The sequence below is a fragment of the Silene latifolia genome, chromosome 3, assembly GCF_048544455.1.
Source record: "Silene latifolia isolate original U9 population chromosome 3, ASM4854445v1, whole genome shotgun sequence".
NCBI lineage: Eukaryota > Viridiplantae > Streptophyta > Magnoliopsida > Caryophyllales > Caryophyllaceae > Silene > Silene latifolia.
Window position 1 is genome coordinate 11,984,333 of NC_133528.1, and position 71,350 is coordinate 12,055,682.

At 35.6% G+C, this 71,350-nt stretch overlaps 8 protein-coding genes across 8 annotated transcripts in view; 4 read left to right on the forward strand and 4 right to left on the reverse strand.

The window, feature by feature from the left end:
• LOC141648674 (uncharacterized) overlaps window positions 1-233 on the forward strand; it is a 744-nt gene extending 511 nt beyond the window's left edge. Inside the window, exon 1 of the mRNA XM_074457397.1 lies at window positions 1-233. This exon is cut by the window's left edge and continues 511 nt beyond it. Coding sequence (XP_074313498.1) covers window positions 1-233 — 233 coding nt within the window.
• A 4,567-nt stretch (window positions 234-4,800) lies between these two features.
• Window positions 4,801-6,247, forward strand: LOC141647218 (bidirectional sugar transporter SWEET4-like). The gene is made up of 5 exons (XM_074455330.1): window positions 4,801-5,034; window positions 5,130-5,166; window positions 5,263-5,641; window positions 5,741-5,860; window positions 5,943-6,247. Exons 1-5 carry the CDS (start codon window positions 4,992-4,994, stop codon window positions 6,054-6,056), a joined length of 693 nt encoding a protein of 230 aa, XP_074311431.1. The 5' UTR covers window positions 4,801-4,991; the 3' UTR covers window positions 6,057-6,247.
• A 789-nt stretch (window positions 6,248-7,036) lies between these two features.
• On the forward strand, window positions 7,037-13,571 carry LOC141647220 (peptide deformylase 1B, chloroplastic/mitochondrial). Its single transcript, XM_074455332.1, has 7 exons — window positions 7,037-7,346; window positions 7,693-7,831; window positions 8,767-8,959; window positions 11,145-11,255; window positions 11,815-11,877; window positions 12,569-12,710; window positions 13,246-13,571. The coding sequence occupies exons 1-6, from the start codon at window positions 7,115-7,117 to the stop codon at window positions 12,668-12,670; spliced, it is 840 nt and encodes a 279-aa protein (XP_074311433.1). The 5' UTR covers window positions 7,037-7,114; the 3' UTR covers window positions 12,671-12,710; window positions 13,246-13,571.
• A 43-nt stretch (window positions 13,572-13,614) lies between these two features.
• LOC141647219 (uncharacterized) lies at window positions 13,615-18,750 on the reverse strand. Its single transcript, XM_074455331.1, has 8 exons — window positions 18,327-18,750; window positions 16,024-16,135; window positions 15,788-15,902; window positions 15,499-15,625; window positions 14,512-14,623; window positions 14,253-14,370; window positions 14,085-14,142; window positions 13,615-13,855 (listed from the first exon to the last, which is right to left on the reverse strand). Exons 1-6 carry the CDS (start codon window positions 18,446-18,448, stop codon window positions 14,260-14,262), a joined length of 699 nt encoding a protein of 232 aa, XP_074311432.1. The 5' UTR covers window positions 18,449-18,750; the 3' UTR covers window positions 13,615-13,855; window positions 14,085-14,142; window positions 14,253-14,259.
• A 902-nt stretch (window positions 18,751-19,652) lies between these two features.
• LOC141645911 (GDSL esterase/lipase At1g29670-like) lies at window positions 19,653-22,536 on the reverse strand. Its single transcript, XM_074454062.1, has 5 exons — window positions 22,104-22,536; window positions 21,512-21,636; window positions 21,148-21,381; window positions 20,760-20,991; window positions 19,653-20,154 (listed from the first exon to the last, which is right to left on the reverse strand). Exons 1-5 carry the CDS (start codon window positions 22,348-22,350, stop codon window positions 19,937-19,939), a joined length of 1,056 nt encoding a protein of 351 aa, XP_074310163.1. The 5' UTR covers window positions 22,351-22,536; the 3' UTR covers window positions 19,653-19,936.
• An 8,979-nt stretch (window positions 22,537-31,515) lies between these two features.
• Window positions 31,516-32,343, reverse strand: LOC141648675 (uncharacterized). Its single transcript, XM_074457399.1, has one exon. The coding sequence runs from the start codon at window positions 32,341-32,343 to the stop codon at window positions 31,516-31,518; it is 828 nt and encodes a 275-aa protein (XP_074313500.1).
• On the reverse strand, window positions 31,767-42,274 carry LOC141645912 (protein FAR1-RELATED SEQUENCE 5-like). The gene is made up of 5 exons (XM_074454063.1): window positions 42,172-42,274; window positions 41,530-41,668; window positions 34,674-34,734; window positions 34,479-34,551; window positions 31,767-33,759 (listed from the first exon to the last, which is right to left on the reverse strand). Exons 4-5 carry the CDS (start codon window positions 34,537-34,539, stop codon window positions 32,576-32,578), a joined length of 1,245 nt encoding a protein of 414 aa, XP_074310164.1. The 5' UTR covers window positions 34,540-34,551; window positions 34,674-34,734; window positions 41,530-41,668; window positions 42,172-42,274; the 3' UTR covers window positions 31,767-32,575.
• Window positions 42,275-46,525: 4,251 nt separating this feature from the next.
• Window positions 46,526-51,368, forward strand: LOC141647216 (protein tesmin/TSO1-like CXC 3). The gene is made up of 9 exons (XM_074455328.1): window positions 46,526-46,660; window positions 48,603-48,788; window positions 49,095-49,480; window positions 49,572-49,649; window positions 49,944-50,121; window positions 50,299-50,394; window positions 50,485-50,551; window positions 50,644-50,743; window positions 50,822-51,368. The coding sequence occupies exons 3-9, from the start codon at window positions 49,143-49,145 to the stop codon at window positions 51,171-51,173; spliced, it is 1,209 nt and encodes a 402-aa protein (XP_074311429.1). The 5' UTR covers window positions 46,526-46,660; window positions 48,603-48,788; window positions 49,095-49,142; the 3' UTR covers window positions 51,174-51,368.
• Window positions 51,369-71,350: the final 19,982 nt, after the last annotated feature.

A 71,350-nucleotide genomic window follows, 5' to 3' on the forward strand; every position in this document is an offset into this window, starting at 1 on the left:
ACCCGATTCAAATCTCTGACCATGCACCCATTGAGTTGGATTTAAATCTTACAAAAAATACGTCAAAAAAACCTTACAAAGTGGATGCTTGGGCTTTGGAACATCTTGAGTGTATACAAGTGATTAAGGAAACTTGGCGATGTAAGGATATTGGATCCCCTGCTTTTTGTGTTATGCGAAAATTGAGCAGGGTTCGTCAAAGAGTTAAAAAGTGGTCGCTGGATAAGAAATAGGAATAGGAAGGGAAATGGGAGGATTTTGATAAACATCTTGAAGAAGGTATTGAACTGGCAACTACGACTGGGAATGATGAATTATACACTCGGGCGAATGAGGAAGTGCGGGAGTTTGCTATGGCTGCGGCTATATATTGGAAGCAACGAGCTAAACACAAATGGATGATTGATGGTGATACTTGTACCAAATTTTTCTTTAATTGGGTTAAAGGAAGGGCTGGTAGGAATTTCATTCTGGGAGTCAAGACTGATGAGGGTCAGTGGATTTACGACGTTGATCAGGTGAGTGGTGAATTTCAAAAGGTTTTTATGAATTTGTATAATCCACCTTCACCTGATGAAGAGGAAAGGACGCTGCACTTTGATGATCTATTACAACATATCCAACCTCGGGTATCGGAAGGGGATTTTTTAAGATTGGAGAAACTTTTTACGGCAAAAGAGGTGAGGTGGGCTGTTTTTCAAATGGGGGCTTACAAATCTCCAGGACCGGATGGTATCCCAGCTATTTTCTATCACAAATGTTGGCACTTTATGAAAAACGACTTCACAAAGGCGGTTCTTTCTATTCTGAATTCTGGTGTGCTGCTCCGGGAGGTAAATCGTACTTTTATTGCCTTAATCCCAAAGTGTGATAATCCGGAAAGAGTGCAAGATTACCGCCCTATTAGCTTGTGTAACGTGTTCATGAGAATTGTTAACAAGTGTATCGCGAATAGGTTACGGAAAATTATGGGATATCTTGTGGGACAATCTCAAAATGCTTTCATTCAGGGTCGGCATATTAGTGATAATATTTTGGTTGCTCATGAGGCTATATATAATATTAACTCGCATAAGAAGGGAAGATATGGAAGGTTTGCCTTTAAAGCTGACATGAGCAAAGCGTATGATAGGGTTAGATGGGATTTTTTACAGGCGGTCCTCAAAAAATTTGGCTTCCCTGACAAGACTATTAAGCTCATTATGGGGTGTGTAAATTATGTTACCTATGAAGTCCTGCTTAATGGATCCCCGCTTCAGCAGTTCAGGCCATCCCGTGGGCTTCGGCAAGGAGATCCATTGTCACCTTATCTATTTATCCTTTGTATGGAGGTGTTGTCATACAATGTGGAACATGCCCACCAAGTGGGTAGGATCAGAGGGATCAAGTTATGCCGAGGGGTGTCACCTCTGACACACCTTTTTTTCGCTGATGATTCAGTCTTCTTCCTTCAGGATATAAAGGTGACTCGGCACGACAGTTAAAGTTAATTCTGGATGATTATTGTTGTGCTTCAGGTCAGGTGCTAAATGAAGATAGATCGGGTATTCTCTTCAGTCCGAGCACAACCTTAGGAAAAGCAAGGCATTGTCTGAATACGCTTAAAATTACCAAGAACAATGGTATAGGCAAGTATCTTGGGTTACCTACTGAATTTCAAAACTCAAAACAAGATTTTTTTCGGGGGCTCATTGAGAATGTCACGCGACACATATCATCATGGAATGGGATTTTCTTATCTCCTGCGGGTAGGCTTACCCTAATTTCGTCTATCTTATCAAATCTCTCCAACTACTTTCTATCGGTATTCAAGCTACCGGTAAGTGTTGCCAGGAAGATTAACTCACTTCTGGCACATTTTTGGTGGGCGGGCTGTAAGGTGGGTAGAACTATCCATTGGTGTAGTAAGAATGTTCTCAGTCTTCCAAAGGGGGCGGGAGGTCTTGGAATAAGGAATATTGAATGTTTGAACCAAGCACTACTGGGAAAAAACGCATGGCGCCTAGTCACGAATGATGAATCCTATTTTGGTGGCCTATTCAGACAAAAAATATTTGGGTCGGAGTTGTTTAATGATTGCCAAACAGTGAAGAAACGTGGTAACCGATCATGGGGGGAGCGAAGTATCGTACATGGATTGACTCTTATAATGGAAAATGTAGGTTGGAAACCAGGGTGTGATTCGAATCTAAATGTTTGGACTACAAAATGGGTGGGAGGTGAGTATCCGGAACCGAAGGATTGTTTGTTAACCCGGGAGCTAGCATGTCTGAAGGATCTGCGCGTTAAGGAATTATGTTTCAATCAGGGAGGGTGGAATGAAGCAATGATAAGATTAATTTTTAAAGATGACTGGATAAATAAAATATTGGCTATGCCTTTTAGTACAACGCAGAAAGAGGATAGAATCTACTGGCTATTAACAAGTACTGGTGACTATACGGTAAAGAGTGGGTATGCTAGTGGTTTTGCAAGGTATATGAAGGACAAAGGGGCTGAGAGGGCGATCTCAAGAATGAGTGTGAGTAGTAAACTTTTTTGTAAACGGAATCTATGGCGGCTACCTGGTCCGAGTGCGTGGAAAGTTTTATTATGGAAGATTTTGGCGAAATCCCTGCCAGTGGGGGAGGAGTTTGCAAGAAGAAATTTGTCAGTGGTGGATACATGTTTCTTATGCTCTACAAAAGAGGTGGAATCCCTGGAACATCTCTTTAGAGATTGCTATGTCACAAAGAGGATTTGGGCTGGAACTACACTTGGAATTAATGCTGATCAAGGTTTGACTGTGGCACTTGATGGATGGATTATTAACTGGATCCTCTATCTTGGAAAGCTCGAGGAAGGGGATTCACGAATTTTACAATTCTTAGCAACTATCTGGAGCATTTGGACTCTGCGAAACAATATTATTTTTAGAGGTAATACCTTTACCCCAAATGTCTTCTTTAGGCTTTGGTCACAAACAGTGGCAACCGCCTTGAGCGTTGAGCTGAGCGCCAGAGTAAAGGGGGAGATTAACCAGGCTTCAGCTATGGAGGATGAGGAAGGTAAACAGTTGCTGCGGAAGGGTAAACCCTTTTATTTGGTTGGTGAACATGGGTCATGCCAAATGGTATGTGTTAAGGTGGATGCGAGTTGGTCTTCATCCTATGACGCTGCGGTGGGGTGGACGGTCAGTTCTACCAAGGGGATTATTTTTTATGAAGGACGGAAAAGATTTATGGCTGAATCCCCGCTCCAAGCGGAAAGCTTGGGGGTTAAAATGGTTATGGAGTGGGCTTTGGCAGAAGGCTTGCTTCACCTGGGCATCTTTACTGACTGTCTTCAACTGGTTTGTCAAATTGCAGGTTTCGAAAAAAGGCAACATCATATTACTGGAATTCTGGAGGATCTCTCTCGTTTTGCATCTACCTTTCATTGCCTAAATATTAGTTTTCTACCTAGGGGGCTTAATAAGAGGGCGCATAGTCTTGCAAAAAGCGCTATGGCCTATGGGTCACTCTAACTTGTAAACTTTTTTGATCGGCTGCCAAAAAAAAAAATAAATAAAAAAAAAAAAAATAATCATGCATGCTCCGTTAACCAGCGCCAAGCTTATAGTCCAATTGTGAATGAGTACCAAAATTCACGTTGGGACGACTTGTGTTAAATATAATTGGCATTTGATGTCCTCCAACTCTAATTCACAACGATTCAAATTCTTTTGATGAATACAAACATGTATGTATATTGAAGACCTTGTATATAGTTTATGTTTGTTTTTAGATCGAGTTTTATGCTAGTGTATGCAAGTGAGACATAAAAGATCAAGCCACACCTCAAAATTTGTTGGTCAAATTTAGTGAATTGAAACAAACAAAGGGAGTAATAAAGAATAAAGACGAGTTAAAATGTATATTAAAAATGAGTTTAACATAAAATTGTCACCAGGAATAACCATTTTTAACCCAATGTCTATTTTATCATTTTCATACTAAAATCAATATAAAAAGTGCTTATTCGAACTATTACAATCCATGGGTGAAGGGGATTTGAACCCGTAACCTATTATCACAAACTCACAATTACATAGAGATGGAAGTGGGCCGTGCCTTGTGCCGGTCCACCGTGCCTGGAAAAGAAAATGGCACGGCCCAAGCCCATGAAGATAGGCTTCATGTCGTGCCAGTCAAATGAAAATGGCAACCCAGGCATGCCCCACTGCTCACGGCCCGTGCGTACCGTGTCGTGTCCTGGTTTAACAATTCCTCCACTTTAACCCAATTCTTTGTATTTTGAGCGTGCCCAAGTGTCATGCTCAAGTGGGCCGTGCCTAGGCACAATCTTTTTTCTCAAATTTTGGCCCATGGCGTGCCATGTCATGCTGGGCCGTATCAATTCTATGTCGTGATAAAATAGGCCGTGGGCCATCCCGTGTGTCAATTTCCATCACGATTGCTCCACCTTAATCATTAGGCTACGATCTCTTCCGTCGAATTAAAAAAAAAAACGAAATTATATGAATTTCATATAATGACACTAGAAGAGCATGAGAAAAGAAGCAACACAAAATGTGTAACACAATTAGACTCCAACCAGTCCAATGGCAATGGAGTACTACCCAACCCTTCACTATCTCTTTCCACACTTTGCTAATGAACAACCTATAGAGTTTGTTAAAAGTTGTTAGACTTGGTTAAAAGTTTGTTACAAAATTGTTAGAGTTAGTTAGTTGTTGCATAACTACTTCTATATATATATATATTACTTGAATCAGTTAAATCTATTAATACAGTATACCACACTTCAACAATTGTGATCAATATATTCAGCTATTCTCTCTCGTTTCTCTCTCTAAATTCATTTCTTGGGTTCTTTTTTGGAAGTTGCTCAATTTTAATAACAAAAAACTTCGTTCTTCGATCCTCTTCCTATATACTCGTAATATACTTTGTTTCGGTCTCTCTGTGTATCCTCTTCGTATACTTCCGCCTTCCCTGAAAACTTAAGCCATGGTTTCACAGGATGCAATTCGTTTCGTAGCAGGAATTATTGGTAATAAGTAACCTTCTGTTTTCTGTTTCTTTAACATGTTCTATCATAACATGGCAGCGAAGGTGACGATAACTTTCTTTGTTTATGGTTTGCAGGAAATGTTACAGCTCTTTTCTTGTTTTTATCTCCTCTGTAAGTTGTATCATTTGTTAGAGTATAAAATCGATTTTGGGTGTTTCTTGACATCATTCAATTCTGTGAGTAACAAAATTGTGTTGATACATACAGGCCAACAATGATAGAGATATACAAGAAAAAAGGAGTGGAACAGTACTCAGCAATACCATACTTAGCAACATTTGTGAACTGCATGCTATGGGTCGTATACGGTCTGCCTTTCGTCCACCCTAACAGTGTCTTGGTAATCACTATTAATGGGACTGGCTTCTTCATAGAGATAATATACTTGACACTCTTTCTTATCTACTCCAACAAGAAAGACAGGCTCAAAGTTGCGTTAATTGTCATTGCTGAGGTTATTATTGTCGGAATTATGACCGCACTCGTCCTCACTCTTACTCACACCACCATACAAAGGTCTTCCATTGTTGGCATCATTGCAATTGTCTGCAACGTTCTCATGTATGCTTCCCCCTTATCTGTCATGGTAACTTTCTTTTCTCCTTTTTTTTTATTTTACGTATATAACATCTTACGTCTAGTTAAATGTCATCTATCGGGAAATAACTGTAGTAATTTTGAGCAGAAATTGGTGATCACAACAAAAAGTGTGGAATATATGCCATTTTTCCTGTCATTTGCTTCATTTGCGAATGGTATAGCATGGACGATCTACGCTTTGCATCCGTTTGATCTTTATATTGCAGTAAGCTTCCGCCTCCCAATCTCTCATTTCAAATCAATTTTCATAAATTTGAGATGTTTAAAATGGGATTTCCAATGTTCAGGCACCAAATGGTTTGGGCACCTTGTTCGCGTTGGCGCAACTGATTCTGTACGCAACATATTACAAGTCAACACAAGAGCAGATAGCAGCACGCAAACCAAGGCCGTCAGCTTAACTCAAGTTCAACCACCCAAATGGTAGCTCAATTGCCCGATATCCCAGCAAGCCCCAATATTTTCTAATAATTTTGATGATGTGAATTCATGTATTGGAAAGTTTATGAAATTTTGGTGTAGAATTAGTTGAATTAGAAAGCTGTAAGAAATCTCAGATTTGCAGAAATGAAATAAGATTCAATCATTCATATTTGTTTGAAGTGATTATAGAGACTGGGTTTTTGTTGTTGGCAGTTATTCAGTAGCAGAACAACGGCCAATTACCGGAAAATCTGAAAATTTTAGTTTTGGTTTACTTTGTTACAGTGGTGACTTGCGATTGTAATAAGGTAAACTACAAACAACTCGGAAATTTAACTAAAACCCCAAATTTCCATTGTTTTGGTCGGAAATTCTGTCTTCTTAATGCTATTTGTAAGCATTAATACAAGTACAGGATACTTTGGACAGAGCATTAGGCAGCAAAGTCTTTAATTCCAGATTCTTGTATCATTCAGCTTCAACACGGACCCGGTGTTGCTTACGGAGTGTATTATTTCATCAGTAAAGGTTTAAAAAAGGAGTAAAAATGTGAAAAGTTCAAATTATTACTTACGAAGTATATTATTTCATCCAGTTGCATGCAAAAGATATATAAATGTTGATTCTTTGTTAAATAACTTACAAATTTACGCGGAAGCTGGTCCGACAGGTCAAATTGATTGAAATGTAGTAGAAGTTAAACTAGGCATGGCTGGAGGAAAGGTGGTGGGCTAGATGGTCGGCGTCAATGCCATTGCCTGAAGAGATCTTAGTCTAATGATGAAGGTGGGAGTAATCGTGAGTTCGTGATAATAGGTCACGGGTTCAAATCTTCCTCCGCAACAGATTGTACTAATTCGAATAATCACTTTTTATATTGGTTTTTAGTATGAAAATGATAAAATCAACTTTGCGAAAATCAGTTTCAAAACCGCGTCTTATTGTTCTAGACGAAAATGACCCGTCGTAAGGGGCTATGTGAATTTCATATAATGACACACTGGAAGAGCATGAGAAAAGAAGCAAACAACACAAAATGAGTAGCACAATTAGACCCCAACCACTCCAATGGTGTACTCCGACTGCCCAACTCCTCCCTATCTCTTCCCACACTTTGCTCACCTCATTTCACCCTTCTTCTTCCTTCTCTCAAACCCATCTTTTCTCCTCTCAAACCCTCAAACTTCACTCCAAAATCTCCACCAAATTCCGTTCTATGGCTTCCAAAAAAGACCCCTTTAAATTCCAAGATGAAGACTTTGCTTCAAGTAAGATGCTTTTTCCTCTTTAATTCAATCCAATTCTCAATATATTCATGGGTTTCAATTTAATTTTGTTTTTGTTTTTGTTTTGGTAGCAATCAATGGGTCGAACCCGGGTTTGTAGTTAGGGGGCGAACTAGTAATGATATAGAGTAATCAAGAAAAAGGTTGAAACTTTAAACTAAAAGTTTCAGAATTTTTTCGGGAGTTAAGGGGGCGACTTCCCCCTGCTAGCCTTTGCCTGGTTTCGCCGCTGGCAGAAATTAATTATGGGTTGTTCAGTTAAATTTTTGTTATTGGGTTTTTATTGATTAGTTAAGTGATTAAATTGTGGGTTGTTTGTATTTTAAAGGTGATGATTTGCAATTTGAGGCACCCTTGAAGGTAGTGGAATATCCAGACCCGAGGCTTCGAGCTAAGAATAAGAAGATTAATAAGTTTGATGATAACTTGAAGAAGTTGGTTGCGGAAATGTTTGATGTTATGTACAGGTGATTGAGTTTTTTCATCTTTAAATTTTGCTTCGTATAAATATGGGTATTTAAGTTATAGTTTTCGATTCTTGGGGTATTACTTGATTGATGAGATATATTGCTGATTTTTCTGCCTTTTAATGTGGTGTTCAAATATTGGAGGCGTCTATTTTGATCGGTGGTAGACTCGGTGTATGTAGTCTTCTGATCATTTGCTGGTTAAAGGGAGTTGATTTGTGTTTCTTTTGGGATATGGTGTTAATGTCGAACGTGAGGGGAGCTGTTTCATCTGTCTGATGTTGGTTACAAGGGTTCTTCAGTGCTTTACGGTGTTTAAGTATGTTTCAATGCCTTAACGCGCTTAGCCAAAGTGGGTATGAGTAAATTAGGAGTCTATGGATTTGTCACCATTGGATTAACAAGTGGACCAAGCTGAAATTGAGGACTTGACAAACTACATAGGGTTACCTGCTTTCGGATACCTGGTAGATATACCATGAATGTATGCAATAGAATAAGCTGTTTATGGGTTTTTTTCCAACAAAAATACTAATGTAGTAAAAGCCATGACCTGTTTTGGTATTCAAGTAACCTTTAGGTGAGAATAATGATGGTCAGTTGCTAACATATTAGGAAGAATTTCTAGTGTCACCAATATCGGTGAATGGTGATGATGGGTGATAATGAAAGTAGATTGAGAATATTGGAAAGATGGCTGAGGTTAATGTTGACCTTCGTTATATTTGGTAAATGTTCCACAAAAATTAATCACTAAATTTGTTACCATTCTCCTATTGTTGTTTGACCCATGGAAAACAAGCCTTGAACGAAGCAAGGCGAATAATTGTTGGTGAACGCGGAGTTCTTTTGTTGTGAAGAGTTCTCGAACATATTTTATTTCTTTATTTACATACTGTGTTGTGAAGAGTTCTTGAAGACTTACTTTTCCACAGAACTGATGGGATTGGGCTTTCCGCTCCCCAAGTAGGCGTTAATGTCCAGCTTATGGTATTTAATCCTGTTGGTGAACGTGGAGAGGGTGAAGAAATTGTTCTGATAAATCCAAGAGTAACCAAGTACTCGCAAAAGCTTACACTTTTCAATGAAGGATGCTTATCATTTCCTGGATTATTTGGTGTTGTCAAGGTACTTGATCCTGTGACTCTGCCATATTGTTTAGGATTGGATGGCCATAAGTAGACTTCATATTGTTAAATGTGAATGGATCTAATTATGTGACTCTAATTATGCTATCTGGCACTAGTACTGGTTGTGTTTGTGTTGTTTCGTGGAAGGAGCTGCATGCTAATGATAGATAACCCTTTGAATTTGTATAGTGGCTTGAACTTAACTAAGTAATGGTAATGGTGGGCCAAGATACTAAAATCCAGTCAGTCAACAAAAATGATTTAGGATTCCATGTGAACGTCGAGTTATTTGATATCTTTTGGTAATTTATTAAGGAAAAGTTAAAATTAGAAAGAGAAATTGGGTTAGAAAGAGGCCAACAGGGGTTAGAGGAATAGAGGGCGTTAAGAAGAGGGAATCTACATGTGGAGGAGGACTAGAAAATTAAAATTGCTTCAAGAATTTCATCGAACTTGAGATTATTTTCAGCAGTTGTTCCTTCAGAAAATCTCCATAAGATAATAGGCACTTGATGATATGTATTTTAGATCATGCGTTAAGGTATTGGGATAAATTGTATCGCAATCTTGTTCCTTTAAGTGATATAAGTCGTTCGGTTGGATAGAAGCGGTACCTACTTTCTTCCTTAGTAACTAATCCTTAGATTATAACCTTTTTATTGGATCAAGCAAAATGGAGTACAGCAAAATGGAGCGCGAAGCTGAATATGCATTGTTTCTGTTATATCACAGTCGGTTTTGATGCACTTCTTGATGCAATTATCCTAGTGCCTCAACAACCCCCGCTTGTAGCTTAGTTTGAGAAGGTGCGGGGCGCACTGAGGCGATGGGGTCCCAAGGGTCAAGGCGAAGGTGCGCGCCTTTTGGACACGAGGCGCACTGATTTTTCAAACGAACATCCATATTTTACAATCAATTTTTGTGCGAGAATACTCCTTTTTTTTTTCCGGTTTTAAAGAGGGCTAACATGTATTTGAAAGTGAAAATTAAGGATAAGGGGGAGAAAAGAAGGGTAAAATAAAAGAATTTGGAAAAAAAAAAATATTTAATTGCATACTAATGCGCCTCGGTGCGCCTCACTAGTTGCACCTTGTGCCTTGGGTGTGCCGCATGCGCCTTAGGTGCGATCTGGCGAGGGGTGCACTTTTTTTTAACTAAGCCTTGTAGTGGTGTAAAGGATGTTGAATCTGTGCAACCTTAACTTTGTTACAGACCCAGAGAAATGGTTTCCTGGTTGTAGCTTGTAATCCAGCGTAGCCAAAATCAATAGTGTAGAAGTAGAAGTAGAAGTATTGAATCACATTCAGTTCCTCACAATGATGTTGAAGGTAAATGAAACGTCTGGCAAAAGAATGTAAGGATCAGTGGTACTTTATATATGTGGGAAGTTATGTATGCAAGTCTGATTGAGAAACCAGAGTGCTTAGTGTAATGATTATCAGGCTGTCTGTACTCTGTACTTGACTAATCTAAGCTAGAAATATGTTGGGACTGGTATGACTGGTGCATTTTAGAGCACTGGTAAAGGTTGTCATATCTTGGGATATATGCTGTTATGTTCGTGTGTACACTAACATTGGATTTTGACCTACAAACAGTTTGTAGTGTCAAATGAATACTCCCTCCGTCCCGGTCATTTGTTGTCCTTTCGTTTTGGCACAAAGACCAAAGAAAGGGGGAAGGGGTCAATTACTAGATGACAAGTGGAATAAATTAAATGTGAATGATCAAATTACTCATTAAATTCATTCTTAAAATAGAAAGGACAACAAATGACTGAGACACCCCAAAAAGGAAAAGGACAACAAATGACCGGGACAGAGGGAGTATATTTTAACAAGTAAGATGTTGGAGATAGCTTTTATTGATGCTGCATCTGAATCTTGATTGATGTTTGGGCCTTCTAGATTAAGTGTAGCATCATTAGTCATTCTTTGTACTGTGTATTTTTAATATTTTTTTCTCAGTTTTTAGTTTTCTATTGTTCTCGTATTGGATTATGTCGATTATCTTGAAGTTTTCTTGGTTGTGTTTTCAAACTCATACCTATATTAAAAAATGGTCCGTTATGAATTTATGATTCTGGAGTTCTTTTTAGCTACAGTTTTGCTTGAATTCAGCTTCTGTTAGTCCTCATTTTTGCACGTGTATCTGAGTCAAGTATCTACAATGCTTGTTTACAGAGACCAGAATCCGTTAAGATTGATGCGAAGAATCTTAGTGGCTCAAGATTTTCAGTTACACTTTCAGGCCTACCTGCCCGTGTATTCCAGCATGAGTTTGACCATTTAGAGGTTGTTACTTTTTTTTTTAATTTCCATCAAATTTCGTCTGTGCTGCCTTCAGTAAACAGGAATGCATTTCAATTGTTAAGCCACCTGTATTATTTTAAACACTGTTCGAGAAATTTGGAAATTAGGCTTAATCAGATTCTAGAGAAAGAAAAGAAAAAAGAAGAATTGAAGTTTGCCGTGAAATAGGTGTAAGATGTTCCAATAAGAAAAAGAAAATGAGAAAGAAAAAAACGGACTAGGTGTCAAATACTCAAATATCAAATATCCCGCCTCTACAAATCGTGTTTGATGAATGTCTGGGCCTGACTGCTAGCTTTTTTTCTTATTTAGAAATCATGCAGTTTCTGTAGCTAGAAGTTTTTGTGGAGCATTGAATTGTAAGACTATAGTACGAGTCTTAGGCAAAGGCGATTATCATGTCTCAGTTTAATGTGTAAGAAAGGATATTGATTAGTAGCACTTTGTGTCTGAGTTCTAATTTGTTACTCCGTATATAGCGTTACCTCCTTTTTCTAATTTGCACCTCCTGTTATGTCTAACCCGTAGCTGACATTTGCAGGGCACCCTTTTCTTTGAGAAAATGACCGAAGAAGTTCTTGACACTATACGTGAAGGTTTGCAGGTAATCAAATTGTCTAATGTCTAATGTTTTCTCTGTTACAGTCATCATGAATATGCATTTAAGGATTGTTTAAATTATTAAATTTGAGCGTTCAAGCGAAGTAAAATCAATGGCTGATAAGATTCTTCTGAAATCGAGAAAATAGGCTATTATGATGTATATGAAGAGCATAAACCACAAGAAACTATGTAGAAAATCTCCAAGAACGTTTGGTTGCTTCACCAGTTCATATTGCTTATCTGTGGAGAAGTAACTCAATAACGACGTGACAGAAACAAGTGTCCTCTGGAGGGTAAACTGTTGGACCAAACTACGGTCTCTCCAAACTAAAGACTGAGGGAATTACATTTAATTCTCATTTAGTAGTTCAAGATGTTTCAATCATACTAATGCTTCTCCTTTAGTTAAGTTCTCTTTAAAGCTGTGTAAACCGTGAAATAATAGCTCAAAATGAATTTAAATTATTAAATAAACTATCAATGTAGCCGATAACTATATTGGATTTGGGAAAGATGTTTCCGTCATACTAATGCTCATACTTTGCTAGTCTGAGCCTGCAAAAGTCTTTCAAGAATGGACAGCCAACCCACCCTCACATTACGGAGTAGTTTATAAGTGCTTATGCTGTGTCAAAAGGTTGGAGTAATGTAATCTGAGACCTAGGATAATTTTGCTATTTTTTCATGTACAGGCTTTGGAGGTGAAGTATGAAAAAAGTACAGGATTGCCGAGCCCTGAGAAGATTGAAATTCGGCAAAGAACGAAAGCTGGTGTTGGCTTTGGGAAAAATTGACTGTATATAGTTCCCAAGTAGGGCGAAGTTCATTCCGATGGTATGTGTGTCTCGTCTCTAATATGTCAATTGTCCAGTAATATTACCGCAGTTCTCCTATTACAAGTTTAAAACCCTGGCCTTACCCTTACGTGGAAAAACACAAAAAGACTGTTTCCGAAGGATGACCCATAACTCCATAAGGCCATAATGATAATTGAGTAGCCTGGTTGCTGCCTCACCATACAAGAAGCGCAACTGGTTATGTTTTTTAATTCTACTTTATTCCATCATGTTCAAGAGCCAAAGAATCGCGAGTTTTTGTTCTTTGACTCCGTTGAAAATGCAAAGGATTCCTATTTTGCCTAGTCGCAACTGTATCCAAAATTTAGCTCCGAGTAAATCTGAAATACTGAGGACAAATGATACTGCTTCGACCTCCCTCGTGAGTCGTGAGTGCCTGGTTTCCCTCTTGACTCGTGCTTCCTTTTCTGTGTCTAGATCCTCGACTTGGGTGTTATAATTGATGATGTCACATCTTAGTATCTTACAGTAGCGGCTTTCTTACGACATTTTCTGTTTTTAATTGTGTTCAGGTTCATGGTTAGGACATCAGGTCGTGGTCACGTGTTCTGGCACAGGCGGTTCAAATCTATAAACAAGTAAACAGTCGGCAAGCTTTTGAAAAAAAAAATACACTTCACATTACCTATATATTATGTACCCTATAATACGTAAATTAATAGCAAAAGTATCGGTGTTAACATGGACGCGTGTAAGGTTGTTTTGGCGGTTGTGTTAGGGTGTGAGGCAACAACTCAACAAGCATGTTCGATTGTATCTTGGCGATGTGGTTAGTATTTCAGGTGAACGTTTTGCATGTTTCTCGATTACCGATAATTTAAACCTCGGAAGATGGGCGTATTAGCGGTGTTCCCTCAAATAAAGCAACATGGATGTCCAAATACAAAAGGTCCTAATTAAAAATAACATTGCAGCGAAAAATAATCTTTAAATGTTTACATCACGAACTTAATCCAACACAACTAAAACCGAAAGCTCAAATCATAAGTTTACGCCAATAGTTTAGATTACAAGCTTAGCGGAAGCATAACTAACAAAGTCTTTAATGTTATCTCATGAACTTAGAACCTAAAAGTCTGGCTCGCTCTCTCCTTCGAATCCAAATCGAGATCATAAGCGAACCTGTCATACAGTCAAAAATATTGTATGAATCATCAAAAGATTGGTGGACAACACGGAAACATAAATCAAATTTGTCAATACGAATACATAAATCAAATTTGTCAATACAGAAATCAATAATCATACTTTCAAAATAATTATCAAAACAATTCAAATCAAACACACTTTTTTTCCTTTTTTTTTTCTTTTGCATGTCGCACATCCATACTGACTAAGTTGGGAAACATACCGTTGAGCAAACACGAACAACACTGCTTCCTAGTAGTCTTCTTCCTCGAAGTAGTGATCTATAAATAACAACACTCCCGTATTAAAAATACGTTCTTAATAACTTAAGTTATGTCCACGCTCTAATGCAATGCTTACTAATGCACGAAGCTCGCTAGGAAAAAAGTACCTAGATCTTATGACTTTATGCCAGTAGAGTTGGAAGGCGGCACATCACCAGGGAGCACATTTTGAGATTTTGATTCCATTGTAATCATTTTCAAGGAAATTTTGCGCAGGTAATCAGACTGAAAATACAAAACAATAAGTTGTCAAATAGTACTCCATTCGTCTCAATCAACTATTTACCTTTGATTAAAATTACCCGTCACAAAGAATATAAAAGGAAGACAAATGAATAAGACACAGAGAGTAGATTTAGCACATACCTGGCTTGTAGCAGAACTATATATCTGGTCTTCAAATTTTATCGCAATCCGCTTGAGCTCTTGGATTCCTTCTTGGCCGGAGAAAGGGAGATGTCTTTTAAGAGTTTCCATTCTAAAATTATAGTGACACATAAATAGTTATTACGTCGAGTAACAACTACGGAGACAACGGAGTATTACATAAATCGAACCAAATTACAACAAATGCAAAGTAGTGCCCAAGTCCCATATAGAGTTTGCGAATTGACTATAATGCAATGGAGATTGGAGACCTTAGTTATGTCGGGAAGGGGCCCGGGGCCTGCTTGTTATTCATATTTCAGTGTAAAATTGTCATTAGGCCCAAGCTTGGTTCGGCTCGGCCCGCCTTGACTCAATGTTTCAGCCTTAAATCATCATACACGAAGTTAGTAGTTTAAATCTCGTATCTTTATCCTCATTTCGGAAGTAATCTTCTGTTGTAGACCGTGTGGGCAACATTTCCGGACGTTCTATACTGAATTGAGTTTATTGCAACAACATATATACACACATACTACTACTACTAGACCTGGCAAAAACAACCCGACCCGATTGACCCGACCCCCGAGACCCGAAGTGACCCGAACTACTTCACCCGAATATGAACCGAAAACCCGAAAACCCGACCCGAACATGACCCGAGTTTTCTTGACCCGTACTGGCCGACCCGAAAATGACCCGATCCAAAACCACCAAACCCGAAAATGACCCGACAAAATATAACTCTAATTGAACCGAAAAGACTTAAAATGGGTATTTCTCTATTATTCATTGACCCGAAAATGACCCGACTCGCTTGACCCGAAACAGACCCGACAACAAACCCGAAACAAACCCGTCCCGACCCGAATTAGCCCGAACTCAACGAGAGACCCGAATTGACCCGAACTGAATACGACCCGTTGACCCGTTTTGCCAGGTCTAAGTCGTCTACTACTACTACTACAAGCATGTATGAAGACATACATTTTATTGACGATCCGTTCGCGGGAATCTGGTTGAAGCTGAGAGCGCCAATCACCAACGTCGATCGGAGGAAGCTGGGGTTCAGCTTGTGGAACTCGGCAATTATTCGTATCCATCAATTTCAATTCTATAAGAAAAAATCAATCAAAACAAGATTTAAAAATCATTACTTGGTACAGTTTGAGGGCAAAATAATAACACTCGTACTTAAAATACGTTCTTGATAACTTATGTCCATGCTCTAATTCAATGCTTACTAATGCACGAATCTCGCCAGGAAAAAAAGTACCTAGATCTTGTGAATTTATGCTAGCAGAGTTGGAAGGCATATCACCAGGGAGCTCATTTTGAGATTTTGACTCCATTGTAAGCATTTTCAAGGAAATTTTCCGCAGGTAATCGGACTGAAAATACAGAACAATAAATTGTCAAATATTACTACATCCGTCTCAATTAACTGTTTAATCAAAATATGAAAGGGAAACAAATGAATGAGACCCAGAAAGTAGATTTTAGCACACATACCTGGCTTGTAGCAGAACTATATATATTGTCTTCAAATTTTATGGCAATCTGCTTCAGCTCTTGGATTCCTTCTTCGCCGGAGAAAGGGAGATGTCTTTTAAGAGTTTCCATTCTAAAATTATAGTGAAACTTAAATAGTTATTACGTCGAGTAACAACTACGGTGTACTACATAAATCGAACCAAACTACAACAAAGGCCAAGTAGTGCCCAAGTCCCATATAGAGTTTGCAAATTTTCTATAATGGAGTGGAGGACCGTAGTATTTCAAATAATTAAATACTAAGGGGTTGTTTGGTTCAAAGTATCGGAATGAATTGCAATGGATTGTGATACCATAAATGTATGGAGTTAGAACTTAGAACCTCATACTTATTCACAAGTGTTTGATTCGATCTTGGAATGGGTGGAATGGATTTAGAAACTTAGGTGTATACACGGGTATGAGATTCCAAGGGATTGGAGTGGAGTTAGAATCCATTGGGTATCTAAGGGCATTAGCAATAGACAAACTTCAATGGGTTTGTTCTCATGCCACATAAGATAATATACAAACTTATTTACTTACAAACCTCATACCAACAATAAATAAATCTCTTCAAGATTCATAACATGACCCACTATACTATTCTTCTCTCATATTCTCTCTCTACAAACCTGAATACTATTTTGTAACCCCTTTCATCCATGAACCTCAACCCCCATGTCCAACAATAAAGGGTTTGTAGACAAACCCCTAAAATAATTGACACATCATCTCACAAACCTTTTGACAAACCTCTATTGCTAATGCCCTAACTCCATTCCAAAACCCTCCAACAAAACACTAGAATGTATCGAATCCATTCCAATCCATTCAAAAGCTCCAACCAAACACCACACAAGGCCCTGTTCTTTCCGGCATAATTTCAGCCCGTTTCATTTCTACTCAACGCTATTCAATTTAGTTTTATTGAGTTGAAATTCAACTCATCTTTTCACCAATAAACTCTTACTTCAACTCTATTCAATTTAGCTTAGTTCCATTAAATTAAGTTTACTTCACCTCTACTACATTAAGTTCAATTTAGCTCCTTTCAACTAAAAAAAACAGGACAAACCTAGTAACTTTATCCTCATTGTGGAAGTAATCTTCTCGTTGTATCTCAAAAGGGAAATTAATCCCTCATTCCAATCCACACCAAACTACCCCTCCACTTTTTAAAGTCAAACTAGCTTAATATTGATCTCGATTATATTTAGCCAAATTTTAAAAATTTATATATATATAATTGACATATTTACTTTTGTTACCTCCTCCTATTCACTAACATCTTTCACGTTTTCTAAAACGAAAAATTCACAAAGATTTTCTACTTTATTTCCTTATTTGTCTATCATTTGTGGTTAATATAATGTGTTACCTCACATTCTCTCTCCTACTTTCATTTTCCTCGACATAATACCACTCCACTAAATATTAGTCCAAAAATCAATGTGGAAGATCATATAGAATAGAAGGGAGTATAAAAATAGTTTTCAGAAAGTTATAATTTCGACATGAAAAAATAATACTCCCTCTTATTCGCTATAATGTTCACTCTTTCCCGAAACGGATTATTCAAGTAATGTTCATCTTTCCTTTTTTGGTAACTTTTAGTCTTATTTTATTCATCCCTCTCCCCTATTACCAAACCCACACAACTCTTTTACTCCTATTTTATTACTTTTCTTAATGTTTTAGTCTCACAACTCCTTATTTAACTCATAATAATTCATCTTTCTCTCTCCTAACACCAACCCCACCCATGTCCTTTATTAATTTATAATAGTATTCCTTAAGTATTGTGCCAAAGACAAAGGGGAACATTATAACGAATTGGAGGGAGTATATAAATGAAGAAAAACGTGGTCAACGTGTCATCTCGTAGAACTGGGGCAACATTCCCCAATTGAATTTATTGCAATAATATACTCCCTCCTATTCATAATAACTCTCCCCTTTCCTTTTTCATCAATTCATTTAACTCTCCCCCTTTCCTTATTTAGTAAAGTTTTATACTTATTTTAATCACCTCACCCCAGAACAATACCCCATAATACTCATACTTTATCTTATTTTAATCGTCTTACCCCACAACAATACTTATTTTAATCATCTTACTCCACAATAATACATTACCTCTCTCCAATTACCTTACACCACCACAATACTTTACAATAAAATAAAGCTCCCCTTAATTTGTGTGCCCTTTTGAAAGGGGAGAGTTATTATGAATAGGATGGAGTATATACGAACTGCTACTAGCATGTATGAAGACTTACATTTTATTGACGATCCGTTCGCGGGAATCGGGTTGAAGCTGAGAGCGCCAATCACCAACGTCGATGGGAGGAAGCTGGGGTTCAGCTTGTAGTTGTGGAGCTCGGCAATTATTCGTATCCATCAATTTCAGTTCTTTTGTTTTATTTTTTTGCTAAATTAAATACATAAATATACTCTTAATTACAATTGGAGTATATATATAGAGAGAGATTAAAAAGACGGAATTGACGAAGGAAGGAAGGAAAGTCTAGTTCATGCTTTATTGCATTTTTTAAACGACTTGGAAAAGTCTTTGGATTTGGCGAGGAGTTTAGTGACAATAATTATAAGAGTAAATTAATAATTATTCTTTTTTAGACATCATTTTTCTAAAAAAAATTCATTTTATATTTTTTATTTTATTAAATTACTCCCATCAAATGTGCTTAGGTTAAATTTTGCACCCATTTAAATACGTAAGAATGTTGTTTGGCCTAGACCTGACCCACATAGTGTTTTTTTGAATTATTTTTAAAATTCTTACGGGCCAAGCCGGATTGGGCCAAAAATCTTTGGCAATGGCCCGGCCCGGATAGAGGGCAAGAGCTGGGCTGGGTTGGCACGTGGGATGGTCGGGATAGAAAAACTTCGCCCATTGATGCGGACTGGGTCAAGTTGGCCTACACTGTTTAACAGCCCTAGCCCGCTTGAGGGACAAATTCTCTTGTGCGACCAAGGTGGTCGTGGGTCCAGGAGAAAGTGACAACTTTTTTTATAAATAGTGATCAATTTTTATGACTAAAAATGTCAATATTTTTAATGTGTTAACTATTTACTCAAAATTCAAAAGTGATCAGTGTTACTTTTTTTTTTTAAATAACAAACAAGAAAAAGACATCGTACAACTATTGGGCTTGAGGTGACACAAAGCATGTCTATGTGACTTGGTCTTGTCGTCGTCGTTCATCGAGAAAGGTGGGAGTGTCGATTGCTTTGGGAGACATCGAGAAATGTAGTACTCGCAGTCGCAGTTCAAAAAATAAAAAAGGTTATCTTTATCCTTGTGAGTTATGACCTTGTTATTACCAATCACCTGTTAGATACTTTCTCCGCACACTCATTTTCACTTCATTTCTCTAATATATGAGAGAAGTATTTTAATGAAATGGGGCGAAAATGAGCAATACTTTGTAACAAAGTGAATCAAAGTAGAATTACTCCAATATAACATTTTGTAAAACTTGTAAAAAAATCAATATTATTGCTTGTTACACTTGTAATCGATTACCATACAAAGCAATTGGATTCAATCTATCCAATAATGTTGCTATTGATTCCTCATGTCAAAATGTCAAGACCTTAAATCGATCTTATTCTCAACCAAAAAAATTACATTCGTATTTTCACCAGCATCGATCATTTATCATTAACCCAGTGCCTTAATGAGGACCCTCGTGAAACCAAACCACACGGAAACAACATAGTTTCCTTGGTACATAAGACCTCGTCCTCAAAACCGACCTCTGAAATCCTATTATTACCTCCAAATAAGAAGTAGAAACCTTTATTAGGACGTAATCCGGCAAAACTGAAGTGATGAAATCAAGTGAAGGAACTTGAAAACTCGTGATTACAACTTAAGAGCAGCAAGAGCGCTAATGTCCATGGGGTAAGTATCGGTAGCGACTTGGTTCTTATAAGCACGAGCAGCTAAAACCTTGTTAGCAGCTTCAGTTGGATGTGCAAAATCCCAATATGCATGGTCCTTCCTGTTTGGACATGGTATACTTAATGGTACACATGATGCTCCCACCACCATGCAACATGAATTTGTTCTTACCCTCAACCCTACACATCAATTTAATTAATTACAATATTAGTTTAATATCGATATAAAATTCGTCTCACTATAAAATCACTTAACCATATTCGACTTTCTAATAACCACGGTTTTTAATTATTGATTCGCGTTATCTTATAGTATAACAAGTTATGTTGTTAGCACTCAATGTTGTCCAGATTGGAATCCTACTTTGATCGAAACAGTATGATTGGATCATTAAATCGTAAAATCCTACAAAGTTATTTAAAATCATTATTATAGTAATAGAATGTGATAAAATCTCGTATTTAACTATTTGTACAGCTGTACTCAAAAATGCTATTATTATTTAATTTTCTCACACGTCGTCCTAATTCGTAGTTTTTTTTTCCATGGAAATTAAATTTAAAACTTTAACAACTGAAGAAATATTTTCTAGTCGTAAATTCGTAAGATCATGTTAAGATTCTACGATGTTCAATAAAGTACTCTGTGTTATAAATATGTTAGCAGTTTTGACCTTTGAATTTTGAGTTCATACGTGTCATGACTCATGAGTACCACCATGCAATGACTTTATAAAGCGGAATTAGTTGAATAAAGAGACGGTAATACATGGTTAAATAATTACCTAGGCCTTTCAAATCAGGGGTAATGATTTTGACAGAGTTGATCCAAATGAAACGAGCATCTTTGTATTTGGCATTGAATTGCTTAACCATAGTTTTGAGGCTGTTGTTCCACACCTCTATGACAGCATTAGCAAAAGGTGAACAAATTCCAAGTGGTGTTATTGGTGGAAGGCACCCTAAAGGTCCTAACCCAAATACTACCACTTTCCTTGCTCCCATTCCATATAAAGTCTACAATCAAAAAATATTTAAAAAATATGAGTTCCAAATTTTATGTTAAAAGATAAATATTTATTCTTGAAAGTTATTTATAAAAACAAAACTGAACTCGTCATATGTAAAACAGTTTTATAAAATGCGTTATGGAAAAAAGAGCGACGAGGTTACCGTAATTTGTTTAGTTAAATCTTTGATGAGGCTATTGCCAAAGGAGATAGGATTGAGTAAGTATATAACACTCCCACCACTAAAAAAGTTGAGCATCCAGTCATTACTACCAACATAAATATTATATATGCATTGTTTCAAGTGACCCGTAGCTTTGGCTCCCATATCTTTGTTGATTTTGGCTATGATTTCCTTATGACGTTGTAATTGAACATCCATGCAAATTCGTTGCCCCTATTTTTTTTTAATTAAAAAAGGGGGATAAATTAGATAAATAAATAAAGAATGATTAATTCATAGCATTGAGTAATTAAATATTTAAATCCATGCATAAGTGGATTATTAGTCATTAGTTAGTAATTACCACTTGTAATCCGGTTTCTTTCTTGATTCCAGCTGAACCAGATGCGTAGTTGACACCTTCATGGTATAATTTGTTTGTTTTGTTTGCATATGGTTGGATATAATTAGGTAAACCAAGGTGATCACCTACAAAAGATAAAAAAATTAACTTCGAATTACTCACTATAGAAAATAATATTACTTCGTATTATAAAGCAATAAGAATAGATGAGAACTACACTGAATAGTCATTGATCTTTATAATATACACGACTAGGAGCGAGAGACCTGACAAAAATAACCGAACCCAAATGACTCGGCATCTTGAATAATTCAACCCACACCCAACAGATGACACAAATTTAATCCCAATACTCGAAATAACTTTACTCTATTCGATGCGACCCTAGTGTTTATTGTCACTCGCATATAGATCATTATTGTTAATAATTTCATAACAACGCGCCCAAAAAATGAACCTAATCCAAAAGCGCTCAACCGGACTCAATCCGACACAATTTTTTTGAATCCCAAATTAACTCGATCTACATCCGATCTGTTTGCCGGATCTAAGTAAATAATAGAGTGAAATAAAAAAGGTAATTAGTAATTACCAACAAGATCAATTGTAGTTCTGCCATTACAAAACCTCCCAGTGGCCCCACCAGGGAAGTCAATTCCGTAGGGTAAATAATTACATTTAGCCCATGATAAAAGTGGATTGTTATTTCCACTATCGGACAATGAATCTCCAAATATGAACAAGCAAGGCACTTGTGCGGCTCCATGGCTCCCTTTTAATTCTAAACTTACCATTAATAATAGAATTATTAGAGACTTAAATTGAGATATTGTAATCATTTTTTCTAATAAAAAAATACCGTTTTTTTGTTAAATTAACTCAGATTTATAAATAATTAAGTATAGATGGTACTTTGTTAAAAAAAGACAGAAAATGTCGAAAATGATTTGAACTATAAATAAGAGATTGAGATATGTCAAGGAAGACAAAGGAAATTAATTTTAAGCTAAAAGAAGTTGTTGAGTGAAAATGATTGTTTTGTTCGCACTTATATAATAAATTGGTTTTTCTAATATTAACATGAAAAATTATTAATTAGACGAGAAAAGAGGTAAGCCATATCTTATTGCATGGTGATGGTTAAATTTGAGAAACAAAAGTAGAACAAAGCGTAAAGTAAGGAGTGTTGCATCTTCACTAATCACTCATAATCACATCTTTTTTTTTGTTGTTTTTTTTTTGCAATGCTTATTTAAGTATTTTGACCAATGACCATAATAAATATGTTTTCAGTTTTCACTTCACTATTGTGTACGAATCTTTAATAAAAAAAAAAGGTTTGTCATTTGAACACGGGGATCGGAGGGCGCAAGTGATCATTTCTTCACTGAAATGTAAGCGGAATTAATTGATCCACAAGGTCGGTAGCCTCTCGACATCGAATAGCATCATCCACCGTGTACATAATGGTTATTGTAAACAAACCAGTTATATATAATAACAGAACTATTAAGAAGTCGTGTAATATGTCAATTTTACAATAAAAATAATGTCTTTTTTTATTAACTAAGCATGTTTTGATAAGAGATATAAAAATAATTTTAGTGCTTTACACACGAGTACCCGACCAACCCTTAATTAGATTCCATGCTCAAAACTTACCCTCTCCTTTCTTTTGAACCTCCGTCCCTATTGGCTTATGTATTATTATGTCCAATTAACCGATGAAGCATATATAAATGGTCGAGTAAGTCTTATGTAAAACGATTTTGCGATAGAACATTGTAAAATCTTATACAAAAGATACTGATATTTTTATCATAGAAAATTGGTGGTTGAAAGAAGTTATTTTAGTGGGATTATTTAGGTAAATTTTCACTTGACAATAACATTTATGTAAACGGTTTTATACAAGAATTATTGCATAATAACCAGGTGTTCAATTGATTATTTCGAAATGGATTGTATTGCGCTTAATCTAATAAATCTATAAAATCTTATTAAAAGTTAAGACAAAAAATGCCACATGGAAATGGGAAATGCCACGTGGAAATGGGAAATGCCACGTCAAAATAGTTGTTCACAAATAGTCAAACTACCTAAAATCATGAATAAATGTCATGAATGTTTGATTACTTAAAGCTCCAATTAAACGACATAAGAAACTGAACCAACGTCATCAATGATGGTCTCTTGAACTCCCATTATAGCTATAACATTATAGCCTATAACAACCATCGTCAATGATGGTCTCTTAAACTCCCATTATAGCTATAACATCTATACAATAACATAAAAAACTCAGATTGAGTAGTTACTAGAATGATACGTGGCGCACTACATTTATATGTTAGATCATTTTTTTGTCTTTTTATAAAAAAAAAAAAGTAAAAATAGAAAATGAAAAGGCAAAGGCAAAGTAGTAATCAACAGATTAATTACTTATCTTATTTAAACTTTCATTTACCAAGTATTATTCAACTTAATAATCATAATTTAGTGCTAAACTTTCTATATTCGACCGTTATGAAATATTTCACTATAAGAGAAAATGAATTGATAAAAATTGTAGCACATTCCTAGCAAAATCAAATTAATGATTTTTTTTTATATTTTCACCTAATTATTTCATTTGATTTATTTTTCAACACTTCTCATATCTTTATTTTGTGGTGAGTAGCTATCAAATTATTGATAAGAAATAAAGAGATAAAAGAGAAGTATAAGAAAAATGGAGAATTCGGCAAGCATTTGTACTATATAGTCCGTTTTAGGCATTCCCGAATGTTTATGAAGACACTCGAGATCGTCGATGATTGAATATAATCACCGGCGAATGGTAGTCAAACTTTGGTGAAGGAAATTATAGCTTGACTAAATTGTAACTTTAGTTTTTTAATCTCACATTTTTAATAGTGAGGATGCTTTTAATATATATATATATATATATATATATATATATATATATATATATATATATATCAGCAAGGATCCGGTGAGTCTAGGGTTTTAAATGAGTCCGTCCTACCATTTCAGACCGTCCGATCAAAGACAATGGAAGCACAGGATCATGACACGTTGCATGTGACACGTCACTTTTAACGGATGAACAAAACCCCAAAATTATCACACCTGGTTTCAAAAATTAGATTTTTTTTCTCTCTCCTCTTCATTACACTCGCAACCGTTTTATCCCCAAAATAACAACGCAAAAACAACAAGATAACTATCACACAAATTTATTACCAGTTGCTGCTAAATTCAAGAACAATAATCAACGGATATAGGTAAATTCAAGCTTTAACTATATTTTTCATTATGTAATTACGATTTATGTTATTAATTTTAGGATTATGATGTGTTTTTGAAGGTAACTGACCTATATCAATTGATTTAAGTTATTTATTGATGTTCGTATGTTACAAAGGGCGATAATATGCGAGTTTAACGAATTAATTTTAGCAATGTTATAGTTACTTATTATTGTTTAGGTTATTTATTGATTTTAGTTTAAAATGCAGGAATAGTAGAAGGACATGGCGAAAAAAAGTAAAGAAGCAGATTCAAGTCCTAAAACAAAGAAGGGGAAACGAAAAAACAAGGAAGTAGGCGAAGAAGATCCAACTGCTAGTAGGAAGAAATTGAAACTGACACTGAAGAAAAATATCGATAAAGAATTAGAAAAAACCAGTGCGAATCACGACATTGTTGATAATGCAGAAAAGCCTAAAAGGAAACAAAAGTATGTAGTGTTTCTGTTAACTTATTTTACCTTCTGTTATAGTAACTGAGAATGTATGTTATAATGAGGAACTATTGGTGATATTTTTTGACATGGTACACTCATGTTTCTACATGTTATAGTAATTGAATATGTATGTTATAATAACTAAATATGATTGTTATAGTTACTTATTATGACGTTTAAACTGTTATGAAATTTAATGAAAGCAGTTTTTAAAGCGTCATTCTTCGTTGTCCAATATGTATGTTACAAGATAAATAAATTTGTTGCCTAAGATTGTTTACATTGTTAAATATTTGTTCCCTTCAATTAGTAAATGTTTTTAATGTTGTTCTTTGTATCACTTTACTATAACATATAATATTTACATTACAGTTCTGTGGAATTCGTAGTTAAATGTCGATCGACAACTTTGGTCGACATTATTAACAAGCTCACAGATGAGCAGAAGCAAGCAGTTAAAGACATTGGGTTTGGGGGCCTGTTAGAATTGAAAATAACTGAATTTCCAAAGGGAATATTAAAATGGGTGATAGATGCATTCAATCAAAACAGCTTTCTGTTCAAAGCTTCAAGAACCAAGGAGTTTATTCTGACGATGGACGATGTACATGACTTTTTCATGTTACCTAGGGGAGGTAAAGTAGTTGAATTTACACCGATTGGGCGTTGTAAAGCGTCGGCAGAAGAACCTCTGAAGGAAGAGTGGCGTACCAGGTTTGGATTAGGAGGCACTACGGAAATGATCAAGATAAACCACCTATCAGACAGATTAAAAGAAACAAATGACAATGGAGATGACTTCAAACGGGTGTTTGTGCTTTATAGTTTGTGCACCTTCTTAGCACCGACTACAAGTCATATACTTGATTTCAGACTGCTGAACGCTGTACAAGATGTTGAAGAAATCAAAAATATGAATTGGTGCAAGTATGTATTTGATAAATTGGTTAAAGGAGTGGAAGAATTTAAAGGTGGTAACAAGACACTCTGCGGGTGCACTATGTTCCTCATGCTAGCATACATGCACAGAATAGAGTTTAGAGGAGAAGTACAGCCCACTGAACTTCCCTTGATTCAAACATTGACAGACGCAAAGCTCAAGAAAAGAGTATCGATGAGAAAAGTGTAGGATACTTGGGAGATGGAACCGTAACAAAGACAAATTATCCAATATGCCTCCAAGAACATGAAAATGATCTTTGAAAAAAAGTAAAAAAGGATGGAAGTCGGGGATCTGTCTTAGAAAGGGGAAAAGTTTATGTAGCAATGGAGCTGCCTCCTGGGATTGAATCAGACGAACAGCTAAAGAAGAAGGCCATTGATGTAAGTTATTTTAAATTAAATTTTTAATGTTTATCAACTTATAGTAATAGCATACTAAATCACATTGTTTCATTATGATGTAACAAGAACATTATGATGATGTTATAGTAAGAGCAAAATGATGTTAATATGAGGATTATGTAACAGGACATTCATTTGCTTTTCCTTGAGATGAAAAGGGATTCTGATCTTTTCCATGCAAGGAATGTTGAACGTATGAGGATGTTCAAGGAAAAAGTACGGGCACCGGCAGGTTCAAATATTCCTGAGACAAGGAATGCAGCATCGGCAACACAAGTTACTCAAACAGCAACTCAACAACTGTACAACAATCCTGTATACCATGCTTATATGGATGAGCTGGTGAAGAGAACGAAGCATGCAAAAAGCCTTGATATACCTTCTTTTGAAGAGTATGAAGAATTGGTAAATGTATTCAACAAGTCAATGGATAGTGAAGAACACAACGGTGGAACGGGGAGCGAGAATCACGATAATATTGATAATAACTTGGATGACATCATACTGAACAATGACGTTACAAATGCAAAGGATAAAGAAACGGTGGACGACATAAGAACAAACAAAGAGGACTTGCCAACATCACAGAATACGAACAGCAGTGATTTCAGTTACGTGTCAGAACCTGGTACTCAGAACAAAGACAATACACAAAGTCCACTGGTCAGTGACAAGGATGAACCAGAAAATGAACTGTCAGATGACGTGGAAGACAGAGCAACTGATAAACATTCATATCTACTACACACAAACAGAGAAGAAAAATGCATGGATTTAGTAGATTATGATTTCGGATGTTTACTCAACTGTTTTGATGCGAGACGACGAGACAGTATCTTGTTGTCGAGTACATGATTGAAAACAAAGTGACATAATGAGACCTATGCTTCGGCGAGGAAGGAGGTAGTAGACTATTGTTATCTAATGGACCACAACTACGTCAATGAGTAAGTACACATTTCTATTTCTTACATATTTACATTATTAGAATTTTAATAAAACAACACTGTTTTTGTTTAAATAGTGAAAGGCTTGCAACATATGGAATACTCCACTTCCTGTCAAAGGATGATGCAAAAAGTATGATGGCCGATGAGCTGATAACAACATCAATAATAGAATGTTGGTCAATTATGCTTAATGAACTCATTGTAAGGAAAATATTGACTGATGAACCCTCCAGAATATACTTTGGTATTAATCATATGGTATGTTACTCTAAGGGCTATATCATTATACTAATTGTTAGAGTATGTTATATTGGCAAACATATGTTACAATGCAATTTTAGAACAAATCCTTAAAGTACTACAAACAGAAGATGAGGATAAGGAAATTGATGGAAAAAAGAGCAGGATATGTGAGAATTATTCAATGCATGGAGAGGATGGGGAAATTGTTGCAAAAACAAATTGAATTTGGACGCCGACATGGTAAGAGAAACAGTTTAAAACTTTTTCAAAACACGCAGTATTAATTATGTACTACTGCATAATCTAAAATATTTTGTTTCTTGATGTGTTGGTAGATATTCATTCCAATGATATTTAAGAAGCACTTCTTTTGTGCTTGTATAAATTTCATTGACAAGAAGATTGACTACTTAGACAATAGAGAGTATGAAGGGCTCTTTACCGAAAATGAATATGTCGACATGGCGAATATAACAGACGGATGCTAGACCCTTTGTAATACAAATTAATCTATTTTGTGCACATTCAGATGAAATCACTTAATTTCTCTTGTTGTTTTGCAGGGCTCACATGTTTGGAACATTTCTTGTTGAAAATGGTGTTCAAAAGGGGCAAATGGTTCAAAGTTTTGAAATGAGAAACGTGTTGTTCAAGTGGAAGTGTAAGGAATTGTATGACAATGTGGACTGTGGAGTGTTTTTGATGTTTCACATGTTGTTTTACATAGGCGAGCTTTTCGATTGTGACCTTGGCAATGCAACATCGAGGATTCTATATCGCGCAGAGTTATTGGCGATACTTGTTATGAGTGAGATTAACAGTACAAGAGATAAACTGCTGGAAAAGTGTGAAGAAATAAAGAATGAAAGAGAGTTTTTTGCCAGTCCTTGTTGAAAGCGTAGGAAAGCGGCTGAAGAAGAAGCAAGAAGTAAGTAGATACTAAACCTCTTTATTAATAGTATTTTGCATAGTCTACCATATATATTTAAAGAATTGACCATGTGTGCTGGAAAACAGGAAAAGAAGAAGAGGTTGCATGGTCAACACCATCAGCAAAAATACAGAAAAACTATGATGACTATTTGAAGACCCCTATATCAGTATTGGGTAGTCGTAAAAATGGAACATCAGATGGCATTGGATGCACATTATACTGTGGAGAACCAGAACCTAAAGCTGAAGTGGTGGCAAGATTTATGCGAAATAATAAAAGCTTGTTCTCTTTAATTTTAAATAAGAGAAAAGAAGTGGCTGACTATTGCTTCCTGGATGACTACATATTGGATCAAAGGTATTGAAAAATGAATGCTTTTAATTTTTTAAAAACTGTTTATAATTGTATATATAACTGCATTTATGCAATTTTTGGAAATAGTGAATGCGTGGTGGAATACAATGCGAAAAAGACTTTGAAGAGACAAGAGATACAAACACTGATGCCAACAGTACATCTCAATCCAAATGTGGTAGAATGTTGGTCTATGCTGCTGAATAACATAGCAAACAATGAGCAAGGAACAAAAACAATCATGTTTTTTGGCATAAATCACATGGTAAATCTGTTACACTAGATAAATAATTCTTTTAGTTCTGTACAATAAGGTTACACTAAATACATAAGGTGTTACACTAAATGCATAAGTCATTACACTAAATGGTTAAATCGATACATTGAATGCCTTGGTCTGTTTTCACTAAATAAATGTATCTGTTTCACTGGATGAATTTGCATTGATGACTTTTATTATTCTTATGTTAGGAGGAAGTCAATGCACTGGTTGCAAGAGAAGCCAACGGTACACAGGTTGACACACAGGCCAATAGTGTGTATGATTGTTGGAATCAGTTTATAGATGATAACGCAGTATGCAACATCAATGCTGAACTGATTTTCATACCAATAGTTGCTGAAAACCACTACTTTTGTATATGTATCAATATGTCAAAGAAGATAATTGAAGTGCTCGACTGCCTGATTCATAAATCATGGAAAAAGAGCAAAGTTTACAATATTGCAAGAGTTGTGGTATGTAACTGTAGACTATCTCCCCTTTTACACAACACTTTCTGACTTCTTAAAAATACTAGTTAAATATGCGTTGTGTGACCTTTGTGTGCAGGCTGGTGTATTGAGTGACTATTTGGAAATGAAAGGAGTGAAAGGCGCAGAGGAGATAGCAGGATTCATGATCAATGAGACAAAATTGCCATGGCGGTCGCCTGATGTCACTGATGAGGAATCGGGATGCTTTTTAATGATGCACATGATTGCGTATGAGGGTGAACCGTATGCATCGAGTTGCGAGAAAAAGATTACGAGGCGCATATTTTGTCTTGAAATGGCAGCCTCATTGGTCTTGGCGGAGACATAAATAAGAAACGAGTGAAGTGATCAAGAAAGTTGAGGCATTTACAAGTAAAAAAGCGAGAACTCGGCCCGAGATTAAGCGTAGAAGGGATACTTTGAATGAGAAGAAAAAGAGTGAAGGTGAAACTGCTGCCGCAAACACTGCCCTAACCGAGATGCCTGTCTTACATACAAGGCCGATAGTGAAACAACTTGGGTAATTTCTTATATCTCTGAGAATAAAATGTATTTTGAATGGATTAATACATTTCAATAACTGTCAATTTTCTAATTAATGTAGGAACGAAAATGAAAATGCAAAGGATGGCAGTGGTTCACAACACACATTTGCTACGTATGGGAGGAGGCGAAAACAGGTAGCAAGGAGAGAAGGTTATCCCAAGAAAAAACAAACAAGACAAGGAAATCTTTGCAAAGAAATGAAGTTTATGTTAGAAGGAGAAATGGTAGTGAAATAGTTAAGACATGTAAAGACGAGTAACAGTTTATTATGGTTGTTAACATGGTTTGTTACTGTAATTATGTCCTGATGTTACAGTGTTGAACAATGATGTTATGACATGTTATAGTAACAAGTCATGAAATTTGCCAAAAATGAAATAGCCGTTGTGACAGTGACAGTAATGACATGTTATAGTAACAAGTTTTTGATGTTACACTGAAAGTAATAATGTGCTGGTGTTATATAGTTTAAGGAAAATGGTGTTAATGGTGAAACAAGATCACATTGTGACAGTGACAATAATGACATGTTATAGTAACAAGTTTTTGATGTTACACTGAAAGTAATAATGTGCTGATGTTATATAGTTTAAGGAAAATGGTGTTAATGGTGAAACAAGATCACGTTGTGACAGTGATTATATTGACATGTTATAGTAACAAGGTTTTGATGTTACACTGTAAGTAACTAACCCGTTCAAGTAATTTTGTTACAGTAATAGTGTGCCGATGTTACAGTTAAAGGAAAATGGTGTTACTGTGAAACAAGATGACGTTTGTAATATAAGTATAACTTGTTGGCAACAAAATTATTGCAAACAGAAACTGCGTAAATGTTCTACTTTTTTTATTGAAGTAACCATGTCTAAAACAATTACATAAACTGTGTAAATGTTCTTATCTGAAAAAACCAAAAAAAGTAAAGTAATGTCTAAAATGGAATTGACTTAATGTCCATGCTGCTGCATCACCAAGACTCAAACATCCTCTTCAGAAGTGTCCTGTTTAAAATAAAAACAAGTAAATGATGCTTAGTAAAACAAAATTCAAACGATATGTAACGAGGAAAACAAAAAAAGAGAGAATACCGAATATATATCCTTTTTAGGACAATTGCGTTTGTCATGGTTCACCATTTCTTTGCAAAGCGCGCACGATCTTTTGGGCTTTCGTGATTTCGCAATAGCCTCCTTCCTAGTAGACAAAAGCCTTTTCCATTGCCCTTGTTATTTGATATTTTTGGTGGTAAGATTGTAACTTCTGAAGAATTTGTGAAGCCCAACAATTGCTCTATCTCTTTCTCCTTGGATAATACCTCTGATGATGCAGGACTGACTTCCTCTCTAAAAGCCTTCAAATTTGCAGCTAACTCTTTAATTCGATCTACAGAAAGAGTTTTTGCAATAGCCATTGTAGAATAAAACTCTGACCACACATTAGAAATCTCCATGTTAATAACATCAGCAGGCTCACAATCCTCGACGAGATTCCCAGGGAGAATTGAATAAGGATTTCTATAAGAAACCTTGCACCAGCGAGGGACAATGTATTTTCCAGGAATGCTTTTAAGAAGGTTAGCTGACAAAACCCAAAAAACATGTCTGCAAAGTAAACCTTTACTTTCAAAAAGTTTGCAAGTACACTTAACATCTTCTGTTGTGGCAGTGTAAGAGACCTGAAATGTAGTATGTCTCTTCTCATCATTTACATCATATACACGAATGTCCCCATTCAAGGGCATACCAGCAAGCCCGCAGACGGAAGTGTGCTTCAATTCAACTTGCACATCATAAAAAACTTTATGAGTATAGACAGATGCAGCATGTATCTCAATCTTAGTCGGCGATGGAGTAGTAACTGGTAAACTGTGCTCACTGTCCTTGTCTAGACATTTTTGTAGGTAACGCTGTTGTTCAATGGCTGTTTTAACGCAACGAGAACTCAACCAAAGTTCCATAGTGATTCGATAACGCTTAAAGAATGAATTTGCACTCTCGGATCTCCGAGTTGTCCTTAATAGGCCTCCCATTGGCATGTCCCTAAAAATCTTTGGAATCCGAGAGATGCTTATCACGAAACATACTAGAAAGCCATTTATGGCCACAAAGGTCAAAGTCCTTCATAACTTCAAGCCACCTCTGTTCAAACTCCATTGGTTCTAAACTAGAATCCCCACACAATGTGAGAATTCAAACGAGATAGGAAATCGGTTTCTTTGCATGTGATTGCACCCACTTTTGCACCGACTTTCTCCATAATGTGCCACATGCAAAAACGATGACGGGCTGTTTTGAAGACTTTAGGAATGGCAAGTAACATCCCAGGGTCTTGGTCATTACGAGACATAATGGTTCTTTTTGATCCATACAGTCCAAAAATTTTTTGAAACACCAAGCAAAAGAATGTTCATCCTCATGATCAAGTAAAGCACATGCAAACGTAACAGACCGCTTATGGTGATCAACTCCAGTAAACGGGGTGAATTTCATACGATATTTATTGGTTCCATAGGTAGCATCATAGCTAAGCGCATCCCCAAATATAGAATAATTCCTCCTACACTCAGCATCTGCCCAAATAACCCTGCTCAAACACTTATCATCATCAACCTCATACGCAAAATAAAAACCAGGTTTCATTTTTTTTAACTCTTCAAGGTGATTGATGAAAAGAGTTGCATCCTGTAAACTTATATAGCATTTGACATCCCTTGCAAAATTCTTAAAATCTGTCAAAGTCGCTCCAACATTAGCATAACCATCTGCATATACTTTGCAAAGTTGAAAACTCTGTCTCGCCCCAATATTCAACTTTGAATTATCAATTATTAACTTTTTTGGAAACCGAGAAAGATGCCTAACAACTTTATGGAACTCTTTGTCTATAACAGAAAGAAGACGGTGATTATGAACAGCAACAAATTGATCGACTCTATAACCTCCACCCTCCACCGCTTCCACTCTCATCATTGCTGGACAACCAACCCTAGTAACTTTAACATTCCTTGAACCTTGAGTCTTAACAGTAGAATCAGTATCAACCTCTTGAGCATGACACTTCAGTTTCCTCTTATTATCTCTAAAGCCTTGACGATTACAAACAATCGATTTCCTAAGTAATTCACCAGAACGGGTACGTTTTGTGGTATGCAGCCTTGGTTCAAACCCACAGGAAATTGCATACACAACATAAAAACACATTGCTGAATCATAATCAACAAAATGCATGGATAGTTTAGGTGTGAAACCCTCCTCAACTAGCCTAGTCCATCTCTGACTACCACCAGGAGTGTAGCTCACTTGAAGTGGATGTATTTTTGTTGGGTGTGATGTGCACGTTGGAGTAAAAACAGAATCACGACAAGATTGGACCTCTGAATAAAACAAAATGAAAATAGAAAATAAGAGACTACATATAGCACATTAAAAGGAAGATTACAGTGTATTAATATTATTAAAATAAAACATGTTACAGTGAAATGAAATGGGTGTTATAGGGATATGATTTGCTATTCCAGTAATGATTACATATGTTATAGTCATTTATAACATGTTACAGTAATATAGCATACATATTATAGTCACATGGGATCTGTTAAAATAATAATACTAAATCACATTGTTTGATAATGATGTAACAACAACATTATGGTGATGTTATAGTAAGAACAAAATGATGTTAACATAAAATATTACATATGTTTTAGTCTTTTATCACATGTTACAGTAATATAGCATACATATTATAGTGACATAGAATTTGTTACAGCAATGTAGCCTATCTGTTATAGTAATTTCACATGTCAAAATATCTAACTAAAATATAAAATGCAAACAAATAAACAAAAAACAACGCGTAATTCAGAATAAATTTGTTATAGTGAAATAAATTATATGTTACAGTTAGTAAACATGTGGATAGGAAAAAAATTAAATTCAAAAAGAAATAATAGACAGAAACAGACGTAATTCAGAACAGGAGAAGCTGAAATAAATGTAAAATACTAAAATATAAAGGTAAAGTCGGTTAAAATACACATGCAGACACAATAAAACGATTTTAATTCGAAAAACAAAGGAATTATAGTAATACCTGGATGAATGTCATCTTCAATTGATACGCGAATCAATGGAGTAGAAGGAACAGTCGACATGAAAACAGAGACCTGAAAAAAACGAAAAAGCAGTGATGAAAAAGCGTGAATCATTTAAAATCCTAATATGCAAGCAATTAGATGAAAAGGAAACCGAAATTGAATAACAATTGTACAATAAGAACAGAAATTACCTAAATCGAAAGGAATCGAAGACTGAAAAAGATATATGTTGATCGAAGTAAACGCGTAAACCTAGTAATAAAGCAAATAATGAATTGTGTAAGAACAATATGAACAATTGAAGAAAAGTAATCAAATACTGCAATATGATGAAACAGAATTCACCAGAAAACGACGTTGATCGTGAAAGTGATGATTAGCGTGAGAGAAAAGCAAAGAGAGAGAAAGAAGAGAGAGAAAGTTGCGTAAGAATTATGACACAAATTAGTCAGCGCAACTGTTTTTATAAACAACATTAAGCTTAGATTAAATCTCAGCCATCAGATTGACATGATCAAACGGCTAGGGATGGTAGGACGGACTCACCCTAATAACCTAGACTCTCAAGATCCTATCTCTCTCTCTCTCTCTATATATATATATATATATATATATATATATATATATATATATATATATATATTCATCATGGTTAATGTGTAGTAAATTTATTAAAATTGATACTAACAACAAATTACAAATATGACTAAGGCAAGTTTAGTGTATATTAATCTCTATATATTTAATTGAGTTGGTTAAAAAGGTAAATCTATATTTTCCTTGTGATTTGAATACTTTAATTAAAACATAATAGACATTGATTATTAAACTAACTCGTGGATTGCACGAGTCATAAAACTAGTCTATAAAATACTATTAAAAGCCTAGACTAAAATGACTCATAAAGTCCACGTAGACAAAGCCATGTATGATCATGAAATGCCACCTTTGATTAACGAAATGCCACGTTTGACTATGGAATGACACGTCCGCGTAAAAAATGCCACCAGCATTGATACTGTTATAGGCTCCCTCTTCATCTCCCTCAAATAAATGACATGTTAAATATTCACATTAAAAGATGACTTATGAATGGATTATGATAACTAACATATGGTATTAATGCTACCCCTTACCATCTCCCTCTTATCTACTTGTCTATTTATTCTCACATCGATCGACATGAACAATCGCCATTAAACTTTACAATCTTGAATTCCTTATTTTTCCCCTTCAAGGTAATTTAATCATATCACTATGTTATGTATCGTATTTTGAAATGTCGATATTAGTTTTTCCCATATTTTTCTTTTTCCTGTTGAATTTTATTTGTGTATGTATGTTTCAATATATGTTCCTGTTATTATCGATGTTTTCCTCGGGTTCACTTCTACTAATACTGAAATTGCTGCAATAATATTCATAATTATTTTGTGTGTAGTGATTTTCTGCCTTCGTATCCACAGAATAATCTTCGCATTTGGTGAGTAGATTGGGTACTTCAGAGTTCAGACACGGGTTTTCCAAATACCAAGGTATTCTGATATGACTATATCATACCCCTCCCTCCAAAACATTTGTGTACCTTTTATATTCTTTCTAAGAGTAATTTAATCAAAGATAAATAAATGATAAAAATACTACTCTGTATCTAATCAAGTTACCTGTATGTGAGAAATATATCTTGCTTTACATGGTGCACTACGAGAGATTGCGTAAGCTAAATTTTGATTTTTCGCGATGAGTGGTGTTATTGCTCTGGTCCATTGATTAGAATGTTGTGAAATGACATACGGAGTATTTGATAACCCTTATCAATCGAGTATCTGTTTCCAGTTTGATCAAATTTGTTTAGTTTGCTGCTTCTTTGAGTATCACTTTATTTCAATAAACTAGGTTTTCACAGGATTTCATGCACATTAATGTGCAAAATAGTAGTAAATACGAAGAACTGAGTAGAATTCACAAGTTTCATTAGCATGTATAATATTATTTGTTTCCTCTTAATTATGTAGAATTATCTTCTCATATCACATTCTTTTTCAAAATTTAGCACTAGGTTCACTATTCAGTGGCTTGACAGCATGATGAATGACTCGCAACAATGAGGCGGAGAAAAGGATGAGGGAAAAATATATGTTTGTTAGCAAAAAAAATAGTAGTTACTAATTCAAAAAACTTTACAAATTTTAGTTTTTGGCCTTGATGAATTGTGTTTATCGGTGTATTTAGAGCTAATTGAGAAAGTCTTAATGTTATTCAAAGCTAACTAGGCCAACTTTAATGTGTAGACGTGTAGCATATGAATTTGTTTGACTCAACCACAGTGGCATAACAATGATGTGGCGAATGCGTTTAACATAGAAAAGAGTAAACTCTAGATTTATTGTAACTATACAATTTATGGCACTGTTTTTGTGTAATTATGCTTTTAAGCGACTCTGGATGTACGGAGTTGGACATCACATTCGTCAAAGCTGCATTGTCTAGCAAAAGAAATACACCGCAGATATAAATATATAAGTGTGTGAAATTTTTTTTGGTTTAGACGAGCGCAATATGCTGCATATATGTGATAAATAGTGTGTGTTTACTTACATGAGAATTAATCGATGTTTACTTGGCATGACATAAACATTTTGTTGGCTTCTTTTCATACTATTGCTGTTGAAACTCCCATCCAACACGTGGCTCTCGTATTGGCTTTATTTGTACATTAATGGTTGATGTCATTAAACGAACAGTTCGCCTCATTGAAGACGGTCACTGTTCGTCACAAGCTGAAGACGGATAGTTTCCCTCTCACAAAATACAAATGAATAATACAAGTGGCATCTTCAATGAGATTTTGTGTTGAACTTATAGGTCATTTAAAAGTACATAAATATACGATATCACAAAAAAAAAAAACATGAATTAAGGGGTTAACTTGACAAACAAGTCTGTTACTACACTGTTTCAACTTGAGCTTGCTCTTTTTGTGTATTCTATACTTCGTAAAAGGTAATAAGTAAATTTTGAACTTTGCAACATTTTAGACCACACAAACCTTCAAGCCCAATAGTGTCCTATTTTAGATATCTTAATTTGGCTCATGTTGTTTGACTGGTTTTGGGAGGACGATTTAGTCGGGTGGGTGTCTTATTACCTTTTATTTGTATATGTATGGATATAAGATGCACAAATTCTCATTGAAGACAGGTATTATCCGTTACAAGTTGAAGATGGATAGTGTCCCTCTCATAAAATGCAAATGGATAGTGCAAAAGGGGGGAAATGGATACGCCCACTTATCCTCCCACTTGCATTTTGTAAGAGGGCCATTATCCGTCTTCAGCTTGTGACGGATAGTGGCCGTCTTCAATGAGACGGACAGTATAAGATGAGACATAGTGACATACATACTACACTTTCAATATAAGGGGTGTGACCGTGTGAGATAAGTTCTAAGCCTATGCTATTCTCAACAATACTTCATAAAGAGAGTAAAACTATTCCAGATATTAGTATATTACACAATAGAAAGGAAAGGAGATATATATATATATATATATATATATATATATAGGGCTTGCTTGGAATGAGAGTAATTATTAAGGGAGTAATGAGAGCTAAAATAAGAAAAAATGAGAGGAGATTGGTGGGTTAGTGGTGGTTGTGAAGGATGGAAAGAGGAGGTGATGGGGAACTATTACCTCCATATGGAAGTAATGCATTACTTGAGGGAGGAGGGGAGTAACACTATATTTCTCCATTTTTATCCATTTCTATCTCCAATCCCCATTCCTTCCCTCCATTTTTAGTTCATTTTAGCTCTATTACTCCCTTAATTATTACTCCCATTCCAAACAAGCCCAGAGAGGGAATTGTTTGCGTATTTCAATAGTATTTTTTAGGCAAATGTAAACTTTAAATGTCCCGTGCATTTGCACGGGTCACAAAACTAGTTTTTTTGTTTAAAAGCTTTAGAATGAAGATAAATACCTAATCCCCTATCTAATAAGGATTTGACAAATTTTCCTCCAAAATGCACCTACTCAAATATGGAAATAAATGTTTCTTTTGTTAATCTAAATCTTTTCATTAAAAAATAATATTCTTTTCATCAAAATATAACCATTCAAGAAACTCTCAATTATTTTCTTTTAATTAAAGTAGAATAAAATTATAAAAATTAGTGAATTATAAACTACAAAAATGCTAAATCTTTCATTTATGCATTATCAGAAAATAATTTGACGCATACTTATTTTGTATGAAACAAAACTATAAAATGCTATTACTAATTTCGCGAGGAAAAAAAATCACAATAATAATTTGAGAATATTTATAAACTGAAATCATTAGCTTTGAGATATAGAAAATCGTTTCACTAAAATAAATATTTCATGACATTTTTTCTTGATTAGTTTCGAGATTAATTTTTTTCTCAAATTAAAATATAATGAAATGAATTATGAAAATTTTTAAGGTGTCAATTTAAAATCTATAAATAATATATTAAAATTTAAAATGTTATTTATATATTGTGCATATATTGCGCAGAATCTAAACTAGTAAATTATAAACTCAACATAATTTTAATCTACATTCCTAGCTGGGATATAAAATTTCTTGCACGATAAAATAATATAAGTGTATATTAAAATGTTGGTATACGTTTTAATCTTACACCCCAATATCTTGTTCCAATTTATTATATCTATACAATATAGTTAAAAGGCTACCTTGACATGGCAAATTAAATGTGACGTGGTAAATGTGACATGGCAAATTAAATGTGACATGACACTATCACAATCTACATATTATCAATCTATATAATATAATTTAAAAGGCTACCTAAAACATTAAATTTGAGTCCATGTGCCAATTTTACAATTAATTTGTATTTTGTATTTGATTATATAATAATATTTGATTAATGATAAATGACAATACAATATTGACGGATATTTCTTACGAAAAAAAATACACAATGAATGATAATTGAATTAGTGATCCATAAAAAAAAAAAGTAAAAGCCTATTTGGATAGGTGTATGCCAGTTATAAATCCTTTTCTTTAATAAAAAATATCACATAAACACCGATAAATTGGACTATTTCTATGATAATACTTTTTATTTTCAATAAGGTCATTAAAAGTAACTAAATTTTTCTACAAAATAATCTTACAAATTTTTGGGATCAACTTAAAAATAGTTAGTTGTGACTTAAAAATTGAGAAAATATTGCGGCCATACAAAAGAACGGTCTAATTAAAAGATTATCCTAAGGTAGAATTTAGAACATAAATAAGCACACATCCTTAATTCCTTATTATAATATTTATGTTTATATTAAATTTCATAATAATGAAAAAATGATGCTCAAAAGTCATGAACCTTACTCAATATTTATTTCTATATTAAATTTGATAATAATGAAAAAGGAATATCCAAAAGTCATAAAATACATTCCCGATTATTTATATATTTTTTATGGATGGCAAAATTTCTAAGGTAAAATTTTTTTTATCCTTATCGTTAGTTAAATTGTTTGTGTCACTAATGTTTTCTATCATTCTATTCACATTAAACTAAATATATTAAGGGATAAATTATTAACTACACTTTTTTTGTTGAAGTTTCATTGGGTTATCAAGTGCTCATCACATTTTTAACTTCATGTATGTGTTTGTTTTGTTCACGTTTAGGGGCTATCAATATTTGTGAGGTTTGAGCTTTTCAAAGATAAATATATATAGTTACATCTCTATGACTTGATTCTCATTTGCTCTTTCTTTCATTATTTAAGGAAACTTAAGTTAATAAGGATAATATTGCATAAAACAAATTTCATTATTTTGTTGGTTACTCTGCACTAATTACTGAGTTATTTTTTTTATAGGGGGATTAATTGGAGAAAGAAGACTATATGGAGAAATGAAATATTAGAATTGTTTAAACAATTATATATAGCAGACTACTACAAGATTGACGACATCAAGGTGAATGATTGATAGTTTTTTTTTCTTTTCAATTGTATGTTTTATTTTGGTAGTCGTTGCTTTTTTTTTTTCCATCATTTTACCTTTCAAAAAATAACACTCTTCACATACTTGACTTATCTAATTTTTTTGACTTTGGTATTTACATTAACATGTCGATGCCCGTAATTTTAGTATACGATCTTAACATGAATTATTCATGAGGTGATCAATCTTACTATTTTTTTTTTATAAGGTAAGGAAACTAGCTGGATCCTCTAGAGTAGGACCAACATATCTCATCCTTTCGAATGAGGGAGGTAAGTTGAAGCCACCGGCTTTCAAACCAGCTCGAAAGAGTTGGACATTCATGTCCAATAGAAGCAATAAAGTCAACAACTTTGTTGGGTTCACGATAACAATGTTTAATTATCACTTCATCGAAGAAATGAAGATATAATTTTACATCCTAGATAATACTAGAAATCCTCCAAGTAATACGGATTAAGTTTATAACACATTAATTATCTCCTTCCACAATTAGCTTTGATATTCCTAAATATTTAGCTGCTAAGATGCCTTCTTTTAAGGCGAGAGCTTCCGTCACAAGAATACTATTCGTTCTGCAATTTTTTGCTCCTAACAAAATGATTTTACCATTGTGATATAGAATATCCTAAAGCAGCTTTATTTCCATTTATTCTCGATCCATCAAAATTTAGCTTTAGACACCCGTTTTTTGGTTTCTCCCATCATATTTCTTCCTTACTACTAGTGTTTCTAGTTGACTCATCTTTTTCGGGATTGAGATCTTTATGTCTAGTCTCATTCCAATTCTTGATCAATCTTACTTGTATTTTGATATTTTATGAAATTCCAGTCTATTTCATTATATTATAATTTGACTTTTGTGAATGGTAGAATTCATTCTAATACTAATTTTGAATTTAACCATTATCGCATACCTTAGACGATTCCGTGATTTTCACGTGTAGTAAAACTTGTTTAAACATTAAAAGTCATATATACAAGTTGCATAAAAATTGCTTTATAATTTGAGTAGATAAAATCTCATACCATATTGATGATCATGGTGTTACGGACACATGGTCAAAGTCACGTACATGAAAATCGTCTCTTTAACATTTCAATGAAGCCGTGTCTTGAAGGAGCCATGCTGCCATGCAACGTCTCTCTAACATTTACATAGCTTGCTCTGTAGCAACCAATATCATTCAGTGATGAAACTAGTTTCAAATTTTATAAAATATCAATCTTACCAATATTTTAAATTATAGTTTTTTTAAAAAAAAAAATTAGTATGTATTATATTTTTTTTTTCTGAAGAACTCACGGACCATGACCTGGTCAGCTTGTGTTTAGCTTCATATCTGATTCTGATGAATTTTTTTCGTCTTCTCTAAACATAATAAATTTTTGCTACATCAATGGTGGAGAGAGGATAAATACGACACGGAGAAGCTACATAATAGTGGTAAGGGGTAACATTTGTTAACTTAAATTCCAAAAAATAGTTAAAACGATCGATTTTTACTACCTGAAAATCTCTGGACATGAGGCCTTAACAAATTTATTAAACTACAATAAGAAAGTTTGATATCCTAAAATTTCATTTCTAAATCCGCCCAGATTTATGACCACCAACCTCCTCTATAAAATACAATAAAACAGGAATCATATTAATGGAAATGCATATACCATTGTTGTTTCATTGATTTTGGAGGATGAAAATCCTTCAATTGCTGATGAATCCTTTAATACTAACATTGCTAAGGATTTTGATTTATGAGGGGAAGAATTTGAATTGGAATAGATAATCTGGTTTATAGTTAATGCACAATAATAAACAATGGAGCTCATGGAATGAAATGTGGACAACCTATCATAAATAGGGGTAATACCATATCTAAGCAATGGAGCCCCTAAATTTTCTCAAGAATTGGGATACATTCTCATGTTTCAATTTGTTTCCATACTGAAATTTTAGCAATAAGTGGATTATATAATCGATGTACTAGCACCAATTTTATAATTTCTGAGCATTATAATAAAGTTTTTGAGTTTTGTTTAATTATGAGTTTTACTATAAATTTTTTGAGTTCATTCACTAAAACAAAACATTAAAGTCAAAAAATTATAATAAAACTCAAAAACATTACATACAAACTTAGTTAAATTTTAGTTTTGACAAAAAAATTATAATCTAACTTATAAACTTTAATAAGCTTAAAAAAAATACACATATGCTTAAAAATAAATAAAATTTGAGGTAATAAACTCGGGAAAAAAAATACACTTATGCTCAAAAACAAGTAAAATGTGAGGTAATACATCCGATGTATGTTCCTTTTTCTCGAATTTTAGAGCATGTTTGGCCGAACATCTAAAAAATGATTTTTTGTTTTCAAGCTTAATTTTCTAAAAGTACTTTTCAAAATCAGAAGTACCAAACTGTTGTTTCTATTTTTATGGACAAAAATATGGATTTTCAGTTTTTGATTTTTTTTCAATTTTTTTTAAAAAAGGTGTGTTTGGCCAAAAAATGTTTTTATGTCTAAAAACACGTTTACAAGCTAGGTCAAACACACACTTAGTCTTGTTAGGATTTATCATTCGTTTCAACTTTGGCGGAAGCGTTGATTCCTTCTGTTGGGTCCTTACTGCATTTTTTTTTTAGATAGGATGAACATTAAATTAAAAACGGACAAATTCAGTAACATCGGGGGGGGGGGGGGGGGGAAAGAGGCGTAAATGCCAAAACAATATCAGAAATACAAAGTTCGGATAAAAAGTAGGGAACGCAGTCCCACTCAAAACAACCCATGGAAGGACTAGTATCAAGAAGCGAAAATCGGGCAATGGAGTCTGCAACACGGTTGGCCGATCTCCTCTCAAAACCCGGCTTCAAAAGTGCCCTACACTCAAGGATAATGTTAGCACAGGGAGCATCAGTCCGAAGAATAGAGGAAACGACGTCCAAACAATCAGAAGCAATCAAGACATCAAACCCAAGACCACTAGACCGTCTAATCCCATCACGAATGGCCAGGAGCTCGCAAAGAAACGGGTTGGGGGAAAACAGGCGAGAAGACCAACCCAAAACCCACGTACCGGTCCAATCTCTAGTGACACACCCTAAGCTAGCAGAGGAGGAGGGGGGGGGAAGGCCGCGTCAACATTGGTTTTTAGCCAGTGACGCGGTGGGAGGGCCCAGGTAACAGGATAGCGACAGGCATCAGGTGAGATGGTAGACAAAGGGGCAATAAGGCGGTCCTTACTGCATTGGTGTCCATAATTCAATATATTACGATATTGTCCGCTTTGGGTCAAGCACTCACGGATTTACTCTTAGACTCATTCTCAAAGGCCTCTTACTAGTTACTACTATATGTTGTGGACACTTATAAAAATGATCTCTATCTTCCCAAAGGCCTCTTACTAGTTACGGGTTATTCTTGGCCCCTCAGTTCGGTTGTCGTGTCAACTCGGGTCTTGTCTTTCCAGTCGGGCCAATTATTTTGATATTAAGTACTAAAAACTATAAAAACAGTATAAAAAAATCATTAGTTATTTTCTCTACCCAAAATTTATATTAATCAGAGACTATAATAAAAAACAGAGCCAAACTGACTTGACCGAAGGATTTAATCAAACTGACGCGACGCCTTAACTGAGGATCCTATCATGACCCGTTATCCGAATTGATCCGAACCAATATGACCTGACACGAATGTTTATTATTGTAAGCTAACCATTGGCCCAATAAACTTGATAATAATAGACCGCTAAATGACCCAAAAACGAAACGGTTCGAACCGACCCGACTCGATGTATATTATCCCCTACTCCCTCCATTCAACTCCACTTTACAAGTTTCTTTTATCACGTTTGCCAACGCAGCTTTTACACGATAAATATCATTAGCTGCGTATTTGCAAAAATTATAAAAGTTAGATATTTTTAATGTACTCTTAAAGACGAATCAAATAAGATCCCACATAAATATATTTTGACTTATGTATCGAGAGAAAATTGAAGTTGAATGTCCGCTTGTGAATAGTGCGCAAAATAGAAAGTTGCAAAGTGGAGTTGAATGGAGGGAGTATTTACTAAATGAATAGGCATCCTCACAAATTTTCCCTCCAAAAAGTATCTTTCCAAAAAAAGGTAACTAATAACAATTATATATACATTAACTATGTAAGGTAACTAATAATTATAATAATTTATTTCATTAACTTATTATCTTTTTACTAAAATTAATATTTTGATCAAATTATATTTTTTTGACTAAACACTAATTTATAATATTTAAATTAAAATATTTTAATAAAAAAATGTATCAAACTATGATTCACTAAATATTTTACTGATTCTATTATTTGAGAATGACTTGACTCATACTATGTATAAAACAAAATTATAAACCATTTTAGTTATTTTCGAGACAAAAATTTGAGAAAAAATTATAAATTGGAATAAGTAGCTTTGCGGTATAAAAAAATATTATTTGCAATAATATATTTCAAAGTTTTAACTTTTTATTTTTCCAAACAAAATGCAATGATGAGAAAAATAAACAACTAATTAAATATCACAATTATATATGTAATTTAGTAGAAATAAAAAAACTTTATTAGCCGTGCACTTAATCAATTTTTTTTTTTACCAATTTGTCCAATATGCTATTTTTTTTTTACCAATTTGTCCAACATGCGGTACTTTTTTTTGCCAATTTGATTGTCCAAGACTCTCTACCTTTTTTTACCAATTTGGGAGTTTGACCATTTTAATTAGGACCTTTTGTTTGTCCGAATGTCCATATTGCTTGTTTATAAAGTGACACCTCTAACATGTCCTTACTGAAAAAGGTCGATTTACTAGTAGTTGGAATTTGGTGTATTGATAATTCAGTTTTTCTCTATGGTAGATTGATCGACAAATTTCCTGTTTAGGTCAATATCAACTAATTTCACTTAATATATTGTTTACCAAACAATTCCTATACCCTTCTTAAATTGAATTAAGAGACAATTAGACTATGTCATCATATCACATGAATCAACCGATATTCTACTATATATAAAATCTTTTATCTTATATTCTATGAACAACAAACCGATAAATTCACAACAATAAACCGTCTCACTTCTTACCATTTCCACAAAAAAAATTACAATTAATTTCCTTTACAATAAAAAATTCCTAAATTGCCAAGTCCTCTACATAAAAACATCATGGTAAATGAAAATAAAATACACGTGGAAAGCACACGTCGACATTTTTCGCAATTATTTATTCTTCACGAAAATTTCCCGCATACGTAATTAAGAACATTTAATTGATCTTTTAACCAAAAAAAAATCAAAATAAATTCACCATTTTATTCAAACTAACCCTGCTATTGTAATCAAATTGAGGTATTATTTTTTTTCCCATTTATTTTGTTATTCGTAATTTGTCGCTCTTCATAAAATAGTTACGCTTCTTTTTATTGTAGTGTAACTTTGTGCAATTTTTTATTTATACTATGGGTCATTCAAAAACCCTCTCCTTTCCCTCTTTATGTTTTAACATAGTCCGACCTCTTATCCTGCAATTTGAAGGAGCCTTTGAAGCGCCGGGGTAATGTTATTATTGTTCCTGAATATTTATTGACTGGAACAATAGAAATTTAGCTGGAGATGTAGAAAGGGAAATTGTAATTTGTAAGAATTGTTGGAACTATGGATATTTTCTTTTGTGGGTTTTTGATGTTATGGTTAATAATGCTGTTTTCGTCACTTGAATTGTTTGGGTTTTAATCTATTTTGATCTAAAACTGACGGTTAAACTCAATCAATGATTTTACACCTGTATTTTATTTGTAAATATGAAATTCATGGACGCCTTATTTGGGAATGAGCTTTTCATTTACAATTTTGGATTTGGCCCAAATACATTGTTTGGGAACTCTAAAAATTTAGAATTTGGATTTGGGCTAAATGTTGGAGAATTTGGAGGAAATTCCTACATGCATAATCCAAATACATGTCATTCTGAAATCAAAACTGTCCCTTCCCTTCTCTCAACAGTTTCTACCATCAACACTCCATTATAAAATAGCATACGAAGATTGAGAGATTCCAAATTGTTGCTTCCAAATTGTTAGGGTTTTGTTCTTGAATTTCCGTGCAAACTAACCGAGGTAATTTTTTGTATGTCAATCTTTTTAGCAAGAATAAAATCGAAAAACTTACTCAAAACACTATGATGATATTGATGTTCAATAGTTTAATTAATGTAGCATACGTATGGTGTTGTTGTATGTTGCTTTGTTTCCGTAGTTCAATCGTAACTGTCTTTTTTATTGCTTCTGTAATGCATTTTAAGTGTTCGATGGTTTGCCTCAGTGAATAAATTAACGCACTGCTTTCTAAATCGCTAGCTCATTCGGTTATTGTTGATGTCGATATGAACTAACAGTAAATTGCACTTGGTATGAAAATGTTATCAAAATTTTAGTCGATTTCTGTGTAGCTTTGAGCTCCTCTTATGGTATCTCTATAGCTGCAATTTTATGAATGTTGATTATGATCTCATGAGCATGTTATTTTTGTTTAATTGCTTACTTTTTTTTCATAGATATGATTGAATCAAGGAAACATGTCAGGATAGAAGAGGGAGATGACGACTTTGAATTTGTCTTGCTAGTTGTGAATTTTATTATCGTTGTAGTCGCGAAATCATAAAAGCCATAAAGCGAGGAAATTAGCTTGGAATGAATATAAACGTAAACAAAATAGAATGTGGTTAGATACATTAATAAATAACACGAAATCTCAAGAGCAATTACGTTTTGATAGGCGTTTTGAAAAGTTATGATTTGAAGCCTTTAAAAAGGATTTTGGGTACAAATTTGATTTTTCAAATTCGGTGTTTTCCCAAACAGAGAATTTGGATTTTAAAATCCATAATTTCAAATCCTTTGTTTCCCAAACAAAGAATTTGCATTTAGGAGTCCGAATTTCACTTTCCAAAATTGAAATATTTGATTACAAATCAAATTTAGGTTCCCAAACGCAACCGTAGTGAGTTCATCGTCAGTGAGGCATCTATGGAATTTAAAATAAATTTTACCCATGTTGTTTCCTTAATTCTTGTAGTTAACATCCAGTAGTGGCGGATCTTAGAGTAAACAATAAGGGGGATCGAAGTTTAGGCTTCGTTTGGCACGACACTTCAGGTAGCTTATTTGACCAAAGTAGCTTATTTGACCAAAATTTCAGCTACCTGATTTTTTTGCAAGTGTTTGGCAAGTAGCTTATTTGGTGAAATAAGATACCTGAAATGAAATGCTACCTCAGGTAGCATTTGAGAAATTAGGTAAATTAGGTACCTTAAATGACTTATTTTCCATTTTTTACTCCTTTATTCTATAATATTAAATAATTTTCATATCATTTTACGTCATTTTACCAAAATCAGCTGCCTTTTCAGCTAGTTTGCCAAACACATTTTTATATAATCAGTTGCTCATAAATTTCAGCTACCTTATCAGTTACCTTTTCAGGTTTCAGTTACCTTTTCAGTTTTCAGCTACCTTTTCAGGTTTCAGCTACCAAACAGAGCCTTAAACTATTAAATTCATGGGTAAATATTTTTAAGACTCGATCATTGAGTCAAGGGGGACGGACTAATAATTTTACACTGTAATATGGAAAAATAGCGAGGGCCAAGCCTCTCCCAACATAACTAAGGTCCTTCACTGAAAACATCCATTGATTAATATTGTATATTGAAGCTTGAAAGGCTATTAGATGAACTAATCTTCAGCATTGATATGAGTTTTTATCTTTATTAAATGTGACTACCATTTTGATTAACCTTGCCATCTGCCCGTCAGGCAAATTGCAATGATGCAAGAATGTCATTGTTTAGAGGTAGCACCATCTTTCTATCTTCCTAGTTTTGGTTAACCACAATCTCCGTAGTCCTGTCCATCATCTTTCTAAAGGAGTGTAAAATAACAAAGAACTTTGTGTCTGGAGAAGTTCCATCTGTGAGGCTTCTGATATCTTATATTGTCATTCACCAACCTTCAACATTAACATGTAAATTCTTCTGGTACGCTGACTTCCGGCACACAGGTCTTTCAGTCCCCAAATGAAAATATTGGTGACGCGCAGAAGGAGTCTCTTGGACCTCTTAAATCTACTGAAAGCCATAGAGGGGCTTAGAAGTTGAATGACCCAAGTGAAGTGCAGGCGGTCAAATCTCGTATTGTACTTGCTGAGGAAGTTGTGCCTTGTGTTACAGCTGAAGTAGATGACAAGGTATAGACCACTGCAACAAACTATATGTAGTACTTGGTTGGAAAAGATCTTCAACTTCTATTGCATATGTTGCTCAAGTGCTATTTTGTTCGCTCTACATTTGACCTCAATAGGCGCACTCATTTTTTTTTAGTTCTGTGACGGTTTGTATAAGACAGTCTGACATGTGAGGCCAGCAACCTAAATCCTTGTATATTCCTCATTTTGTTATCGGATTCAGGGGTTGGTTTCACATGTAAGATTGTCTCGTGTATTTTTGAGTTACTGATCCAAACATCTCACACTTGTCTGTATTTTTCTACTCAGCTGTGACAGCACCAGCAAATCACAAGAAGACGCTTTCTAGTTTACGACATGACTGATTCTACTAATTATGGTCCTTCAATATCTAGTTCAGCTGCTCACAAACCCGGAAGTAGGAAATTTTCTGCAGTGCTCCCTGGATTTGGTTTGCACTTGAATGCTCTGGCTACTATAGGAAACGATAAAATAGTTGTCAAGAAAGAAAATTTGACGTGTAGAAGATTATCAGTAGGCAACCCTCACGTTTCTCTCATCCCATTGCCTTTGAAAGTTGTGGATAAAGCCTCTGAAGTACAGAAAGACGATACTTACCTGGATGAAAATGCGCGTGAGAACTCTATATTTTGTGAAGGTATTGGGTCCCCTCAGAGTTCTTCAATAAAGAAGAGGTATATGTGGTAGACTGGTAGCTATTTTTCGCTAAAAATGTCTGCACTTAGATTGTTTTCATTGATTCAGTTTTGTAAATCAATTCTGCAGGAAGAAACCAGAAATCGTTGGAGAAACTACTGATTCTTGCAAACGCTGCAATTGTAAGAGGTCTAAATGCTTGAAGCTGTGAGTTCTTAGACTTGCATATCTCTACCAAGTATTATAAGCAGTAATTTTATGCAATTTTCTAACTTCGAGTCCTGTCTCAGTGTTTTTCCTGTTTTAGTGTAGACATTAAGTTACATACGCATTCACTTTTGACAGTGAAGCTGTAACATACTGAGATAATACTTCAAGTTAGTTTTAACCTGTTAGATGGATGTTATGCTGTACTCTCTAATTTGCTCGTGTAAAGTAATATTTGTGTTTTTCGAACATGCATATTTAATTGATTTCCTCATTGCTGATTCATTTTTGCAGTTACTGTGAGTGTTTTGCAGCAGGCTTATACTGCATTGAGCCCTGTAACTGCTGGGATTGCTTCAATAAGCCAGCTCACAAGGATACCGTGCTTGAAACTCGTCAACAGATCGAATCTCGCAACCCACATGCATTTTCTCCTAAAGTGATCCTGTGTTCCAGCACTCCTAACAGCGAAGTACGAATACCTCACCACATCTTATGTTCTGACCTGACAGAATTTATAACTTATGTTTCCGGGTTATATCTCAACCAGTGACCCTGTTGTTCTTTTGCTTCCGTTTTTTATTGCTCTGAATAGTTACATAAGCATTGTTCAAATCGTAAGTCATTTGCTTCTAACTTGTCAATGCAGGCTAAGGTGAACAAAACTCCTACATCTGCCAGACATAAAAGAGGATGCAACTGTAAGAAGTCTGGTTGCCTGAAGAAATACTGTGAGTGCTTTCAGGTTCGTAGTTCATTCCCTGCTCAATCTCCTCGCAATTTCTTATGTTCCTTACAAGCTGACCGACAACATTGTTTGTTTGATTTTTTCAAGGGCGGTGTTGGATGCTCCCTAAGCTGCAGATGTGACGGCTGTAAGAATACATTTGGTCGAAAAGAAGGTCAGTAAATAAGAATAATGCAAACATTGAATTTTTTATGCTAAAGATTCATTTCGCTTACTTATTCAGTTGATTTATCTGGAATTTTGAAGGTATTAAATTTGGAGCAAATATCTTACATAGTTCAGATGACGAGATTTCAAAAATGGATCATGGGAATCAATCAACACCAGAGCCTTCCAATAATGAAAGGTACTAACTTTACTAATTAATGATCAGTCAAGATTATATAATTCGTATTTACTTAACTGACGATTAAGCTATAATTAGGGAAACTTCAAGGCAGCCATTTCCGTCATCTCCATGTCGTCAACTATGCCTTCAGTCATGCACAAGTCAGATTTCTGACAATTCTACACGTACTGCAATTGCGGAAAAATGCAATTTAGACCCGGATGATCAAGGCTCGGAGTTTTCAAAGGGTGATGATTACTTGTTTTCTAATGCTAATGTTATTAAGTCTACATCTCCTAATTGCAAAAGAATTTTATCTGATCAACATGACTTTGAAGCATCTCCTGGTTGGAAGAGCTGTCGAAAGTTGATTCTCCGATCCATCCCGACTATCTCTACTGTCGCTAACAAGACAGAAAATTCGGAGCTACATGGGAAGCTCCCGTGACATAAAATCCCGCTTTATTGCCACATGTTTGTATCGGTTTTGTATCCGTGTATCAGACTTTTATCGGTCACATATCGACTATTCCTTTTGATAGTGTTAGCCAAATTACCGCTACTCTGGCAAACAAAGTATGAAAGTAATATGTATAACTAGAGTTAAAAGTAACTTCTCCAAGAAAAATTCAATTCAAATTTATATCGGCGTACCATATCACCCTACACCTTAATCATTGAGAACGTACTCACTATGTTTGTTGTTATCATTTCCAATTTTCTCGTAATAAACCGGATATATTTAAGAAATTATCTTTCAGAAATGCCATTTACAGCTTAGGACTTTCTCCCGTATGCATTAGGAGTATTTACTACAGAAAGTATGTAACGAAATGAAACAAAGGATCTGTATTATTAGAGTTGCGTAGGATAATAATAATAGTACGAGGTTGATTTCAACCTTGCTCAAATCCATTTTGAAAATTCAACCACCTTTAACATTCAAATATTGAATTCAAGTTAGAAAAAGTCAACCGTCCTTGCTAAACACGGTTTTACAACTGTCCTATATAAACACACCCAAGGCCTAATAATTAAGCTGTAGCAGAGTTTTACCTTTATATTAGCAACATAAAAAGATTGTTTTCGAATTTACATATAGAGAAATGGGTTCTAATCAGCCATTTATAGTGTTCATCATCATATTTTTGTCATCTTCGGCTTGTGTTTTGTTGCCGGCTTGGTAAGGATGTGCCTTCGTCCTGATCTCGTCGAGTCCCAAACCTCGGATGACAACCATCACCACAGGCACCACCATCATGCGCACATGCACGCGGCACACCACCATCATCATGATGCAACATCAATGTCAATGTCCACATTTTCCAGTGCCGTGTAGATACACAAATACGAGTAATATACAACGTCTTGTGTTAATATATACGGAGTATATGCTTTTATTTTCAAGTGTTTTCACTTAAATATCTGTAAATTATGAAGCCCTATTGAATGTCCTAAACGGTTTCAGATGATGATTCATGTGAGTTGACTCCATATTATTTTGGGACCAAGACTAATATTATTGTTGTAACTCAATTTACAAATTAGTGTATTATATTGTATGTACAATAATGCAATTTTTTTGAATCATTCCTAATTAATTGTTCTTAACTTCTTATTAGTGTACTCTTTACAACCATGTTTCTTATAAATCACATTATCACAAGTAATGAAAATGATAGGCAGTCATATACATATAAATATTACTCCGTATATGGCAAAGGTTATTAACAGCTTTACATGAAAACTGAAAAATAAAAATGAAAGTAATTCCGTAGACTCATTTAGAATAAATAGTTTCAAATAAATTGCGTGAATTAAAATACGGAGTAGTAAATAGTAGCATTAAACCAATAAAAAAGTCCAAGTTGTAATAAATACAAGTGAGTTTATCAAGTTCAATGTTAGATTTACATTAAACAGTACCGATACATTGTAATAAAAGGGGAGGTATTTTAAAATACCTCTATTTTTTAACAAAGCTCTGAACTGAACACTGGCCTGTACCAGCCCTTGAACCCTTGACCTCTAGCAGACCAATAAATGGTAACGCCACCAAGGTGCAAGGAGGGCTAGTGTTCCTTTTGCCTGTGTTAAAAGTTTATAGAAACATTTCTAAGTTCCCTTTATACTACTTTCTCTATATCATACCAATGGTAACATGAACCCCCTTTTTAAGCTCCATTTATATCGTTATTATAGCAGTGGCGAAGCCAAGATTTAAAATATAGCACAACGGAAAATTTCAGCGAGCCGAAATAATAATATAAGGTTATTACTTGAAAATAAAACGATTGAAATTTTTAACTTAAAAAAAACCTTCAAACTTTTATCATCCTGCGGTGGGCAAACGCCCCTGATAACCCTTCTCTTGTGAGCCACTACTTTACATATTTTACACGGTCACACTTAGAGCTGGCAATGGGCCGTGTTGGGCCGGCCTGCGTGCTGGCCCATCGTGCTTTCCTCCAAAATTAGTCCGGCCCAAGCACGGATATTAGACTGGTCGTGTTATGCCTGGCCCACTTACCCCAACCCTCGCCACGGCCCGGTCCTGGCACACCCAGTTTTGTGCTCGGGCCGTGCCTGACCTATAGGCTGTTCGTGCCTGGCACGTAGACCGGCCCATGTGCATTAAGTTTATTTTTTTTTTATTTTTTTTTTAAAAATTTTTATAATTGCTATATTTTTAGTACTTTTGTATTATAATTGCCATATTTTTAGTACTTCGTGCTAATTCTCGGGCCGTGCCGTATCAGGCCTGCCATGCATGATTCGTGTGGGACGCACCCACGACTCGGGCACGGAGATATGAAGAATATCGCGTCGGAGCCCGCCTCAAGAATGGTCGTGACTCGTGACGGGTCTGTGCCGCCTCGAAGAACTCGTCGTGCTGTGCCGTGCCTTCCCCGAAGCCGTGCCGTGTCGTGTCGCCCGTCAGCCCACGGCCCCAATTGCCAACTCTAGTCACACCACGAGACCACAAAAAATAGAAAAAACTATTCTGAGCATCTAGTTTCAATGTTGATATATAAATTTTCTGCACCTTTCTTTCTTACAAGTTACAACCAACTCTAGCAAACGAAAGACGGCAGAGTAACCGTTCACATGGCTGCGAGTAACAGCAATAAAACAAGGATAATTGATATGCCCCATCTTGTTAAGCTAATTGTGTAGGTTAATTGTGTGTGTTGTATTTCTCAGTAGAATACGGAATATTTATACAAGACGTAATTGGGGCAACCTTGCCCGTGTTAAAAACAACCGCTAATCTTGCTATAGACGGATATATCCCTCTCTATATATATAGCTAAAGACGGGTCAAATAGCTTGAAAGTGGTGACATTTTTTGCCCCCACTTGTTGCTTGTCCTATTAGGAATGTGGTCTTGTATTTGACCCGTTTTTAGTTATAGACGGATATGTGCCGTCTATAATGAGATTTTGTGTAAAAACGATGACGAGAGGAGACAAGTACTATTGTTAGCCTTTCACAAATTCTCGTTGGGGGTTGGTTTATATTGACAACGTTTTAGTAACTATCGACGATATTGCCCTTGACACAATAAACTGATTGTTATTCTCTGCATTTCCTTTCAACGTTATTGTCTTCTTTATTCTCACTACTACTGCTACAACTAAGCCATTGTTATTCTTTTAAAAAAGAAACGCTAATATTTATTCATTATATATGAATCGAAGCACTAATATTCGTTGTGAATTAGCTTACAACTAAGCAAACATTTGATGACAATAAAGTTGAAAAAAAAAAAAAATTCTCAACAAAATCAATTTTTTACAATTCTGGCAATAGATATAGTTGAGAAAAGGGAGGTATTTTGAAATACCTCTGTTTTTTTCACAACAAACTTAAACACAAACACAGACACACACGTACCAACCCTTGAACCCTTGACCTCTGGCAACCAAATAGATGGTAATGCCACCAAGGTGCAAGGAGGGCTAGTGTTCTTTAGCTGCATTACAAACATTAAATAGACTACGCTCTACATTTCGTTTAACTTCCAACATCTTCTTTTATTCTCGCTACTACTGCTAGTACGCTCTTATAAATCTGTCATCCCCATGTCGTCAACTACGCCTTCAGTCATGCACAAGTCCGATTTCTGACAATGCTACTCAATACTCATACTGCAATTGCGGAAAAATGCAATTTAAATCAGAATGTAAGATAAATTATAAGGATCATTGTATAGGGTACATACCTTTAGCGGAAGCAACAGTCAAATCGTCTGGAGCGTATAATAATAATAAGTAATAAAATGATTAGTATACTAGGATCTTCTCCTCCTTCTTCTAGGTTTTCCTTATGTTGACAATCAATGGGGCATGTCAACCCAATAACCTATTTATATAGGTTAGAGGTATTCTAGACAGGAAGAGAGACCGCACCATAATAGAATCGTATTTGGGCCCCCCCATCAGTACGCTTGCCATTGTATAATAAAAATGCGTTCTACACTTATCAGTACCATCACACTATGTCTTAACTTGTCTTGATCGAGACAGACTCCAGCCCAATGGATCATATAACTGTAGTGGGCTTTACCGGTCACATTCAACCCATTTTCATAAATAAGAAAACCGACTAATGGAAGTCCAAATCCAACATTCTCCCACTTGGGCGACATTTATTGGTTTTATTAAAAGAAGTTTTGTTTCAAAAATATTTTGAAAACTTTTATTTTTTGTAAAACGACTCTCGGGTTGAACAACATGGCCATATAAACATCTCAGTCAACAGAACTCGGTCCAATAAGCAATTTAATGTGAATCATAGCGGACATCATACAAGACCTTCCATGATCACAACACCAAAAGCTTACCGACATGAATCCCAACTGTGACAAAGTGTAGTGTGGTTTTAGCATAATAGATCCAAACTTTAAGATGAGCATGCTTAACCACATTCGGTCAGAGTCTCAATTGAGACCCACTTCTAAAGAAGTATTCCCCTTAATTACCTTAAAAGGTAAATACCACTTAAGGTATATTTATACTCATTAGAGATTAAACCACCCATTAAAGGGTAAATACACCAAAACAGGCAATGGCTAAACAGCCAACATCCATTAAAGGATAACTCCACCCCTACAGGGCAAATACACCACAACTGGCAATGGCTCAAAAGCCAACATCCATTACAGGACAAAATACACCCACTAAAGGGCAAAAGCTTTAATGCAGAACATCTCTTAACAAGACACAAATTGTACTATAACAATAATCATACATGCATTAAGCTTATATTTAACATGTATACATTTAGTGAGAATTAAAACATCAACCTTATTACTGAAAACATATACACAATACCTCAAGTACCAAAATATCTCAATTACAACTCCCACTAATTCAATGCATCATAAAACTCATATCTTTAACATACTTTTCAAAACTCAATAACCATGAGTGCTTTAGTCAATGGGTCCGCAATCATCTCCTTAGTTTAAAAGAGACACAAACTCGACATTTTCAAGTTCTACCCATTCTTTAACATTGTGAATTTTCAAATTAAAAACCTTAAATTTGACACATTTCACAATATCTCATATCCTTAGCATGATGAGCGATTTATATATATATATATATATATATATATATATATATATATATATATATATATATATAGAAGGGATCAACTAAGGTCCATAGAAATATAAAGTCCATAAGTTATTATTATGCTAGCCATTGGATGGAAGGAGATAGAGGGATGAGATCAACCCCAAAAAAAGTGTGTTTATAAGCTAATCTCACCATCTCTCTCCTCATTCACTAATCCACTCTAATTAATCACTAATTTACTTTATATTTCTTTTCCACTCATCCATTTCTCTTTCATCTTACACATTTCATTTCTCTCTTCTCTCAAACTCTAAAAAAAAAACCCAAATAAATAAAAAAACCCAAAAATCCAAATAAATAAAAAACCCAAAAAATCCAAATAAATCAAAAAACTCAAATAAATCATTCATTCCTCTCTTCCTCATTCACCACCACCCACCACCACCCCACCCGACACCAAATAACCACCCACCACCCCCCCCGCCGCCACCCCACCGCCGCTGACTTTTTTTTTTTTTTTTTTTCAACTTTTTTTTTTTTTTCGTTTTGTATTAATTTGTATGTTTTTAGTTGTTTTTTCCATTTATTATTTTTTTTGTCTTTTATTTTATTTTAGTTGTCTTTTATTTTGTTAGTTATCATTTTTTAGTCATTTTCTTAAATCTCTTCTTGTTATACTTTTTTTTTTTTTAAGATTTCGTGTTTTAAATCTCGTTTTTTTTTTTTGTGAGATACTTTTTTTCATCTAAGACAAAAATGGAGTAAAGTTATACAAAAATGAACCAAAGTTATACAAAAATATACCAAAGTTATACAAAAAATTGGACTAAAGTTTTAAAAAAATGAACCAAAGTTATACAAAAATGAACCAAAGTTATACAAAAATGGACCAAAGTTATACAAAAATGGATTAAAGTTATACAAATATGGATTAAAGTTATACAAAAATGGACCAAAGTTATACAAAAATGAACAGGAGTTATACAAAAATGCACTGAGTTATACAAAAAATGCACCAAAGTTATACAAAAATGGACTAAAGTTATACAAAAATGCACTGAGGAGTTATACAAAAATGCACTGGAGTTATACAAAAATGGACCAAAGTTATACAAAAAATGGACTAAAGTTATACAAAAATGGACTTTGGTGCATGTTTGTATAACTCAGTGCATTTTTGTACAACTTTGGTGCATGTTTGTATAACTCAGTGCATTTTTGTATAACTTTAGTCCAATTTTTGTAGAACTTTAGTCCAATTTTTGTATAACTTTAGTCCATTTTTTGTATAACTTTGGTGCATTTTTGTATAACTCTGGTCGATTTTTGTATAACTTTGGTTCATTTTTGTATAACTTTGGTTCATTTTTGTATAGCTTTAGTCCAATTTTTGTATAACTTTAGTCCAATTTTTTTTATAACTTTAGTCCATTTTTTGTATAACTTTGGTGCATTTTTGTATAACTCTGGTCTATTTTTGTATAACTTTGGTTCATTTTTGTATAACTTTGGTTCATTTTTGTATAACTTTAGTCCAATTTTTGTATAACTTTAGTCCAATTTTTTTTATAACTTTAGTCCATTTTTTGTATAACTTTGGTGCATTTTTGTATAACTCTGGTCTATTTTTGTATAACTTGGTCCAAAATTGTATAACTTTAGTCCAAATTTGTGTAATTTTAGTCCAAAATTGTATAACTTTATTCCATAAGAGTATAACTTCAGTCATAAAATGTATAACTTTAGTCATAAAATGTATAACTTTAGTCGTAAATAGTAAAAAAACCAAACAATAAAAAAAATAAAATCAAAACATACGTATAACTCTAGTCATACAATGTATAACTCTAGTCACAGTTTGTATAACTCTAGTCAATTTTTTGTATAACTTTAGTCCAATTTTTGTATAACTTTAGTCTTTTTTTGTATAACTTTGGTCATAAAATGTATAACTTTAGTCATAAAATGTATAACTTTAGTCATAAAATGTATAACTTTAGTCATAAAATGTATAACTTTAGTCGTAAATAGTAAAAAAATCAAACAATAAATATGAAAAATATGAAAAAAAAATAATAATAACAAAAACCAAAAAAACTCATAATAACAAAAACAAAAAACCAAATAAGAATAATAAAACCAAAAAACCAACAACCCAACCAAACCCGAAATCTGAAATAAACCAAATAACAATAAAAAAAAACCAAATTTAAATATCGTGTGTATAACTCTAATGCACGCAGTGTATAACTTTAATAGACAAGATGTATAACTTTAATGTTTTAAGTGTATAACTTTAGTCATAAATAGTGTAACTTTTATAAAAATCAAGTAAATATGAAAAATCAAAACCAAACCAAACAAAAAAACCAACAAAACAAACTTGAATGGTTGTATAACTTCAACAAAACAAAAAATCAAAATAACAAAAACCAAAAAACAAAGAACAAAATAAAGTAAATCTGAAAAATTAAAAAAATGGACAATGAAAATAAAACAAAACCCATACAAAAACCCATACAAAATAAAACAAAACCCATATAAAACAAAACCCATATAAAATAAAAAAAAAAAAAAACAAAAAACCCAAATATTAGAAACAAAATGGAACGATTCAAGTGTTGCGGGCTGGGAAGAAAAAAAAAAAGAGAAAGGAAGAGGAAAAGGGGAGGAAGGAAGGACGGGAGGAGGAGGAGGAAGGAAGGACGGGCGGCGGAGGAAGGAAGGACGGCGGGAGGAGGAGAAAGGAAGGACGACGGAAGGGAGGTCGGGATCCGGGGTGTGTCGGGTCGTGAAAGCGTGCGCGGCTGGTGGAGGGTTGTCGGTGTGTGGCGGCAGCAAGGAGGGCGTCGTCGGATCGAGGGAGGTCGGGATCTGGGTGTTGCGGGCTGTGGTGTCGGCAGGTGTGTGGTGTCGGGGGTTGGAGAGGAGGCCGGCAGGTGTGTGGTCTTGTTGTTGTTGTCGGGTGCTAGGGGGTGGTGCGGGGTGTGTGTGTGGTGGTGCGGGGTTGTGCGGGGGTGGTGTGGGGGTTTTTGGGGGAAGTTTTTTTGGTTTTTTTTTGTTTTGTTTTAGTTTGGGTTTTTTTGTATAGCTTGGTTTTTTTTTTTTTTGTTTAGAGAGGGTGGGAGAAAATGAGAGAGAAAGAGTGAAGGTGAGAAATGAGAAAGGATGAGTGAATGAGGAAGTGAGTTGGGAGATTAGAATGGTGGAAGAGTTGTACACAATTAGGTAGAGTTATACACAATTAGGGAAGAAGATTAGGGAGGGAGAATTGTAGCCCTCCATTGAGATGTAATCTCATCCCTCCATCCCTTCCATCCAAAGGCCCTTATAAGGATTTAGGGACTCAATGGATGTAAGGACCTTAGAAGAACCACTCTCTCTCTCTCTCTCTCTCTCTATATATATATATATATATATATATATATATATATATATATATATATATATATATATATATATATATATATATATATATATATATATATATATATATATAACAAGCTATAATCTTTGTTTCCTTAATATAGGTGGACAGTTGGACAGTACATTATGTTTGACATACTTTCAAGATATAGCACCAACAGCTAACATAAAACCGAATTCTATACCGGATTTCATATCATCAAACATAACCTCCAAGGTCTAGTAAACTTCAGCATTCATCAAATTACCAACAACACTATCATAAGGAATATCCTACATAGTGTTCTCAACAAGTCTACTTTAAGGACGACATTCATTCTTACTTAAATTGTCACTTTTAGATATGAGAGTTACACCAGATTTACTCAACATTTCTCCCTTGAGATAATCCTAACATTCTGTTAGACAAGTCACACACAATCTTAATACCAAGCACAAAACATTCTTTCCCCAAATCGTTCATGTCAAAGACAATGAAAAGATTTGTTTTTGTGTCATGAAACAAACCAAGATCATTACAAACACGTGAAAGACATCAACATAAAGAACAAGGAATATCAATTCAATATCCTCCCACTGATCTTGTAATATATGCAAATATCATTAATATTTTCAGCAAGTCCATTAGACTCCATAAATTTATGAAACTTTATATATACCACTCACAAGAAACTTGTTTCAATTCATAAATTGATTTCTTCAATTTACATACCATATATTCTTTAACTTTCTCAACAAAGTCATTCAAAAAAGAACAATGAGAATATCCATTTTAATATAACTTTAAATCATGAACAATGAAAGATCTAAGAATCCTTTGAAGTAATAGGTGAAACTGTTTCATTGAAATTCACACCTTCTCTTTTAGTATAACCCTTTGTCACAAATCTCTTTAGGTTTCTTAACACCACCTTTAAATAACTAACATTATTTTAGAGATTCACTTTACACCCGACTGGATTAAAAAACAAAACCCACTGGAGTAACAATTAACTGCTAAACTTTATTATGTGTCTTATCGATTGCATCTCATCAAATATATAACCTCTTTTCATTTATCTGCTTACACAAAACAAAAAACCTTGTGTATAGATTATAATCTAAACTGTTTCACACAAGTCATAATCAACTTCTCCGATATAGACAACAAAATCACCATACGTAAATGCATGATTTCTCTTTAAAAGCAGCTTAGAGTTGCAACAACATCTGACAAATTATTCAAGGATTGTGAAATAACATTATTGGTCATCATACTTCCCCCATTAGAAAAGGAAGAATAAATATTTTTCTAATGCATAAATAAAAGACCAACAAACTCATGATGAGACAAACGGGCCTTTTGTTACAACAATAGGTCTCTAAGCCATTTTCTAGAAATTTAACTGCTGTATACTCTACAAATCTTAAACTTTAAAATTCTACAGGATAAGTAACAAAGAATTTAGGAGTGGTTTTGGGATCAAAATTTTCCAGAAAGATTATAAATATAAATTCCCAACTTAACTGCCAGCCACACACCCTAAAAAAAAGTTCAAACTTGGCTTTCATCCATCTATAGTTCATAAAACACTTAAAAAAAAAAGTTTTCAGGTATTGGGTCCAAGATATATAAGGCACCTTTAAAAGCTTTACCTCAGATAAAATCTGTTAATTTGTTTCTCGAATCAAACTCTTCTCCCTATCTTTATAAGTACAATTATAACGCTCAGTTACGCCGTTTTGTTAAAGAAGACTTGGCATCGTATATTGCCCAACAATAACTATAAAACAAAAAACTCATATAAAACCATGAATCACCATGTTTAATTTGGCATAACAACTTTCCAACTCGGTATTATCTTTCAGTCTTAATAATGGTCATACATAACAAGCTCTAAACCTTAACAATAAATACTTTAAACTTAACAAGAGTCTTAGACTTACTACTTATAAAGTAAACATAACCACATCTAGAACAACCATCAATGAATGTGATATACAACGTCTTTCCACAAATAGTAGTGATTCACTAAAGTTAGTGTGAATATCCTTTAAGAGTTCCTTAAAATTAAGTCCAATATCACATTTGACAAGTCTATGAATCTTCTCTTTAGAAACATGGCTAAGAATCTTATGCCATAAAATGAAAGAAAATAAAAAAAATTCTTTGGTCAATCTTCTTTTAATTCCAACACTCCAACATTTAAGAAAATATCACGGGAAATCAAATTCAATAGAATTAATACAAATCATCACAAAATAAAACATTTCCAATCACATGAGAGTAATAAAATAATTCAACCTTTTAAATATAAGTGACCAAACGAAATCCACACATGTCAAATTGCGAAATAAAAATAAAATTTCGTCTCATATACGACACATAAAGAAAATTTTCTAGAGTCAAATAAAATCCTGAACTAAGCTTTAAGACAACTGTTCTGATGAAATTCACATCAAGTTTCCCACCATTCATTGCGGACACGGTGACTATAACCTCACTTGGTGTTTATTTATTTTGGAACCCTTTAAGGAGAATACAAATATAAACAAATGATCTACTATCTAATCATCAAAAATGAGGTGACACATCTACTAAACATGATTCAAAACAAACTAAGGCCAATAAATTATCTGTCATTATCCTTGCTAATTAGACTTTGTATTTTAAATACTTTTATCAATTTATGGCCAGTCTGGTCGCAAAACCAACAAGTAAGTCCAGTAGTATTACTAGATTCTTTATTACTCTTAAGTCTTAACCTCAAGACTCTTTACAAGTATTCGTGTATAAATGTTACCTAACTTTCCCTTCGACAAAAGTTGCTTAATGAATAAGTTCACTACTTTTTCCTTTATCTCCTTTCCCCTATTTTCTTTTCAATACTCACCCATATAAAATAAGTCTTTGTCGGTCCATGTATCAGTTTGGGGCAGTAAGCTATTTTGAAGTGACTCCTTTCCGGGAAGAGAATTAAGAATTTAACCGACAAGGAATAAACTCAACAACGGGTACTTTGTCTTTAGTAAGATGATATGCACTTCAATACTACTAATCACATCATACATGATTTAAATTAATAAGGCAGTCCATTAATTCCTTTAAATTCCCAGACATCGAATTCTTCAATATCAACATACACAATTTGTGTACCATTTCCCACCTATGAAGGTGATATACATATTAAGCCTGACCCTTCTCATGTACAAGTGCAAGAGGTTTGTGCCCAGTTAAGTCGATATATACATATATTAATCAAATAAACTGTAATACTCCGTATTTGTGAGTACTGGGGTACTCTATCGAGTAGGCCTTACTCTGTCGAGTAAGGGAGTTTTGCGAAATGAAATAGTTTCTGACCTGTTGGGTACTCGATCGAGTAACTGCGATACTCGATCGAGTAGGGGGGTACTCGATCGAGTACCTGAGCTACTCGATCGAGTAGCCGGTTTCTGACGGGGTTGTTTTCTCGGGTTTTGTTAATTATGCGATTAAGTATATAATCTTTTCGTCATTCATTCTAATTACTTTTCTAAAAACCTAAATCACTGTGAGAAGAGAAACAAACTACGTTCATCACCTTAATCGCATTCTTAACAAATCCCGGAGCTTGAAAGGTCGGATTTCACTTGTCTTTACACCGTTGTAATCCTTGCGTCGAGGGTAAGACCTTTATACCGTTTTTATTGTATTTCGTCAAAGTTAGTTAAACCCTAATATTGGGAATTGGAGGTTTTGTTGTGTTATGTGCATAGTAGTAATTATGTGCTTGTATAATTAGGAGGAGGATTCGTAGAGGAAGCTTTTTGACTTGGTGCGAGATCCCGACAATTGTGCTTTCCGGGTAGGGTTTTCCTACTCAAAGTATTACTTACATGTGGTGTGGTGTTGTCTTGTAATTAGTATAATTGGTTGATTCGGACGATGTAGTGATTGTATTGTGATTGTTTGTCCGTGGTTCTCGAGATGCGTTCTCGGCCGAGTGGAGTCACTTGCGGGAGTGGCTTCACGCCCTAGTTTCGCCCTTCGTGGAACCCGCCACGGAAGGGGATGTGCACATTAATGGGACGGGGTTATCGCTCGGTATGATGAGCGGGGCTTAGGTGGGAACGGCTGCGGTCCCCCCGCGGGTGGTCGGGTCCGGTGGACGATCGGAGACGGAGATGGAGTGGAGTGCTTGATCATATATGATTGTTTGAGTTGTATTAGTTCTTGTATTATTGATTATACCTCTTGTGTAAATAGATCGACCCCGGTGAATGTTTTGAAAACTGCGGTGATCCATTCGGGGATGGTGAGCAGTTATTGAGCGGGTATGACATGAGTCGGGATAGCCGAGATTGCCACGATCGGATGATAGAAGTCTTCCATTTGTAGCCTATGAGTTTTATAGACATTTCAGTTAGTTCAGTAGACAGCCGTTTTGAGAACATGTATTAGTATTTGGTTTGGTTTTTGGATTGTAACCTTTCGCTAAAGTATTACTATTTAAATATCGTTTTATTATTGTTTATTTGATTATCATTGCCTCGGGTAACCGAGATGGTAACGCCCTTATACCTGAGTGGTCCTGGTAAGGCACTTGGAGTATGGGGGTGTTACATAAACCAATGGCCAACTTAACATTACTTTCCACTTAACAAAAGTATTCTCATTTAATTCTTAATAGCACAAATTTCATTGCTCAAAGAATTTTTTTTTTGACTAAAACAACAGATCAAGGCCACTATTAGCATGATATGGGTATAGTTTCTTTATAACTTTACACAAGAATATGCTAGGAGAGTCGCAATATTCTCACAGGAATTCATATTATATTTTATGCATTCACCTTTGGGCAGAATACACAAAACACAATAACTACCTCCAACAGAAATCATATTATACTTTATGCATTCCCCTTTGGGCAGAATACACAAGACATAATAACTACCTCCAAGTAAATAGACAAGGAAATTTCTCAAAAATAAATCACCTTTGGGCAGATAAATTTCCAAGAAATCAAATTATTACACTTGTATTTACTCAACCACTTACTTAAATTAACTTATACAACTTCCCCCTTTGGGCAGGAAATTATAGAAACTAATTTAAGAAGCACAAACATACATTCCGGAATCCTTATGATTTATTTTAAATATTAATAGATAGCCCGTTTTGGCCAAGCTACCCACCGCAATTCAAATAAATCACCGGAACACTACCCATATTTTACACCATGGTAGTAAAATCTTAGATAATCTTTAGTTTGTCGTTGACAAACATGATACTATGTATAATTTATATGGGTAAACGAACATAAAGAAGAAACATGTATCATTAAAAGTTAAAACATTGTATAATCAACAAACTTTTATTATTTCTCTTACCTGAATCTGCAAAGTATAACAGGTAAGAACTTTCAAGTTATACAAATTATTGCCAAAGGCTCATTCTGAATTGTAAAATATACGAATACTTCATAGATACCTTATAGCATAAATAGAATGTAAACAATGTAAAATTTATTACTACCTTGATTAGCTTAATATATATATGGGATATTAGCTGACAAACACCATATGACCCCTTCCCCTTTAAAACAAGTTAGAAGCATAGAAATTTAGTTAAACTTGCAGTGAGAGATAGACAAGAATTAAATCAAAAGTAGAATGCCCTTATGACGTCTTTCACAAAAAAAACGATTTACTAGTAGAATGTAAAGAAAGAACTAAGCTCGACATGTCAGCACGTTATCAAGCAATTCTTATACCATATACCCAGGTGTATGGTACTTCCTATTCTCACTATTAAAAATAAAATAAATAAAATTAAAAGATAAAAATCACTCACATTATTAAGTAGTTAACAACGCTTACCATAAACCCTTTGTCCTCCCCTTTCATGCCTAGAAATTTCATAATTACAAAAAAAATTATGCATAAAATTTAATTTTTCTTCCAAACCTATTAGTTTTGTAATCTTAGATTTGTATTTTGATTGATTATCATCTAAATTATCAGGTAAGTGTATTAATTGAATTGAATTTTTATATTTTGTCTCTCATTATCCATGGTTAGTTTTTTTTGATTTTGGGGGGCTATGATTCATCATATGGCAGTATCATATTCACTTTTAATTTAGTGAATATGATAATTTATTTTGATGAGTACATATCATCAGTCATCTAGTGTAATATTCATCATATGACACGATTATATTCAATTTGATTCTAATGAATATGATAGTATAATTTGATGAATATGTATTATGTAGTGTCATATTCACAATATGACACTATTATATTCACTTTGAATTCAGTGAATATAATAGTGTAATTTGATGAATATGTATTATGTAGTGTCATATTCTGAATATGACACTATCATATTCACTTTGAGCTCAGTGAATATGATAGTATAATTTGATGAATATGAAAGATTTAATGTCATATTCACTCAATGACCCTATTATATTCATTTTGATTTCGGTGAATATAGTGGATTAATTTAATGACTATAAACTATTAACTTCGTAAATTTGAGTACGACTAAATGAAACTATATATTTGATGAATTTTATATGATTTTAAAATTGATAAGTTGAGTAATTTGGAAAAGAAAAAGAAACATACAATGAACAAGTAGTGGGTAGTTATTCATATACTGGGTAGCTAACTATTTTTCTTTTTATTTTCTTTTTTATTTTATTTTTATAACTTCTATGTGAGTATCCTGCTCCCTACTCCTGGGAGTAGGATATAATTTGCCGTTATCAAGCCGTCAATAAATCATCATTGTTTCCATTATAACTTACAGCAAAACATGGACATACCATAGCGATTGTAATATCAGACCATGACGGTACTTTTCTTATCTTTGATCCAACGAAAAATATTGTTTGTATAAACCCTAATACAATCCTGCTCTGATACCACATGTAAGATAAATTATAAGGATCATTGTATAGGGTACATACCTTTAGCGGAAGCAACAGTCAAATCGTCTGGAGCGTATAATAATAATAAGTAATAAGATGATTAGTATACTAGGATCATCTCCTCCCTCTTCTAGGTTTTCCTTATGTTGACAATCAATGGGGCATGTCAACCCAATAACCTATTTATATAGGTTAGAGGTATTCTAGACAGGAAGAGAGACCTAGCCATAATAGAACTGTATTTGGGCCCCCCCATCAGACTGCCCACTTTATAATAAACAGGCCCTACACTTATCAGTACCATCACACTATGTACTTAACCGTACTGACTGAGACAGACCTAGGCCCAATGGATCATATAACTGTAGTGGGCTTTACCGGTCACATTCAACCCGTTTTCATAAATAAGAAAACCGACTAATGGAAGTCCAAATCCAACACAGAATTCATGTTGTATCGGTTTTGTATTCGTGTATCAGACTTCAATCGGTCAAATATGGATTATTTTTGATAAATTTTAGCCAAATATCGGCTATCGGCTATTTTACGTATAATTATTAGAGCTAAAAGCTAATTTTAGCAAGAGAAATTCAAAAGCACTCTCGGTGTATCATATTACCCTACGCCTTAACTCTTTGAGAATGCACTCACTATGTTTTGTTATTCAAAGTAAGGCTTTGTCATTTTCAATTTTCTTATTAACTAGATTTCATGTAACTAAATTGATTCGTATAAATTTATAATTTTGGTAATTACTACTGATGGGGCATATTCTGCACCTGCTGACCGAGTCAACATATTGAGCAAGGTCAAAGATATCCAAAGCAAGTCAGCACCTTGGACAGCCTAGCCGACGCGGCCGTAACGACCTGTCACTTGGGTCTCGGCCAGGCAACTAGCCAGCCGGGAGACATATCCGCGTACTCATATCCAAGACCCCTCGGCAGGGAGTCAACAGGGCCTGCCGGCCTGCCATGGGTCCCTCGTCCGAGGGTAGAACAGACTTTCCACCTGCTACGCCACTTGGCCCACTTGGCCACTACGTGACAAAATGTGCAAGTCTATAAATACTTCACTTCTCTCATTGAGAAGGGGATCCACAATCTAACCTAAAACTCACTATTCATCTAGTATAAACTCCCTTATCTCTCTACAATATACTTTGTCAAGTAACACACAACTTAATCCCTTTAAGTTTACTGACTTGAGCGTCGGAGTGAGTACGCTCGGTGCAAAGCCGAGCCCTCAGTTTATTCATCGTTTCAGGAGAGACCGAAAGGAAGAGTCAAAGCAAGGAAGGACATCCATTCACCAAGCTTACGTGGTAAACAATACTGCTCCGGAATCTACGCCCGGAACAATTGGCGCCGTCTGTGGGGACTCAGATACTAGAAGCTAGTCAAATCCCTTACAAAAAAAAAAACACAAAACAAAACCCACCCAACAAGCTAAGAAGATGTCAAAACAGCCAAAAGTAATTGTGACTGACGAAACCGAATTCTGTCAGGATAATACAGTCCACAATTCTGGGATTGGGCAGTCCCCCACCGGCCGAGTAATTCAACCGGCATACGGGATGCCAATAATACCAGAGACACCGCTGCCCGCCGGCCATGTCACTATCATGGGACATGTGGTCGATGCACCCAAACGAAGTCGCTCCTGGACACGATGGGTAATACGCCGATCACCCCGCCGCAACGACGGTGACGGCAAAGACACCCGCAGTGACCAGGGCCCATAAAGTGACCCCGAACAACTTGTCCGGGGCAATGCAAGGAGTGGAGCATACTAGGACGCCGGCGGTGCCGTGGTGTCGATGGCCGACCAAAGTCCTTCCCCACGCGAGGGAGGACAGCGTCGCCGCGGCATCAAAGAGGCCACCCCTGAAGAAATGAAGATGTAAGTCCGACTCTCCAAAGTCGGACAACAAGAAGCCCTTCCCGTCACGGGAGAGAAGCGGACTAGGGCCACGAGGAGCCGATCGCCACGTGCTACTCGGCACGTGGTCAGACAACCCCTCAGCACCTATGTCCTCGAGGTCCCGGTGCCGAATAAACTAAAGCTGCCACCCCTATCCTACAAAGGGGATAGCGACCCAACCGACCACGCCGAGCCTTTAGAGTCTTACATGTCGGTGTGGGAGCAACCTGATGAGGTTTGGTGCCGAATATTCCCAACAACCCTTCATGGGATGGCCCAAAGTTGGTACAAGGGGCTACCCAATGGCTCGGTATATTACTACGCCGACCTGAGAGACAACTTCATAGCCCAAGACTCTTTGCAACAAGAGAAGGGTCGTGGAGACATCCGATCTCCTCACTATCCGACAGGGGAGGACGAGTCCCTCCGGAGCTACGTGAAGAGGTTCGACGCGAAAGCTCGGCAGATCCGGGAGCGAATGCCGAGGGGCGGCCTTCGACCGATGAAGGGCCTCCCGAAAGGCGAGCTCAAAGATGAGCGATCAAGTGCGGGGACCTCAACCGGACTCCGCCGGAAGGATGGCCGACCAAGCCATAAAGGTGGAGGACTACCACAAGACCGGGTCAACCACGGTGAACTGGGCACTCGGGAAGGAGGAGCCGCCGGACAACGAGGATGAAGGACGCCGTGATGTTAAGAGTAGGCCACGGCCGGAAAAATCCAACAGGAAGCAAAACTCGGCGGGCGCCGGGGAGAGTTCGGGACCATACACCCATAAGCGGTACAGCAGTCCCACCCCTCTGGTCAAATCGCCGGCAGAGGTCTTCGCCCTGAGCAAGAGCGAAGGGTAGAAGTGGACAAGACCCCCCAAGATGAAGAGGGAGGGCGACGCAAGCCAATTTTGCGATTACCACGGCCAGCCCGGCCATAAGACCGACGACTGTCGGCAACTGAAGAACGCCATTGAGGAGCTGATCCAAAAGGGGGCCCTCAGCAAGTACGTCGCCGGGAACCCATAATCCAGCTCCGGCGGGGAGAAGAGAAAATCAGTATTCCACAGGATGGGAGTGATCCAGGTTGTCATCGGAGGAAGCGAGAACGATGGGTCCGCTAATGGGCACAAACGGCACCTAAATGAGCTTTACCAAGCCATCAACTTTGTGCCCACCACAGCGATCTCGCTCACACCGGTCCCGATATAACCATCGGAAGGAAAGACTACGAAGGAGTCGTAGCCCCACACAGCGACCCGCTGGTGGTCCACCTGGACATAGCCAACCACTTGGTCAAGAGGTGCCTAATTGATACAGGCGCCTATACAAACATCATGTTCAGGGAATGCTTTCTCAATCTCGGTCTGAAGATTGAGGATCTGAGCCCCTGCACCAACCCACTGTACAGCTTCTCCGGGGCCTGCCTGGTACCCCTGGGGTCTATCAGACTGCTGGTGATGTTTGGCCAAGCCGATGCGGCCAAGAATGTTTTATCTGAGTTCGTGGTCATTGATGGTTCGTCTGCCTACAACGTCCTCATAGGCCGAGTCACCTTGAGCGAGGCCGATGCTGTGATGTCCATCCGGGCCCTGACATTGATGTATGTCTCGGACCGGGGGGAAGTGCAAAAGCTCGTCTCAAAGGACGAGAGGGACGAAGTTGTCAATGTCCAGATATCTGCCAGAGGGTGCAACATGCAGTCCCTCAAAGTGGCGAAAAAGTCAGAGAAAGGGAAGAGCCCATCCTTACGACAGGAGGGTGATCCGATGAGCACCAACCACGTCGGCGTGGTCGAAGGTGCCGAGACCGAGCAGATAGAGATTGACCCAGGGCGCACCGTAACTATCGGTGTCGGCCTGGAGCCAAAGTTCAGAGCCAATCTCCTAGACCTGCTGAGGAAGAACAAAGACGTCTTCGCGTACTCAGCCGCCGAGATGCCAGGCGTGAGCCGAGAGGTTACCGTTCACAAGCTGAACGTACTCCCCAGCGCTCGCCCTGTGAAGCAGAAGATGAGGAACTCCTCGGCCGAGAAAGATGATGCCATCAAGGCCGAGGTAGATAAATTATTAGAGGCGGGCTTTATCATGCCTTGTACTTACTCTGAATGGCTAGCAAACGTTGTAATGGTGAAGAAGTCATCAGGGGGGGTGGAGGATGTGTGTTGATTTTACGAATCTTAATAAAGCATGACCTAAAGATTGCTATCCCTTGCCTCGAATAGATAGCTTAATAGACGCAACGGCAGGCTACACCATGCTGAGCCTGCTCGACGCCTTTTCAGGGTACCATCAGGTATTCATGGCCGAAGAAGACATGCCTAAGTGCGCATTCATCACCATACACGGCACATACATGTACAAAATGACGCCGTTCGGTTTGAAAAACGCTGGCGCAACTTACACTAGGCTGGTAGACAAAGTGTTTCAAGACCAAAAAGGGCGAAATATCGAGGCTTACGTCGACGATGCTATTGTAAAAAGCAAGTCTGACGGCGAGCACCTGACCGACTTGAGCGAAACATTTTGTTCACTAAGGAAATACAAGATGAAACTTAACCCAATGAAATGCAACTTCGGTGTCCGGGCCGGCAAGTTCCTCGGCGTGCTTGTCAGCGCTGGGGAATTGATGCCAATCCAGAGAAAATCAAAGCAATTCTAGACCTGCCGGAGCCGAGGAATCGCAAAGAGGTTATGATGCTGACCGGGAGGATGGCGGCTCTTGCCCGCTTTATCTCTCGGTCAGCCGACAAGAGCACCCCATTCTTCAAAGTGTTGAAGGGGAATAAAGACTTTTGCTG

Bases quoted from the DNA above. Each gene is read 5' to 3' on its own strand.
- LOC141647216 (XM_074455328.1), top strand. From the start codon at position 49,143: ATGACTGATTCTACTAATTATGGTCCTTCAATATCTAGTTCAGCTGCT. The intron at 50,395-50,484 runs GTTCGTAGTTCA...GATTTTTTCAAG, and splicing joins AATACTGTGAGTGCTTTCAG to GGCGGTGTTGGATGCTCCCT. The intron at 50,552-50,643 runs GTCAGTAAATAA...GGAATTTTGAAG, and splicing joins TACATTTGGTCGAAAAGAAG to GTATTAAATTTGGAGCAAAT.
- LOC141647220 (XM_074455332.1), top strand. From the start codon at position 7,115: ATGAGTAGCACAATTAGACCCCAACCACTCCAATGGTGTACTCCGACT. The intron at 8,960-11,144 runs GTACTTGATCCT...GCTTGTTTACAG, and splicing joins GATTATTTGGTGTTGTCAAG to AGACCAGAATCCGTTAAGAT. The intron at 11,256-11,814 runs GTTGTTACTTTT...TGACATTTGCAG, and splicing joins ATGAGTTTGACCATTTAGAG to GGCACCCTTTTCTTTGAGAA.
- LOC141647219 (XM_074455331.1), bottom strand. From the start codon at position 18,448: ATGGATACGAATAATTGCCGAGCTCCACAACTACAAGCTGAACCCCAG. The intron at 15,903-16,023 runs GTATGTGTGCTA...CTGTATTTTCAG, and splicing joins ATAGTTCTGCTACAAGCCAG to TCCGATTACCTGCGGAAAAT. The intron at 14,371-14,511 runs GTATGTGCTAAA...TTGTATTTTCAG, and splicing joins ATAGTTCTGCTACAAGCCAG to TCTGATTACCTGCGCAAAAT.
- LOC141645912 (XM_074454063.1), bottom strand. From the start codon at position 34,539: ATGTCGACTGTTCCTTCTACTCCATTGATTCGCGTATCAATTGAAGAT. The intron at 33,760-34,478 runs GTATTACTATAA...TGTTTTATTCAG, and splicing joins TGAAGATGACATTCATCCAG to AGGTCCAATCTTGTCGTGAT.
- LOC141647218 (XM_074455330.1), top strand. From the start codon at position 4,992: ATGGTTTCACAGGATGCAATTCGTTTCGTAGCAGGAATTATTG. The intron at 5,035-5,129 runs GTAATAAGTAAC...TATGGTTTGCAG, and splicing joins TTTCGTAGCAGGAATTATTG to GAAATGTTACAGCTCTTTTC. The intron at 5,642-5,740 runs GTAACTTTCTTT...AATTTTGAGCAG, and splicing joins CTTCCCCCTTATCTGTCATG to AAATTGGTGATCACAACAAA.
- LOC141645911 (XM_074454062.1), bottom strand. From the start codon at position 22,350: ATGATTACAATATCTCAATTTAAGTCTCTAATAATTCTATTATTAATG. The intron at 21,637-22,103 runs GTAATTACTAAT...TATCTTTTGTAG, and splicing joins AACTACAATTGATCTTGTTG to GTGATCACCTTGGTTTACCT. The intron at 20,155-20,759 runs GTAATTATTTAA...ATTGATGTGTAG, and splicing joins CCCTGATTTGAAAGGCCTAG to GGTTGAGGGTAAGAACAAAT.
- LOC141648675 (XM_074457399.1), bottom strand. From the start codon at position 32,343: ATGGAACTTTGGTTGAGTTCTCGTTGCGTTAAAACAGCCATTGAACAA.